This window comes from Euphorbia lathyris, chromosome 1 (genome assembly GCF_963576675.1).
Source record: "Euphorbia lathyris chromosome 1, ddEupLath1.1, whole genome shotgun sequence".
In the NCBI taxonomy this organism is placed as follows: Eukaryota; Viridiplantae; Streptophyta; class Magnoliopsida; order Malpighiales; family Euphorbiaceae; genus Euphorbia; species Euphorbia lathyris.
In genome coordinates, this window is record NC_088910.1 from 109,099,925 (window position 1) to 109,172,013 (window position 72,089).

Sequence of the window (72,089 nt, forward strand, 5' to 3'; positions counted from 1 at the left end):
TTAAAGTGTGCAGATATGTCCCTAGTTTGGGGTATAAATTTGTCCCCTTTTTGTTAAATTATGTGTTGATTCAGAGAAGAATTGATGTTGCTATGTACTTATTTCATCTATTTGGACTTAATTATCTCATAGGTCTGGAATTCAACAAAGAAGAAGTTCATGGCAAGATGGAGTTCTGGGCACTAACTGTCCAATTCCCCCTAAGTGGAACTGGACTTACCAGTTTCAGGTCAAGGATCAGATTGGGAGTTTCTTTTACTTCCCCTCTCTTCATATGCAGAGAGCTTCAGGGGGATATGGGAGCTTTATTATAAACAACAGGGCTGTTATTCCAATTCCTTTTGATACTCCCCATGGAGACATTGTAGTTCTGATTGGAGATTGGTTCAAAAGAAACCACACGGTTAGTACTTATGAAAAATGCTGAATGTTTTGTTTGGATTTCTGGTATAAGTTGGAAATTAAGTTGTTTGGTGTTGGCTTGTTTTTGGAATCTAGGCTTTGAGGAAGGCCCTTGATGCAGGGAAGGAACTTGGGATGCCAGATGGAGTTCTTATTAATGGCAAAGGACCTTACCAGTATAACACTACACTTGTTCCTGATGTCTTTGACTATGAAACTATTGAAGTTCACCCAGGTGAGATTATAATTGCACATAACCCCCCTTATTTATGGAGTTGGAGCATATGTCATGTATCATGTTTTAGTATCTGGAATTCGTTTCTGCCATTTTAACAAGTCAAAGTTTTTTTGCTTTCCAGCCATGTAAATGCTGATAGGTTTTGATCTTCTATCTACACGTATCTCCTGTTAGCCGCTTAGTACCATGTTGGTTGTATAGTGTAATATTGGCTCATTGAAACAAATACCGAAATGGTAGTTAGAAAGATTGATATACTTCCTTTTTCTCTTCGTGTTTCATGATTGTTAATATCTTTTATTGAGTGCCTAGGGACATTAACTTTCCGGTTTTATTCACTAAGTTGCAAGCGCAATCTCGAATAGAAAGAGTATCTTTGCATATGGAGTGGAGCGAGATCACTTATATAGATTGTGCACCCTTTGTGGCTGTATATGAAAACATTGTAAAAGTTGAAAGCTACAATGTGTTGCTGGTTGTCATTAAATTTTGACTTGTTGAAGGAAAAGACTATTTTGGAATGAAGTAGTTATACAGGTTTCCACTTACTAGTGAAGAATGATCATTATAATCTGCTATTAATTCATTAACTTGATCTCATGAGTTGCCAATTTCATGTTTCATAGAAACTTCATTTCTTTTCGTTATACTTGTATCCTTATGAAGAGGGCGAGCCTTGGCGCAACGGTAAAACGTTGTTGCCGTGTGACCAGAGGTCACGGGTTCGAGTCTTAGGAGCGGCCTCTTGCCAATTAAATTGGCAAGGGAAGGCTTGCCCCCAATACACCCTTGTGGTGGGACCCCTCCCCGGACCCTCGCTCAGCGGGGACGCGTAATGCGACCGGGCCGCCCTTTTTTTTTTTTTTATACTTGTATCCTTATGATATACTTCTTAATGCTCAAGTTCAAAGTTCTAAATGCTGATGTTGCTATGATGAACAGGGAAAACCTACCGCCTTCGTGTACACAATGTTGGAACGTCGACTAGTTTGAATTTTAGGATTCAGAATCACAACCTGCTTTTAGCAGAATCAGAGGGATCATACACAGTGCAACAGAATTATACTAGCTTAGATATTCATGTAGGACAATCCTATTCTTTCTTGGTAACCATGGATCAGAATGCAAGTTCTGATTACTACATTATAGCTAGCGCCAGGTTCGTGAATGAATCACGATGGAAAAGGGTTACTGGTGTTGGTATCTTGCGTTATACAAACTCCAAAGGGAAGGCAAAGGGTCCTCTACCCGAGGCACCAAACGATGAGTTCGACAAAACCTTTTCAATGAACCAGGCAAGATCCATCAGGTTGGCTTATATCTTGTTTGAAGTAGCATTGCATTTTTCTCATGAATTTGGGACTTGTTATAATATTAGAGAATTTTCAGTTTGTATTCCTCATTTGGGACTTTTTGTGGTCAAATTCTGCAGATGGAATGTTTCTGCAAGTGGTGCACGTCCTAACCCTCAAGGTTCGTTTAGATATGGCTCGATCAATGTCACTGAAGTTTATGTGTTGAAAAATAAGGCACCAGTGACAATTGATGGGAAGAAACGGACAACTCTAAGTGGAATATCATTTGTGAACCCTTCCACTCCAATCAGGCTTGCAGATCATTTCAAAGTGAAGGGAGTATATAAGCTTGATTTCCCTACTAAGCCACTTACAGGGCCACCGAAAATGGAAACCTCAGTAATTAATGGAACATACAGAGGATTTATGGAAGTCATTCTGCAGAACAATGACACAAAGATGCAGAGTTATCACATGAGTGGATATGCAGTTTTTGTTGTTGGGTAAGGATTCATGTCTGTCTTAAAATTTCAATTTTATTTTGAAATCATGCTTTCAAATATTCATCACTTGTGCTCTAATGAATTCTTTTCAGTATGGATTATGGTGAATGGACAGAGAACAGCAGGGGAACATATAATAAATGGGATGGTATTGCACGCTCCACAATTCAGGTATGCTGAGTGTTATGTGGGAGTTCTGTTCCGAGATTTGGTTCCTTTGAAAGTCTTGTTCAATGCATTGCATTTCTTTTATAGCAACTACTTTTAAGGGACTTGCATGTATATAATAGGTGAGTGTTTTGCGAGGAAAAATATCTGTTTTTACCAATATGCTTAGGCATGAATTAGTGGAGTTAGTGTATGCATTTCAAACTTGTAAATGAGCAAGTTGATCACAAGTGTAAATTTGTCTGGATTATGTGTTTGTTGCTTCTTGGATATAAGAGTTATACATCTTGATTATATTAATCTTTAGTATAATGTCTCTAAATTGGGGATAGGTTTATCCTGGAGCATGGACAGCAATTTTGGTATCTCTTGACAATGTTGGAGTCTGGAATCTGAGAACAGAAAATCTTGATTCATGGTATCTTGGCCAAGAAACATATGTCCGAGTCGTGAATCCAGAAGCCACCAACAAAACCGAGCTGCCTTTGCCAGACAATACTCTCTTTTGTGGTGCTCTCAGCAAAATGCAAAAGTATAGCCATTATCTGTTCTTATATTTCATTTATTTTCTCTTCTCTACGGTGTGAAATTCAAATCTAATTCAACTCATATTCTCTTGTCAGGCCACAAGATATCTCTTTTGCTGCATCAATCATGAGTGACAGATCGAAGCTATTCTTCACGCCGCTGCTGATTGCCTATGCTGTGTTGTTTATTTTCCGCTGATTGCTGCTTCTTTCGGATGACTTGCAACCGTCCTTGCTTGCTTTTTTGAGCCTAGCTTCCTCGTGCGGTTTGTGGTTGTGACTTATGAGTGCCTGTTAATAGGAATTTTCGTTGATTTTGACATGTAATCTAGAATCTTATCCATGAGTTCCTTGTTCAATTATTTATTGTGACAATCATTCTTTTATTACCTGTAATTTATGTGCTGATTACAATTCATCAAAGTTTCAATACAATTAGCTTCCTGCAGATGTAGTTCTATATGTTGTGAGCAACTATATTTACTGGTACAAAAACTGAGAATACATTCAAAATGGCTATTCTTTTAAGGCTTAATTAATATACAAGTTTTGTCAATTTCTGTATGAGAAGAAGCTGCTCCAGCTCCTCTTGTTGTTTAACAAATGTATGGTAGAAAGATGCATGTGGTCCCTTGGTTAATGGTTGTACTGTCTGCTTAAATGCAGCAAGTCCAGCTGGGGTTATCATGTCCATTTTCCAATTTAGACATTGAAGGGAGTGCTGCTGCTGCTGCCCCATTTACTTCATATTTGCATTTAAGGCTGTATTTGCAATCCATGGATGGGTTTCTTTGAATATAGAAACACCCCAAAAAGAATCTGAATTAGATACTGTCTATTAAAATATTCACAAGGGAGGGTGGCCTGGCCTGGCCATGTGATATCTGACCCTATTTTGAGAGTATTCATACTACTAGACATGGTGGTCCAATCCAATCCCATAAAACAAAGTAAGCTGCCCTGTCATCCACTGCTCACCAATTCATCAAACAAGTGGCAACTTATAATTTCCTCTCCCAAAATAAAGATGGGCCTTTTTTGTCTAATTAATTTTTTTTTTTTCCTGATAATCAAACAAGAGTTTATCCGTATATTGAGGAGTATACTACACTCATAGTTCCTCAACCTTATCTTTACTCTTATGTTTTTGAATTTCAAAAACCGAGCATAAAAGTTCATCAATTTTGCCATTTACTTTTTTTTTTATGGCTATTTTGATCGTTGAATGACTTAAAATTGTTTATAACTATATTTTCATAAAACCCTATTTTCAATTTTCCAAATTAATATTTTCAAAATTTCTCTCTCCAAAATTCATTTTTCTCTCTTAACCAAACAATATTTAAATAATTCTAAAATAAAAAATTTTAAAAATTAAATTTATTTAGAATATCGCTCTACAATGGAAGGTTAGCTAGAGTCACCACCTTGATCCGCAGTCAAAAGGTCCTAAAGAAAAGAGTTTTATGTTGAATTTGAAATTAATAGGCCATAATGAAATAAGTCTACATTTGAGAGACTATAGGTGTAATTTACCCATATATAAAGAGATAAAAGCATTCTGTTACTTTTAAATTTTGTCCATTTTATTTAATGAGCTTTTGATTATTTATAAACCTCAAGGTTGTAAGAATTAGACCGAACCAATCCGATTCGACCAGAACCACTAACTATTTCAATCCGGTTGAAACTAAATTTCAAGATCTTTAAAACGTGGCTAGAACCGCTCAAATCGGTCCGATTGATTAAAAAGAAATTTCTTTAGTAGAGTCAAACTCAAGTTTTACCAACTTCAAGTGGGATATTTCACGTTTTACTATGTTATTTAATGTGAATAAAAACATCAATTTTCACCTGATTTTGTGAACTCAGGTTGAGTCCATTCAAGTTTAATTTAACCTCTAACCTTTGACTCTTTATCTTTTCTGATTCTTTGATCGATACAGTTTTGACAACCAAAGTCTTTAAGTCGTTGACCTAACCGTAAATATATAGGTTTATAAACGATCAAGGACTCAATATATATGTTTCTAAATGATTTAATATTCAAAATGTAGGTTCATAAACGATAAAGAAGCAGAATTCACAAGAAATAAAAGATTAGAAGTTGAATTAGTAAAAACAAGAAAGTGTAGGGGCTTTAGAGTAGTTTACAGGAACCATGCAATGCAGTTGAAGTAGAATGGTAAAGCAATATGAATTTTATACTGTAGTTATACAGTGACATAAATACTGTTTGAGCTGCTTTAGTTTGCAGAGGGTGTGGTCTGCTCTGTTTAGTTAGCTTTTAAGAAATCTTGTAGATTTCTTTTAACACAAAATGTTTGAATTCCTTTCTAAAAAGCTGCTTACAAATATACATGTTAAGAGCTCAAGATTTTTGCTACATGCATTTTGTTTTTATTTGTCAAAAAGCATCTCACCTTCTGATTTTGATAGATTCAAAACTCCTCATCTTTCATTTCAATGTATAATTGTCTCACCTTTTATTATATGTCTTCAGACCAAAATAAAAGTCTATTTATGAATTATAAATGTAAGAGTTAGATGTGTTAGAAATATAAAATTAAAAGCTCAATTCACTAAAATCAAAATGATTAGTGCATTGGAATGATTTTTGCTTTTCTAAAGAGCAAAACAATCTTCATGCAAGGTAATGATCTTTTTTAAAGATTAAGTGAGTGGGCTCTCTATTTGGAACCTCTTTTTTTCTCCATGATAACAAACAGTGTTTGATGTTGGACTGTGTTTATCTTTAATCATGTTATTATTTTTTAACATAGTTCATAGCCCAAACTTCAGTATTCAGGAGGCTATTTTTCATGTCTAAGCCATTTTTCCAAGCTTATTTTCCTACAGAAAATGCTACATAGATAGAGGTATAGGCAAAAATTCTACTTTCCAACATTATGTTTACTATTAACTAACTTTTTCATACTTTTGACCGAAGTATCATATACTTGATGTTCATAGCAAAGCAGATTTGATATTTTATGGATTCTAATCAAAATAAGAGATAAGGAAAACACATTTTTAAAGAGAAGATGAAGTGATGAGTGGTGGTGATTTAAGATTTTGACTTATTAGAATTTTGTGGTTCCCATGTTCGTATTGCTGGATTATTGAACTTCTTTTTTTCTTTATTTTTTCCGTGTATATTGGGATATTTTTAACAATTGGACTTCCTTTTAGACTTGGGTCCTAAACAGCCGTACTTTCCGCCTAGACTCAGGGCCACCCCTAGTTCACCGAAATATACTCACCAAATCTCACTACATAAAGAAAAAAATACAAAACAAAAATGAATAAAATTCAATACAAATTCAGGCTAGATATGAAATCCATAAAGGGAAGAAAACAGTTTACAAAGGGCGTAAAAAAGCTCATAAAAGGCAAACTTAAAACAAGAATGTTATTTCAATTCATAAGATGTTGAACTGAGAAAATATCTCAGATTAAATTTCTCATTAATCAATTACGGGAAATACAGAGGAAATAGTCTTTATATGGCAACCGACCAAGAGAATGAAAAAGAAGTCTGTCAACTAATAGATTAGTTAATAGATACTTAACAAATTTTACGGATAAGAGGAAAAATACCCTGCTTTACATACTATACTACATAGTGTGAAGTTTCATTTAATGCTCAATTCCAACACCCCCTTCTCAAATTGTGAATGGAAAATTGACCAATCCCGACTTGCTCAAATTTGGATTCATCTGATTCGAGCTCAATGGCTTGGTTAAACTGATTTATGTTGTTCACATATAGTGTAGATATGAAACCACCTATGATATATTCCCTTACGACATGACAATCTATATCAATGGGCTTTGTTTGTTCATGGAAAACAAGATTAGACGCAATATAGATTGCAGATTGATTATCACATCTCGAGGATACTGGTAGAAGTAATTCAATATTGAACTCTTTAAGTAGATAAGCTAACCATTTGATCTCACAAACAGACGTGGCCATTGCTCTATATTCAGCCCTTGCTGAAGATTTTGTTACAATGCTTTGTTTCTTAGACTTCCATGAAATAAGAGCATTCCCAATAAGAATGAGATAACCAATTACAGATCTTCTAGTAACATTGCATCTCCCTCAATCTGTGTCACAATAAGCATAGAGCTGGAAATCATTGTCACTAGGATCGCTCCTAATCGGGTTGACATATGTCGTTGGAACATTCCATTTGAGGTCGGCTATGAGTGGAAGAAGATTGTGGCGATTTCCCAAGTTAGTGATGTGGAGATCGAGAGGATCCGGGGGTGGTCCGTTCGACAGAATGTGGGGATTTTGAAGAACATCCAAGCAATTATTGGGAAGTGGTTTGACAAACTTCGTCGAGATATACCATTTGATGCCGGTAGAGCATGGGAGACGAGTGTCACGGGAAATGAGAACCGAGGTAAGACACAAGTTGAAATGTGGCGGAAAGTTCGCATGAAGAATACGGATCCCGAGATATGTGGAATGGGCTTCTTGAATTCAAATCGAACAATGCCTTAGTTCGATTTGAGAGATTGGAATCCACTCAAAACTAACACGTTTCGTCTATACGTAATGAGCAAATTGAGATCAAGTTCTTTTCAAGAGAGAGTAAATGATGCAGGGCAGTTCTTCAAGAGTTCAAGTCCGGACGAGGGAGTCGGAGGAGGAGCGAAGCATAGGCAAACATGCAACAATAAAAGGGTAAAATATCCCCACTTGACATGCCACCTATCCCACACGCCATGTGGAGAGGGTATTAGATCAACAGGAGCTGCGGCGGGGCTTGGACGGATGAGATTTGCGTATCTTTGGGCAGGAACTGACCCACACATCGTGTGGACTCACTCCCACACCATGTGCCCCTAAATTGATTCTTGTGATAAAGCTGCCAGATTTTATCCCATTTCGGAAATTACCGTTTGCCACTCATTTAATTACTCTTTTGCCATTTAGGGCTAATAACCTAAATGCCACTTGTGTATTCCCTCCCCATTTTACCATTATATAATGCAAGAAAATTTATTTTTGGCAACGAAGCAAGTTGTTGCGAAAAATATTTTTAGTTAGGCTTTTAGTCTTTTGCATTTTATTTTGATGAGCTATATAAGCTCCTTTTTTTTGTAAGGATATCTAACTTTTATCAATTCAAACTATATCTTCTTCTTTGTGAAGCTTTGGTAATCTAACCTTCAACAATGGACGATCTATGATTTTCTACGGATTTAGGCCGTAAATCCGGGATTAACTTCTTCTAGTTTAGCTAGAGAAGAACCTCTTTGTTTACGATTAAAACTAACTCATCCCGAAACCGATCCGTATCACCATTAGTTTGAGGAGTTCTTATATTAAGCACCCGGTCTTCCATGTCATTCGGAGGACCCCAATTCACATTTGGACACGTGTATTGTGATTCCACGTAACAATTAAAATAGCGGGACCTCTTATAATATGTGTGAATCCATGTTACACGTGTCAAAATATGTATGGGAGGTTTTCCATTTGACATGAATAACCGGGTGCTTCTAATAATTTGCCTAGTTTGAGGGGGAGTGTTACGCATAAGACTCGGTCAAGCCATTAGTTATAAATTTGTTAGGATAATATTTGTTTTATGTATCCTGTATTATTTTGTTGTAACCACTTATGTACAACTTTTAAATAGCTTTCAAACTAAATGAAATTAATTGGGAGTAGTAATTGTCTCTATGATTACAACAATTAGCAGAAAATAGAAATAAGTAGAAGTTGTGAAATAAAAATTATCACCAATCAAGACATTATAGTTAAAGGTGAAGTTTCAAATAACTAGAATCATAGTCGGAATTAGAATTGAATATGTGTTTTACGGTGGAAGCAGTTTTCTACTTTTAATATTTACAAAAACACATTCGGAACTTCTCATACTGATTTTCCGGAGTTTCTGTTTCCGAAACAAATACGAAACACAAACACTATTAAAGATGAGTTTTCGTGGAAATAGTAATATAAAAAAGTAGAGGGTAGATGATCAAATTTCCACATGAAAAGATATTAAATTAGTGCATAGTGATTAGAGTTGTTAAACTTGACATTAAGCACACTAGTCTAACACAGACAGACTACATTTATATATATATATTATGTCTTAATTAACTAAGAGAAGTAAAAGGTCCAACTTCAGTTCTCAGTAGGGAGAAACACCAACATTAACATTAGCTGAAGCAAAGAATCCATCCTTCATCAGAACATCTTCTCCTTCCTACACCAATATCCCAATTTAATTACAATTAGTTAAACATTTTTACATTACACTTCTTTAACTATGGAGATCAAGGGGTGTGCACAGCTTACCTGCTGGCGCACGTTAGCCTTCTTCACAGTCTGATCTGGCATCAGACCAAAGTGAATGTGGGGAAAGTGGGCCCACTGACATAATAACATCAGAATTAGAGGCCGCGGTTAGAGTGTAATCGTTCCGAACAATAAAAAAAAAAATATATATATACATGATTAATATAAAGAAAAAAGTTGTGTAAACATTTATTAGTAAGGTTTAACGACCGAGATCATTATATTTTTTTTGAGATTAGATATTTAGTTAGTAAACTAATGAAAGAAATGCACGAGATTAAATCTTTTAATACACTTCCTACTATGTGTTATATACATATTCTTATTCTATATGTTTGACAAAAATATGTTATTCACAATTAATATTTGATGACACATCATATATTTTAAGATATAGAATTTATATTTTATGATATAGAATTTTATATAAATAATTAACTAAAAAATATGTAACTAATTATAACGTGATATCAAATTATTAGCTCGATGTACAGGTAACGTGGTGGTGCATCAAACGTATGATAAAGTCTCTCAATTTTCATTGGTAAAGTCCACGGGACCCGGACTACTATTTTAACTAAGAATATGGTATATGAATATACTAATCATAACAACTCCTAAAAGAAAATCAAGAAACCCTAATTTGGTAAAGTATAAGCCCTAAAAGTCATTTTTTCTGATCAATTTCAGATGACAGACAGCATATATAGATATATATGTATATTAATCTAAAATAAATTTGAAAAAGAACATAGAGGAACCCTAATTTGGTAAAGTAATTGTAGAAGGCATATAAAATATATATATTCTTGGATCTTACATTCTTAGCAGCAGCACTAAAGGCTTCTCTGTGACTTATATCAGGATTTCCAGCCTTGATGCGTTGGATCTCGTCCCTGCACATATATATATATTTTCAAAAAACTCTTCCTTTTATCATTTTAATGCAAATATATTTGAATTTTGTTTCTGAAAAAATCCAGAATGAGACAAATAATTAATATGAATGTTTTGAAATCATGACTCACTTGATGAAACGATTGTAGACTGAGGGGACTCTCTGCCTCTTCTCCGGGGCTGAAATATGAACATTTGCAGACACAACACAGAGACACATTAAAATCAATTTACTAACTTTTTAATAAATTCTACTTTTTCTTTCTCTATTGTCACTTCTCATTAATGACTATCTTTCCAGTTCAAGAAAATTTCCAGGGGATTCAGTTTAAGAACATGCTTTCTATGTCTTTATACATTAGATATTTGCTCATATTTGAGCTGTAATTTCTTCTGTTTCACAATTTCATTCTCAGCTTCACTCAATCTGTGATTAAATTAAAGTATCACTTAATTAGTTGCTAATTAGGTTATACTGAATCAGTGAAAAAAAGAAAGAAATTGGAGGAGAATGAAAGAATGCATGGAAAAATTGAAGGGTTAAGGAATCAGAAATGATTATAAGCATAACTGAAAGAAAAAGAGAAGAAGAGAATGATTCTTATTATGCCCACTATATATCTTTTTCTGGATTCTGTAAGCAAAAAAATGCATCTTGACCACACCATTTAAAGGAAATGTTTTTTCCTTACCCAAAGTGTTAAAAAGATAGATCCTTGAAGAATATACCATATATATTATCAGATAACATTCTTCATTCCCTTTTTTTCTCCAGGAGAATATATTATATTACCACCCAAAAGCCATACGTGTTATAAAGAATAAAGGAAAGGAAAAATAAAGATTGTGATGAATCTCACGTCTATTGATAACTGGTGGCCTGGGAAGCTCATCAGTCACTCCTCGAGCTTGGTTAATGCTATACTCATTCACATTTGCTTGATTTATATAAAAATTTGGGGACTGGTTTGGGATTTCATCCTGCAAAATTCACATCAAAATCAAGCTCATCTACTGTCAAAAAAACCAAGAAATTCACTATGGTGCTGCAAACATTTTCCATGAAATTTAACGAGTGAGCGCTCAAACCCCTTTAAATCCGTCCCCTAGTAGTGCACAAGGCCATCAGGGTGCATACATATGAACCAAAAGTTCACTGTATGCCTAGCACAGAAACGGATTTAGGATTCACTATGGTGCTGCAAACATTTTCCATTAAATTTAACGATTTTCGATGACTAGTGAGTGCTCAAACCCCTTTAAATCCGTCCCCCTGTAGTGCACAAGGATGAGGGTGTATACATATGAGCCAAAAGTTGAATGAATATTATAAAATTTGTGAAGATGACATATATACCAGAAGGTTGTGAGAAGGAGAGAAGAAAGAGTGGCCCAAGTGAAACTGATTAGGTGAAGGCAAGATCAAGCCACGCATATTGACAGGAAGGAGATTGGTGCAGTGGCCACATCGAACAGTAACAGTCTTGAATAGGCTTGTGCATGGAACACTCACCTGAAACATCAAAATCAGGAAAATATGTTTGAATTAAGTTGAAGAAAAAAAGAGGAGAAATGAAATGAAATGATTACCGCGAGAACAGTGTCACAGATGTTGCACTGGACATAACAAAGTTGCTCGGAAGGAGGAAGGTGGTCCAAGGAGAGAGTAGAATTAGAATTAGAATTAGAGGAGGACATGGTGGTTTTTGAAGGCCTTTTTTAGGGCTCTTTTAATAACAAGATCCAACTGATTGATGATTTGGCTTTCTGATTGATTGATATATGATTGATTGATTGATTGATTGACAGGTTAACCACCACCTTGGATCTGCCTGCCTGCCTGCCTTTTGTTTGGGAAGTGGCTGTGAAACTAAGAAAGAAAGAAAAGAAAGATCATCTATTTAATAAGTGTGTATGGAAATGGAAGACAGGAAAACCCTTCTCTTCTCTTCTCTTCTTTGTATTTATTGGTCTTGTTTATGTTCACACATGCATCTATGTCTCTATCTATGTGACATGGTCATCCGTATAATGTACATGCCATCAATGTATTGAACCAAAAGTGCATCCTAAGGACCTTATCTTTTTTATTTTCACTTACTAAGCTTCCCCAAATTTCATTTAACACGTTGAGTCCTTATTATACACTGAATCAGTGGCGGAATTATTGAATTTAGTAAAAAAAAATGTTAAGAAACCAATTCAACAATAAGCTTAAACTGATAGTTAATGTCCAATAATATGTTTTATTATTATTTTTGACTTGTCAAGGTTGGAACTCTACGATCACTTGATCTAAAAAGGCTCTCAAACCATGTCAACGAACCAATTAAACTAAAAACATAAGCTAATAGTGAAAATTCAAAAATAGCTTTTATTATTATTATTATCTCATACATACATCATAGGTGGAGACTCAACTCTCATGCCACATCAAGTAATCATTTGACCTAAAAGTTTAAGTTGATACATAAGACACAATAATAGTTTTTATTACTATCTTTGGTTAGCTTGATGAAGGTTTACAATGGAATTTACAAATTACCTATCAATAAAGGTTACATTTTAACTGAGCGAGAAAATGTACCTTAAACCTGATGAGAAGAGTTTGGAGTTTGAAGTTTTGTCTTGTTTGTCAAAGATAATAATACAAGTTATTCTTGAGTCTTAACCATCAGTTTAACTTTTTAATCCAATTGGTTCATTGACATGGTATCAGAGCTTCTTGGACCAAGTGACCGATGTTCGAATTTTGACAACCTCATTTCTTAATTAAATTTCAACACATGGTAAGATGAACTTGTGTTGTACACACTTCAAGTTCAGGGGCATTCACGTGAGGAGGCATGTCAAGGATAATAATAAAAGTTATTCTTGGGCCTTCACTATTAGCTTGACCTTTCAGTTCAATTGATTTCTTGACAATTTATCGGTTCGAGGATGAACTAGGTGAAAGTTGTCGGACCTATAATGACCTAGTCTTGCATTGGTTGCATTGTTTTGCAGATGCTTACTGGGTGGAGATCAGGTAGATCGAAAATCTAGAAATAGTTACGTTGTTTTCCTCGGCAAATGCCTATCGTCATAGTCCTCTTGTAAGCGACGTATAGTGTCTCAGTCGTCCATTATAGCAAAATATTGCTCAATCGCTGCCACATCCGAACTTAGTTGGATTTAAATGTTATATCGTGAAATCGGTTTCGCAGTCTCGTCAGCTCCTATATTACGGTGTCATAATTTGGGTGCACTCTATTTGACTGCTAATCTAGTCTTCCATAACAACAGTAGACACTTGGAAATTGATTTTTACTTTGTTCGAGATAAAGTATGATCCAAGGCACTTATTGTAAGATACATTTCTATAATTGACCAAACGACGGATGTGTTTACCAAGACGTTGCACCTGAGGGAATTTTGATTTTCTTCGTGACAAGCTTACAATGCGGTCACGTCCAATATAATTTGAGGTGGAGTCATAAGGATGTAATTACTAATTGGATTAGTTCTGCACTATCATATTCTAGTTAAACTACCCGGCTTGCTCTTCAAGTTTGTATAAGTTTCAGATTCTCGATGTTAGGGTTTGGCCGACTCTCTTTGTGTATATATGTGTGCATTGTTTATCAAATATAAGTTTGAGTTATTTGAGCATATTAATTGTTTTAATAGTATACACACTTCAAATCCAAATGATATTCCAAAACAATGTAATATCACGTGTCTTAAATTCTATATTTTGACGAATCATTATTTCTTTTTAGGGTTAAGGTGTAAAAATACCTCTAACATTTTAGGTTATGAGTAATTTTACCCTTAATGTCTAAAATGTTACAATTTTACCCCTAAAGATTGAAGTCAAGAGCAATTTTACCCCTAACGTTGATAAATTTGGTCGATTTGAGAAATAATTCATTAAACTGTCTTCTCGGTCATGAATCTTGTCATCTACACTTCACACGTGTATTATTTTATTAGTAACAAATCACAAACATATGTTGAGATGTGAAAAAATATATTGTCTTCTGTACAAATTGGATAAAATAATTCAAAAAATTCACCGAATTTATAAATATTAATCTCCAATTCTATTATTAAATTGTAAAAAAATATAAAATCTTTTCTTAGAACTAGCTAATATGTAATTAGTGCAGAAGAATGAATAAAATATTTGTTTTTTATAATAGTGTCTGAAATTGATCCAAATTATTAACGTTAAGGGTAAAATTACAATAGTGTCTAAAATTAATCCAAATTATCAACGTTGGGGTAAAATTGCACTATTTTAGACATTATGGATAAAATTACTCTTAACCTAAAATGTTATGGGTATTTTTCACCTTAGTCCTTTTTTTTTATAAAGAAAAAGTGTCATGTTTATCCATTCTCTATAATCACATTTGACATGAACCTTATTTTAAAAAGTGAAAAATTCGAAAATGAAATGAAAAACTCACTTTCAATCCACTTTGAAGTTCACTCAATATCTATAATAGTAAATCCAATGTAACAAATAGAAAGATAGAATTTCCATTGTCAAAACTCCCACACATTAAAGGACTAATGATGTTTTTCTTTCGGTATATATGTTGAATATCCATTAAAGGACTAATGATGTTTTTCTTTCGGTATATATGTTGAATATACACAAGAGAATTACATTTACATGTGTGGTATAGTATAGGCATTCCCAATGCAAGAGAGAGAGAGAGAGAGAGGCGGCAGATGTGGGGGAGAGGAGCAAGAAAGCGACGTGTGCATGGGGGTGATATAGCTTTCACTTACTCATCTGTTATTATCAATATTTAAGAGCCCCCTGTCTTTTTGTGGTGTGCTCCTCTCTTCTTTCAAACACATCACCCCCCTTTGCTTTTTCTCCTTCTTCACCTCAATTTCCGAACCCCCCAAACCCTAATACCCTCCTTTTATATCTCCCGGACAATAAGCCCCCCATCTTCTTCCCCCCCTCCTCCGCCTCATTAGGGCTACTACATACACCACCCCATATACTCATATCATCGCCTAATCATCAGTATTCTATACTTCAATTTTGGATACATTTTATCAAAATCTAATTCAATAATTACTTTTGATGATTTGACCACTCATTCTCTTTTGTCTTTCACTATTTTAAGTCAGAAAAACCATCACACTTCTCTTAACACCTTTGTCCCTTTCCTATTTCTTCTTCTTTTTTTTTTTAAACATTTCTTAGATTCTTTTGTCGCCCCTCTCTAGGGTTTTCAATTTTTTTTAAAAATCTATGTTGTCACTTTGTTGGGAAAAGATAGTTGCCAATTCTTTATTTTCTTTCAGAAAAGAATTAATTATTTCGTTATTTTAAGGAACTATCAACATCCATAGTCATTTAAGCCTATATATTGCAATTGCTCTTCCCAAAAAACTCAAATAAAGTTTATTATGTTTATCTTCCCTACCCAATAAGAATGGCTCCTGTATAACTCCTATGCAAATTCATTAATTCTTTTTATTTTGTCATCACTAGAAAGTTTTTAAACCTTGTTGGCCTTTTACAGACCACCAATTTTGAACTTATTCAAATTTTGAATCAATCTGAATTCAAGCCCTATTTTTTCCATTGGTCGAGTCTATTATACCCGATTTACTCTAAAACGTCTAGTCGAACAGTTTGAAAAACCATTGAATTTGTCCTTGGATTGGAATTATTTTTAAGTTGAAAAGATGTTTGCTGAATTGTGTATGTGGTTGATTTGTGAAAAATTGAAATTGCAGCATCTGTTTATGTGTAATATTCCACAGTGATTAATGACCTTTAATTTTATTAAGAAAATGTTGGTTTTAGGATAGATTGATTATGTCAGCCCAATTCTTAGCATTAGTCACTTCAAAGCATCCAATCTATAAACATCAACAGTATTCATTCTTTGGTTGCCCACGACATGTTTGTTAAAGCTAAAAAGTGAGACCAGGCCTCCTCTACTGTTTCAACAAAGGGTGAATAAAGGAAATTTGTATTTCAATAATTCCACTGCTAATTATGGATCATAATATGGGAACATATATTTTTGGGTATTCAATGCTATTGGGACTATTTGAATCCGACTATTATATTGCGTGAAATGTTATATTTGGTGGTTATATTTCCGTGTGTAATTACTTTGTTTTTTGCATGCAACTGTTTTTTCAATTTCTATTTCGAAAATACTGTTTTTTATATTTTTCATTTATATTTCGAATTTTTTGTGTGAAGAATTCTTCTCGTAGATAAGGGGGAAAGAAAATTTATGTGATTCGTAAATTGGTTGATTTTTTGTTTTGTTTTATTTTGAATTTAATCAATTTCATATTTATACATATTAATTAGTTTTTTTTTTTATTTTGATTGTGTTTTATGCAATTTTCTGTAAGTTTTGGAAGAGTTGAAATCAAGTTAAATTCGACGATTTTTTTCTAATGAACTTTAATACAATCCAAAAAGATTGAATGAAATTGAAAGAAATTGGAGGAAAGTAAATGAAATTGAATTCAATTTAAAGAAATCAGATGAAATCGTGTGAAGTTCTTATACAAATAATATAGATTAACATTTAATATGTTTGCATTATAGATATTGTTTTTATGTGATACAATTTCAACGAGTTTCATCAATTTTGTGTATATTTAAATTTGTTTGTGTAATTTAATTTTCTTTAACTTGTTTATTTTGTTATATTAGGGACATCTTAGAATTTTAATCAGCCTAGATCTAACAGTGAATGACCAAATTCACGTGATCATCAGGGTCCATGACGTTTTATACTCTCTTCCGGTTTTGATCACATGGACCATAATGACTAATTGAATTTGGTCATTTACTGTTAGATCTAAACTGATTAAATCTAAGTCTTAGGATGTTTTGAATCTCCACCTTAGGATTTTAATCAGCATAGATCTAACGGTTAATAACCAAATTCACATGGTCATCAGCGTCCATGACGTTTTATACTCTCTTCAGTCAATTATTATTTTTTTTTTTTGGTAGAAAAGGAAAAGAAAAACGAATAACAACAAACTACCCAGGAATTAGCCTAGGGAAGCTAACCCCAATCCTATCTTCTAAGAGAAGATGAGAGATGAAACTAGGGGAAACAGGAAGGGTAGTAACGCCTAACGTCCCTTCATGGCCCGCCGCCGCCAAGCGATCAGCAACACGATTCTGCTCTCTAAAAATGTGTCTGAACTCTACGAACTCAAAGGAGGAGCAAAGCCTTATAATAGCTTTGATGAGGTTGCGACTGTTAAGACCCATAGAATGATTCTCAGAAATCATTTTGATTGCTTCCAAATTATCAGACTCCACAGAGAGCCTCTTAACACCCAGCCTTTTAGCAAGATTGATTCCAGTAAGAATAGCCCAGAGCTTCCAAATTATCAGACTCCACAGAGAGCCTCTTAACACCCAGTCAATTATTAATTTGTTGCTTTTTATATTATCAATAATTTTTTATATTTCTTTTGTTAAATTTTCCTAATGAAGAGTTAATATTAATATAAATAATTCTAATTAAGGCATAATAGTAAGAAGAAATAAAATTTTATGTAAAAAATAAAATTTTAGAAAAATAAAAATAAAAGTAATCATTTAAATAATTTAATTAATATTTTCTAGTTTTGATGAATTTTTTTAGGGCTTCCTACATAAATATCATAATTAAATATAAAATTACAACTGATTCAGATTATCATATGTCATAGATAATAAATAAAGTATGCTTTTACTTCTAATTTAAAATTTATAAATTCATATTCATAAATTATAAACCCTAGACAATATATTCTAGTTCCTCAATTCATAAATTCTAATTCTTAAAATAAATTAAAAATAATGATTTTATTAATTTGATATAATTCAAAATTATGATTTGATATAATTATAGATAATTTTTTAAAAATGAATTTGCGTGTAAATTTCCCAATTGTTTAACCGGCAATATATAAAAAAAAACCCGAAGAGATTACTAATTACGTCATATACGATATTATATGTATATATGCATCTATAAATTTGGCTGCCCATTAGAAAATCCTTTAATGGACTCTCAAATTGCTATATATAAATTAATAATATATGTAGAGATGATATTATAATTAATTATACAAAAAAAAAAACCCTAAAATCTGCATGAGTAGCATATCCAAAACCTGACCCTTGCCTGCCTGCCTGCCTCTCTCTTTCTCATCGGTCACCACATATAGCACAGTGCTCGAATTGAGTTTCAATTCATTTCTATGATGAGTTGGCTAACGATTTATAGCCTTGAATTACACAAAATTTTATCTACATTTCAATTTAAATGCAACTACTATAATTTCAATTCGAACCTGATTCTAGATTTGAAGCGCTGCAACATATTCATAATTATCATATATTGAAATTTAATCAATAAATAAAGTTGTTCGGATTCGAACTTTAAACCACTTCATTTAAGATGTTCTTATACCATGTCAAAGAATCGTTTGAACTAATATTAATATCTAACACAGACCCACACGTGAATATTTGATAGGCTTGCATCATGTAACACAGACTCATCTCACCATGTGTTTTTAATTCCGTCAATTAATGAGGTTGTCATGATTCGAGCTCTAGACTGTTTGATCTAAGAGATACCATGTCAAAGAACCACTTAAACTACAAAATTTAAGCTGGAAGTTAAGCTACAAGAATAATTTATATATTAATATTGTTGTGATGTTGTGCGGCATTAACAAAAGATAAATAATAAACAATCGAAACACAGATTTACGTGGTTCACCAACGTTGTGTTAGCTAGTCCACAGACATAAGGAGAATAATATGTATTAGGAGGCAGAAAGACAGATTACATGATTAGGTTTACCTAATGAGGTATTTATAATACCCAATCTAACCTAATCCAACTAGGAACCCATGATCCTAATCCAACTAGGAACCCATGATCCCACAATGTCCCCACGATTCCGAATCCAACTAGGAATCTGAAACACAATACTACTCCGAATAGGAAACAGGATATACTGATTTAAGGCATTACGCCAAATCTCCACCTTAACTTGAATCCTCCTGAAAACATAACAGATGCACCCATGACAGTGTCAGATGAACAAACTTCTCCCTCTGCCCCAGAGTTGCCCATAGGCAACTAGTAATCTCTGATGTTTAGCAAGTCCAAATAGTGTTGAAACTTGCTCTGTGGAACGAGCTTGGTAAACATGTCAGTAGGATTGTCGGCAGTGTCAACCTTCTTCACCTTTACCCTCTTCCCACTTCTCAGAAAATGATACCTCGCATCTATATGCTTTGTCCTCTCATGATGAACCTGATCCTTGGCTAAACAGATTGCACTCAAACTGTCACAATACAATGTAGCCTGATCATGATGTAAACCAAGATAACTAACCAGTCCTTTAAGCCAAATCCCCTCCTTAGTAGCTTCAGTTAGTGACATATACTCTGCTTCTGTAGTAGACAAAGTCACTGTAGGTTGCAAAGTAGATTTCCAACTGACAACTGAACCGCCAAGAGTGAAAACATAACCAGTTATAGATCTTCTATTGTCAACATCTCCAGCATAATCAGAGTCTGAAAAACCTGTCACCAAACACTCTGTATCACCTCCATAAATGAGACCAATGTCAGATGTACCTTTTAGGTACCTAAAAATCCTCTTCACAGCTTGCCAATGCTCCTTGCTAGGTTCACCCATAAACTTGCTAACAATGCTAACATACTGTGCAAGATCAGTTCTAGTGCAGACCATTGCATACATCAAGCTTCCTACTGCACTAGCATAGGGAACTCGAGACATGTACTCCTTCTCTTCAGCAGACTTAGGTGCAAAAGCAATAGACAGACGTGCACTTGCAGCACTAGGAGTATTTATAGGCTTTGCCGTAGACATGCCAAATCTTGACAAAATCTTCTGAATATAGCCCTTCTGTGATAGAAAAAGCTTCCTTTTGCTTTTGTCCCTATAAATCTCTATTCCCAGAATTTTCTGAAATGCACCCAAATCCTTCATCTCAAACTCTACGTTAAGAAGACACTTCAACTTCTGAATGTCGTGTTTCTTCCTTGCAGCTATCAACATGTCATCTACATACAAAACCAGATAGATAAAAGACTCATCTTCCAGTTTATTGTAATAGACACAATAATCATATACCACTGCATGGGAGACTGTTTAAGTCCCGGTGTAGCTCAGCTACATCATGTAGATGTCAAACCTCTTATACCACTGCCTGCGAGACTGTTTAAGTCCATACAAGAACTTCTTCAGCTTGCAAACATAATTCTCCTTTCCAGGAATCTGGAAACCATCTGGTTGGGTAATGTATATCTCTTCCTCCAAATCTCCATACAGAAAGGCTGTCTTTACATCAAGTTGCTCAAGCTCTAAATCCTTATGTGTAACTATAGCTAGCAACACTCTAATAGAGGTGTGTCTGACTACTGGTGAGAATATCTCATTATAATCCACTCCCTCTCTTTGATTGAAGCCTCTAGCAGCAACTCTAGCCTTATACTTAACTCCCTCTGCAGGTGATATCCCTTCATTCATATTGAGAACCCACTTGCAAGTTATAATCTTTCTCCATGGAGGTGGTGTGACTAAATCCCATGTCTGATTTTTATGAAGGGACTCCATCTCATCTCCCATAACAGCAAGCCATTTTTCAGAATCGGTGCCTGAAACTGCTTCTTTGTAAGTTAATGGTTCATAAGTGTCCACCTCTTCAGCAACCTATAGTGCATAGTCAATTATGTCCTCACACCTCTTAGGTGGCCCAAATCCAACCCTCATTGGCCGATCTTGAGCTAAGCTACGATGTGTAGCTTCAGATGGTTGAGAAACTGATGGTGTGGATTCTGGTAGCTCTATTTCTGCTTCTAACTCTTGTTCCTTCAAGCCACTCTCACTCTGTATGACCTGAAACTCCACTTGTTTATCAATGCTATCAGTTTCTATTGCAGTTGTAGGCTTCACAATGGGTCTAAGCACAAATATTTCATCAAAGACTACATTTCTGCTCAAAATGACCCTTTTCTCTGATGGAGACCAGATCCTGAAGCCTTTAACTCCATCTCCATAGCCTACGAACACTCCTTTCTTGGCTCTTGGCTCTAGCTTACCCTTATTAACATGATAGTAAACTTTGCACCCAAAAGCTTTCAAATTTGAGTAATCATCAACCTTTCTTGACCATATTTTTATAGGCGTCTTGAGCTGTATGCATGTGTATGGTCCGTGATTAATCAGATAACATCATGTGTTCACCGCTTCGCCCATAATCTTCTATCTAACCCAGCGTTAGAGAGCATGCACCTCGCCCTCTCTAGTAATGTCTGGTTCATTCGTTCAGCTACACCATTCTGTTGTAGTGTATTCCTGATTGTGTGATGTCGAGCAATCCCTTCATCCTTACACAACTGATCAAACTCAGACGAGCAAAATTCTAGACCATTATCAGTTCGCAGCCTCTTCATCTTCTTTCCTGTTTGGTTTTCCACCAATGCTTTCCACTGCTTGAAATTCTTGAAAGCTTCACTTTTATGCTTCATCATGATGACCCAAGTCATCCTTGAATAATCATCAATCAGAGACAAAAGAATATATGTGACCTCCCAAAGACTCAACTCGAGATGGACCCCAACAATCAGAGTGGATGTAATCAAGTGTGCCTTTTGTTATGTGAATAGCTTTGGGAAACTTGCTGCGATGTAGTTTCCCAAAGACACAGTGTTCACGAAACTCCAGACTCTTGATTTTATGATCACCAAGAAGATCGTCCTTTGATAGAATCTGCATCCCTCTTTAGCCCATATGACCAAGTCTCATATGCCATAGATTTGTCATATCTTCTTGGTCAATCTTTGACGATGAAGCATTAGCTGAACCTGTAACAGTTGAGCCTTGTAGGAAATACAAAGTACCATGCTTCACACCTTTCAGAATCACATCAGAACCTTTGCAAACATGCAAAACTCCATCTTTTCCTGACTAGTTGAGACCCCTACTGTCTAGCAGACTCAAAGATATCAGATTCTTCGTCCTCAACGGAACATGTCTGACTTTGTTCAACGTGCAGAACTTACCATCATGTGTCCTCAACTTGATCGAACCTATTCCAACTGCCTTGCAGATATGACTATTAGCCATTGAAATGCTACGTCCATCTACCTGCTTATAAGTTGAAAACCACTCTCTCCTTGGACAGATATGATAAGATGCTCCTGAATCAAGAACCCACACATCAGAGTGATGAGTGTGTCCATCAGCAACTAGAGCAATATCATTTCCAGAGCTGGTGTCACCATCTGCTACAGCAACAGAACCTGGTTTATTTTTTGATTTCTTCTTCTTTTTTGGACAATCAGTTTTCCAATGTCCTTTCTCCTTATAATAATTATAGGTGCCGTCTGGCTTGGGACCTTTTGAGAACTGCTTTTTAGACTTCTTCTTTCTATTGTTACCCTTTCCTTTCCCTTACTGCCACTGGTACACAGTCCAGAGGCCTGATTATCTGCACCTGTATTGTTCGCCTTATGGCACAACTCCCTACTATGAAGAGATGATGACCTAACTTCTTCTAGAGTCATAAAATCTTTACCAACGATAAATGATTGAACAAAATTCTCATATGAAAGCGGTAAAGACACCAATAGAATCAAAGCAGCATCTTCATCTTCAATTTTCATATCAATATTATGTAATTCTAGTAATAATGTGTTCAATTGATCTAAATGATCCCTAAGTTGCGTACCTTCCTGCATTCGCAGGCCAAACAGACGTTGTTTCAGAAGAAGTTTGTTTGTTAGGGATTTCGTCATGTATAAGCTCTCTAACTTCATCCACAGACCAGCAACAGTCTCTTCATTTGAGACCTCAGTGGTTATGTCATATGCGAGGCACACCATAATTATCGAATGTGCCTTTTCTTCCAGAATCTCCATCTCAGCAGTGACTTCTCCTGTTGCCTTCTTCAGGGGCGTCCATGGACCTTGTTGTTTTAACAAAGCCCGCATCTTGATCTGCCATAGTCTGAAACTATTTCTCCCAGTAAACTTTTTGATTTTTACGTTCATCATAGACATCTTTCTCTCCAGAAAACAAAACCCCGATTGGAAACGGAAAGCTCTGATACCAGTTTGTTGTGTTGTTATGCGTGATTAACGAAAGATAAATAATAAACAATCGAAACACAGATTTACGTGGTTCACCAATGTTGTGTTGGCTAGTCCACGGGCAGAAGGAGAATAGTATTTATTAGGAGGCAGAAAGACAGATTACATGATTAGGTTTACATAATGGGGTATTTATAATACCCAATCTAACCTAATCCTACTTGAAACCCATGACCTAATCCAACTAGGAACCCATGATCCTAATCCAACTAGGAACCCATGATCCCACAATGTCCCCACGATTCCGAATCCAACTAGGAATCCGAAACACAATACTACTCCGAATAGGAAACAGGATATACTGATTTAAGGCATTACGCCAAATCTCCACCTTAACTTGAATCCTCCTAAAAACATAACAGATGCACCCATGACAGTGTCAGATGAACAAACTTCTCCCTCTGCCCCAGAGTTGCCCATAGGCAACTAGTAATCTCTGATGTTTAGCAAGTCCAAATAGTGTTGAAACTTGCTCTGTGGAACGAGCTTGGTAAACATGTCAGCAGGATTATCGGCAGTGTCAACCTTCTTCACCTTTACCCTCTTCCCACTTCTCAGAAAATGATACCTCGCATCTATATGCTTTGTCCTCTCATGATGAACCTGATCCTTGGCTAAACAGATTACACTCAAACTGTCACAATACACTTTAGCCTGATCATGATGTAAACCAAGATCGCTAACCAGTCCTTTAAGCCAAATCCCCTCCTTAGCAGCTTCAGTTAGTGACATATACTCTGCTCCTGTAGTAGACAAAGTCATTGTAGGTTGCAAAGTAGCTTTCCAACTGACAACTGAACCGCCAAGAGTGAAAACATAACCAGTTATAGATCTTCTACTGTCAACATCTCCAGCATAATCAGAGTCTGAAAAACCTGTCACCAAACACTCTGTATCACCTCCATAAATGAGACCAATGTTAGATGTACCTTTTAGGTACCTAAAAATCCTCTTCACAGTTGCCAATGCTCCTTGCTATGTTCACCCATAAACCTGCTAACAATGCTAACATACTGTGCAAGATCAGGTCTAGTGCAGACCATTGCATATATCTATCTTCCTACTGCACTAGCATAGGGAACTCGAGACATGTACTCCTTCTCTTCAGCAGACTTAGGTGCAAAAGCAATAGACAGACATGCACTTGCAGCACTAGGAGTATTTATAGGCTTTGTCGTAGACATGCCAAATCTTGACAAAATCTTCTGAATATAGCCCTTCTGTGACAGAAAAAGCTTCCTTTTGCTTTTGTCCCTGTAAATCTCTATTCCCAGAATTTTCTGAACTGCACCCAAATCCTTCATCTCAAACTCTACGTTGAGAAGACACTTCAACTTCTGAATGTCGTGTTTCTTCCTTGCAGCTATCAACATGTCATCTACATACAAAACCAGATAGATAAAAGACTCATCTTCCAGTTTATTGTAATAGACACAATAATCATATACCACTGCATGGGAGACTGTTTAAGTCCCGGTGTAGCTCAGCTGCATCATGTAGATGTCAAACCTCTTATACCACTGCTTGCGAGACTGTTTAAGTCCATACAAGAACTTCTTCAGCTTGCAAACATAATTCTCCTTTCCAGGAATCTGGAAACCATCTAGTTGGGTAATGTATATCTCTTCCTCCAAATCTCCATACAGAAAGGCTGTCTTTACATCAAGTTGCTCAAGCTCTAAATCCTTATGTTTAACTATAGCAAGCAACACTCTAATAGAGGTGTGTCTGACTACTGGTGAGAATATCTCATTATAATCCACTCCCTCTCTTTGATTGAAGCCTCTAGCAGCAACTCTAGCCTTATACTTAACACCCTCTACAGGTGATATCCCTTCATTCATATTGAGAACCCACTTGCAAGTTATAATCTTTCTCCCTGGAGGTGGTGTGACTAAATCCCATGTCTGATTCTTATGAAGGGACTCCATCTCATCTCCCATAACAGCAAGCCATTTTTCAGAATCGGTGCCTGAAACAGCTTCTTTGTAAGTTAATGGTTCAGAAGTGTCCACCTCTTCAGCAACCTATAGTGCATAGTCGATTATGTCCTCATACCTCTTAGGTGGCCCAACTCCAACCCTCATTGGCCGATCTTGAGCTAAGCTACGATGTGTAGCTTCAGATGGTTGAGAAACTGATGGTGTGGATTCTGGTAGCTCTATTTCTGCTTCTAACTCTTGTTCCTTCAAGCCACTCTCACTCTGTATGACCTGAAACTCCACTTGTTTATCAATGCTATCAGTTTCTATTGCAGTTGTAGGCTTCACAATGGGTCTAAGCACAAATATTTCATCAAAGACTACATTTCTGCTCAAAATGACCCTTTTCTCTGATGGAGACCAGATCCTGAAGCCTTTAACTCCATCTCCATAGCCTACGAACACTCCTTTCTTGGCTCTTGGCTCTAGCTTACCCTTATTAACATGATAGTAAACTTTGCACCCAAAAGCTTTCAAATTTGAGTAATCATCAACCTTTCTTGACCATATTTTTATAGGCGTCTTGAGCTGTATGCATGTGTATGGTCCGTGATTAATCAGATAACATCATGTGTTCACCGCTTCGCCCATAATCTTCTATCTAACCCAGCGTTAGAGAGCATGCACCTCGCCCTCTCTAGTAATGTCTGGTTCATTCGTTCAGCTACACCATTCTGTTGTAGTGTATTCCTGATTGTGTGATGTCGAGCAATCCCTTCATCCTTACACAACTGATCAAACTCAGACGAGCAAAATTCTAGACCATTATCAGTTCGCAGCCTCTTCATCTTCTTTCCTGTTTGGTTTTCCACCAATGCTTTCCACTGCTTGAAATTCTTGAAAGCTTCACTTTTATGCTTCATCATGATGACCCAAGTCATCCTTGAATAATCATCAATCAGAGACAAAAGAATATATGTGACCTCCCAAAGACTCAACTCGAGATGGACCCCAACAATCAGAGTGGATGTAATCAAGTGTGCCTTTTGTTATGTGAATAGCTTTGGGAAACTTGCTGCGATGTAGTTTCCCAAAGACACAGTGTTCACGAAACTCCAGACTCTTGATTTTATGATCACCAAGAAGATCGTCCTTTGATAGAATCTGCATCCCTCTTTAGCCCATATGACCAAGTCTCATATGCCATAGATTTGTCATATCTTCTTGGTCAATCTTTGACGATGAAGCATTAGCTGAACCTGTAACAGTTGAGCCTTGTAGGAAATACAAAGTACCATGCTTCACACCTTTCAGAATCACATCAGAACCTTTGCAAACATGCAAAACTCCATCTTTTCCTGACTAGTTGAGACCCCTACTGTCTAGCAGACTCAAAGATATCAGATTCTTCGTCCTCAACGGAACATGTCTGACTTTGTTCAACGTGCAGAACTTACCATCATGTGTCCTCAACTTGATCGAACCTATTCCAACTGCCTTGCAGATATGACTATTAGCCATTGAAATGCTACGTCCATCTACCTGCTTATAAGTTGAAAACCACTCTCTCCTTGGACAGATATGATAAGATGCTCCTGAATCAAGAACCCACACATCAGAGTGATGAGTGTGTCCATCAGCAACTAGAGCAATATCATTTCCAGAGCTGGTGTCACCATCTGCTACAGCAACAGAACCTGGTTTATTTTTTGATTTCTTCTTCTTTTTTGGACAATCAGTTTTCCAATGTCCTTTCTCCTTATAATAATTATAGGTGCCGTCTGGCTTGGGACCTTTTGAGAACTGCTTTTTAGACTTCTTCTTTCTATTGTTACCCTTTCCTTTCCCTTACTGCCACTGGTACACAGTCCAGAGGCCTGATTATCTGCACCTGTATTGTTCGCCTTATGGCACAACTCCCTACTATGAAGAGATGATGACCTAACTTCTTCTAGAGTCATAAAATCTTTACCAACGATAAATGATTGAACAAAATTCTCATATGAAAGCGGTAAAGACACCAATAGAATCAAAGCAGCATCTTCATCTTCAATTTTCATATCAATATTATGTAATTCTAGTAATAATGTGTTCAATTGATCTAAATGATCCCTAAGTTGCGTACCTTCCTGCATTCGCAGGCCAAACAGACGTTGTTTCAGAAGAAGTTTGTTTGTTAGGGATTTCGTCATGTATAAGCTCTCTAACTTCATCCACAGACCAGCAACAGTCTCTTCATTTGAGACCTCAGTGGTTATGTCATATGCGAGGCACACCATAATTATCGAATGTGCCTTTTCTTCCAGAATCTCCATCTCAGCAGTGACTTCTCCTGTTGCCTTCTTCAGGGGCGTCCATGGACCTTGTTGTTTTAACAAAGCCCGCATCTTGATCTGCCATAGTCTGAAACTATTTCTCCCAGTAAACTTTTTGATTTTTACGTTCATCATAGACATCTTTCTCTCCAGAAAACAAAACCCCGATTGGAAACGGAAAGCTCTGATACCAGTTTGTTGTGTTGTTATGCGTGATTAACGAAAGATAAATAATAAACAATCGAAACACAGATTTACGTGGTTCACCAATGTTGTGTTGGCTAGTCCACGGGCAGAAGGAGAATAGTATTTATTAGGAGGCAGAAAGACAGATTACATGATTAGGTTTACATAATGGGGTATTTATAATACCCAATCTAACCTAATCCTACTTGAAACCCATGACCTAATCCAACTAGGAACCCATGATCCTAATCCAACTAGGAACCCATGATCCCACAATGTCCCCACGATTCCGAATCCAACTAGGAATCCGAAACACAATACTACTCCGAATAGGAAACAGGATATACTGATTTAAGGCATTACGCCAAATCTCCACCTTAACTTGAATCCTCCTAAAAACATAACAGATGCACCCATGACAGTGTCAGATGAACAAACTTCTCCCTCTGCCCCAGAGTTGCCCATAGGCAACTAGTAATCTCTGATGTTTAGCAAGTCCAAATAGTGTTGAAACTTGCTCTGTGGAACGAGCTTGGTAAACATGTCAGCAGGATTATCGGCAGTGTCAACCTTCTTCACCTTTACCCTCTTCCCACTTCTCAGAAAATGATACCTCGCATCTATATGCTTTGTCCTCTCATGATGAACCTGATCCTTGGCTAAACAGATTACACTCAAACTGTCACAATACACTTTAGCCTGATCATGATGTAAACCAAGATCGCTAACCAGTCCTTTAAGCCAAATCCCCTCCTTAGCAGCTTCAGTTAGTGACATATACTCTGCTCCTGTAGTAGACAAAGTCATTGTAGGTTGCAAAGTAGCTTTCCAACTGACAACTGAACCGCCAAGAGTGAAAACATAACCAGTTATAGATCTTCTACTGTCAACATCTCCAGCATAATCAGAGTCTGAAAAACCTGTCACCAAACACTCTGTATCACCTCCATAAATGAGACCAATGTTAGATGTACCTTTTAGGTACCTAAAAATCCTCTTCACAGTTGCCAATGCTCCTTGCTATGTTCACCCATAAACCTGCTAACAATGCTAACATACTGTGCAAGATCAGGTCTAGTGCAGACCATTGCATATATCTATCTTCCTACTGCACTAGCATAGGGAACTCGAGACATGTACTCCTTCTCTTCAGCAGACTTAGGTGCAAAAGCAATAGACAGACATGCACTTGCAGCACTAGGAGTATTTATAGGCTTTGTCGTAGACATGCCAAATCTTGACAAAATCTTCTGAATATAGCCCTTCTGTGACAGAAAAAGCTTCCTTTTGCTTTTGTCCCTGTAAATCTCTATTCCCAGAATTTTCTGAACTGCACCCAAATCCTTCATCTCAAACTCTACGTTGAGAAGACACTTCAACTTCTGAATGTCGTGTTTCTTCCTTGCAGCTATCAACATGTCATCTACATACAAAACCAGATAGATAAAAGACTCATCTTCCAGTTTATTGTAATAGACACAATAATCATATACCACTGCATGGGAGACTGTTTAAGTCCCGGTGTAGCTCAGCTGCATCATGTAGATGTCAAACCTCTTATACCACTGCTTGCGAGACTGTTTAAGTCCATACAAGAACTTCTTCAGCTTGCAAACATAATTCTCCTTTCCAGGAATCTGGAAACCATCTAGTTGGGTAATGTATATCTCTTCCTCCAAATCTCCATACAGAAAGGCTGTCTTTACATCAAGTTGCTCAAGCTCTAAATCCTTATGTTTAACTATAGCAAGCAACACTCTAATAGAGGTGTGTCTGACTACTGGTGAGAATATCTCATTATAATCCACTCCCTCTCTTTGATTGAAGCCTCTAGCAGCAACTCTAGCCTTATACTTAACACCCTCTACAGGTGATATCCCTTCATTCATATTGAGAACCCACTTGCAAGTTATAATCTTTCTCCCTGGAGGTGGTGTGACTAAATCCCATGTCTGATTCTTATGAAGGGACTCCATCTCATCTCCCATAACAGCAAGCCATTTTTCAGAATCGGTGCCTGAAACAGCTTCTTTGTAAGTTAATGGTTCAGAAGTGTCCACCTCTTCAGCAACCTATAGTGCATAGTCGATTATGTCCTCATACCTCTTAGGTGGCCCAACTCCAACCCTCATTGGCCGATCTTGAGCTAAGCTACGATGTGTAGCTTCAGATGGTTGAGAAACTGATGGTGTGGATTCTGGTAGCTCTATTTCTGCTTCTAACTCTTGTTCCTTCAAGCCACTCTCACTCTGTATGACCTGAAACTCCACTTGTTTATCAATGCTATCAGTTTCTATTGCAGTTGTAGGCTTCACAATGGGTCTAAGCACAAATATTTCATCAAAGACTACATTTCTGCTCAAAATGACCCTTTTCTCTGATGGAGACCAGATCCTGAAGCCTTTAACTCCATCTCCATAGCCTACGAACACTCCTTTCTTGGCTCTTGGCTCTAGCTTACCCTTATTAACATGATAGTAAACTTTGCACCCAAAAGCTTTCAAATTTGAGTAATCATCAACCTTTCTTGACCACATTTCTATAGGCGTCTTGAGCTGTATGCATGTGTGTGGTCCGTGATTAATCAGATAACATCCTGTGTTCACCGCTTCAGCCCAGAATCTTCTATCTAACCCAGCGTTAGAGAGCATGAACCTCGCCCTCTCTAGTAATGTCTGGTTCATTCGTTCAGCTACACCATTCTGTTGTAGTGTATTCCTGATTGTGTGATGTCGAGCAATCCCTTCATCCTTACACAACTGATCAAACTCAGACGAGCAAAATTCTAGACCATTATCAGTTCGCAGCCTCTTCATCTTCTTTCCTGTTTGGTTTTCCACCAATGCTTTCCACTGCTTGAAATTCTTGAAAGCTTCACTTTTATGCTTCATCATGATGACCCAAGTCATCCTTGAATAATCATCAATCAGAGACAAAAGAATATATGTGACCTCCCAAAGACTCAACTCGAGATGGACCCCAACAATCAGAGTGGATGTAATCAAGTGTGCCTTTTGTTATGTGAATAGCTTTGGGAAACTTGCTGCGATGTAGTTTCCCAAAGACACAGTGTTCACGAAACTCCAGACTCTTGATTTTATGATCACCAAGAAGATCGTCCTTTGATAGAATCTGCATCCCTCTTTAGCCCATATGACCAAGTCTCATATGCCATAGATTTGTCATATCTTCTTGGTCAATCTTTGACGATGCAACATTAGCTGAACCTGTAACAGTTGAGCCTTGTAGGAAATACAAAGTACCATGCTTCACACCTTTCAGAATCACATCAGAACCTTTACAAACATGCAAAACTCCATCTTTTCCTGACTAGTTGAGACCCCTACTGTCTAGCAGACTCAAAGATATTAGATTCTTCGTCATCAACGGAACATGTCTGACTTTGTTCAACGTGCAGAACTTACCATCATATGTCCTCAACTTAATCGAGCCTATTCCAACTTCCTTGCAGATATGACTATTAGCCATTGAAATGCTACGTCCATCTACCTGCTTATAAGTTGAAAACCACTCTCTCCTTGGACAGATATGATAAGATGCTCCTGAATCAAGAACCCACACATCAGAGTGATGAGTGTGTCCATCAGCAACTAGAGCAATATCATTTCCAGAGCTGGTGTCACCATCTGCTATAGCAACAGAACTTGGTTGATTTTTTGATTTCTTCTTCTTTTTTGGACAATCAGTTTTCCAATGTCCTTTCTCCTTACAATAATTATAGGTGCCGTCTGGCTTGGGACCTTTTGAGAACTGCTTTTTAGACTTCTTCTTTCCATTGTTACCCTTTCCTTTCCCTTACTGCCACTGGTACACAGTCCAAAGGCCTGATTATCTACACCTGTATTGTTCGCCTTATGGCACAACTCCCTACCATGAAGAGATGATGACCTAACTTCTTCTAGAGTCATAAAATATTTACCAACGATAAATGATTGAACAAAATTCTCATATGAAAGCGGTAAAGACACCAATAGAATCAAAGCAGCATCTTCATCTTCAATTTTCATATCAATATTATGTAATTCTAGTAATAATGTGTTCAATTGATCTAAATGATCCCTAAGTTGCGTACCTTCCTACATTCGCAGGCCAAACAGACGTTGTTTCAGAAGAAGTTTGTTTGTTAGGGATTTCGTCATGTATAAGCTCTCTAACTTCATCCACAGACCAGCAACAGTCTCTTCAGTTGAGACCTCAGTGATGATGTCATATGCGAGGCACAACATAATTGTCGAATGTGCCTTTTCTTCCAGAATCTCCATCTCAGCAGTGACTTCTCCTGTTTCCTTCTTCAGGGGCGTCCATGGACCTTGTTGTTTTAACAAAGCCCGCATCTTGATCTGCCATAGACTGAAACTATTTCTCCCAGTAAACTTTTCGATTTTTATGTTCATCGTAGACATCTTTCTCTCTAGAAAACAAAACCCCGATCGGAAACGGAAAGCTCTGATACCAGTTTGTTGTGTTGTTGTGCGGAATTAACGAAAGATAAATAATAAACAATCGAAACACAGATTTACGTGGTTCACCAATGTTGTGTTGGCTAGTCCACGGGCAGAAGGAGAATAGTATTTATTAGGAGGCAGAAAGACAGATTACATGATTAGGTTTACATAATGAGGTATTTATAATACCCAATCTAACATAATCCTACTTGAAACCCATGACCTAATTCAACTAGGAACCCATGATCCCACAATGTCCCCACGATTCCTAATCCAACTAGGAATCCGAAACACAATACTACTCCAAATAGAAAACAGAATATACTGATTCAAGACATTACGACAAATATGTAATAAGCTAGTACATTGGGATCGTTTAGTTTGCATAATAGAGGGGGAATAGAATAGCTATTGCTAAAGAATAGTTATTCCCACCTTTGATTCAACTTTTTTGATGGAATATCTATTCCACGGAATCCCTATTTTTTTTTCATGGAATAACTATTATTCAATTTATCCAATGAATAGTCTATTCCTAATATTGTATTTTTGTAATATACAAAATTATCCTCCATTAAATCCTCAATTTTCTGTCTAGTCAATTTATCAAATCCTAAAATTTTTAGCGAATCCATAATTTATATTATAAAAAAGCGTGAAAAATAGAAAAATGAGAAAAATCTTAAAAAATGTAATATGAAAAATATGAAACACGAAAAACAAAAAAAAAACACAAAAAAAAGCAAATACACGAAAAACACAAAACATGAATAATGAAATCCTTTATATTTTGATTTGATAAAAGTTAACTTTCCTTTTACAACCTAGGGATTTAAATACCCATAAGAAAAGGGACAAGAGTTTTACAAGCCCTTGCTAGGGTTTTCGTTCTCAAACATCAAACAAGGGTACTATTGGGATGAAGGGAAAATAAGTGACAATTTAGTAAATAAGAGCTAATGGCAAAACATTGAATTGTAAAAAGCAGGCTGGTGTCAAGTTTGTCTCCTTAATGAGCATGTAATTCCTGTGTCCTTGGTGAGAAAATGACCAGGAGGTTACGCCGAAAACAATATGAAATCGAAGTCATACCAGATCGAAGCCGAATAGATACCTCTAGAATGTCAAAGCAAAGACACCCAAGAGTAGCCGAAGCTAGGTTTGCTACATTGCAACTTTCCTACACGAATTTGTTCTTGTCAAAGAGATGTCCTCATCAGAATAAAATTCAGTGAATATATGAGTGATGAAAACAGTAATGGGAACTCCAATAATGTAATTTTAGAAAATTAAAAGATGACTCGATATTGTATACAACAACAACAAAAGCCTGAGTCTAGAAATGATTCGGGGTCGGCTAACATGAACCATCATATAAAACCGTGAAATTAAGTCGTGTCAGCAACACAAATTCTCTCACCCCACTCTGTCCTATCCACTACCACATTTTCCTCAATCTCTAATAAAATCATATCACTCTCCTCCAAGTTTGCTTAGGTCTTCCCCTATCCCTCACCACTACATCCCTTTGTCACTCTTTTGTCCTTTTAACCGGCGCATCAAGCGCTCTTCGTCTTACATGGCCAAACCACCTTAGTCGGTTTTCCCTCATTTTATTCTCAATAGATGTAACCCCTACTTTTGTCCTAATTATTTCATTACTCACCCGATCCTTTCTCGTATGACCACACATCCATCTCAACATACGCATCTCCGTCACGGACATCTTATGAATGTGACAGTGTTTCACTGCCCAACACTCCGTACCATATAACAATGCCGGTCTGATTGCCGTGCGGTAAAATTTTCTCTTCAATCTATTAGGCATGTCTGGGTCACAAAGGAAACCCGTAGCACTCTTCCACTTCGCCCAACCAGATTTAATCCTATTAGCAACATCTCCATCTACTTCTCCATCCGTTTGGATAATAGATCCTAAATACCGGAAGCAATCCGAGGCCTGACCAACTCTCCCATCTAGGGTGATTGTCCCTGCCTCCCCACTCCTATCGTCGCTAAACTTACACTCCAAATATTCTGTCTTACTTCGGCTCAACTTAAAGCCTCTAGATTCTAAAGTTTGTCTCTATAGTTCCAACTTCCTCTCCACGCCTTCTTTCGTCTCATCAACCAACACAATATCATCTGCAAACAACATGCACCATGGTATACCATCTTGAAGTGGGACTCGTTAGTTCATCCATAACGATGGAAAAAAGAAATGGGCTTAGTGCGGAACCTTGATACACTACAATCGTAATAGGGAATTCTTCGGTCTTTCCCAACATTGTATAAATTAATAAATTAGATACCTTAAATGATTTGTCACATATATAAGGAGTCTTATACATATATTATTAAACCATATGAAATAGTTTGAACACATAATAACAAAATTAATTCACATCAGTACAAATTAATAATTGGATCGTATAATGCAGTATAATCAATACGTTCATGTGTTATGTTTTGTAATGATAACACTATTAATTTAGCTTTTCTTTTCCTTACTATTGACAATAAAAAGAAACAGATTCCTTGAATGAAAATGTATTTTTTTTGTTTACTTTTCTGAATACATATAAGATGTGATAATCTGAAACCTTTACACCTAGGTGGAGGTGTGAAGTCAATTAGTAGAAAATGGAAGGAGGTCTAAAATAAGTATGATGTGGAAGAGGGACCAGAACAGAACATAAGTAAGTGTTTTCTTATTATGATGTTAAAGTCACCTTAGTAGTCACCCAATTGAAGTATTAGATACATACAAAATAAGACAAGGTTTTTCGGAGAATGTGTTTCTTCATTTTATTTTATTTTATTTGTACGATGACCACTGGGATTTTATTTTATTTATATACGGTGGCATGGCATCCAGCATGCATGCATGCATGCATGTAATGATGCAGATATAATATTGTACGAGTATGGAAAAAGCTAATCACTGTAAAAAGCCTGTCAGGAGCTATTTGTTTTCTGTATCCGGGGATTTGAAGATCAATTTCCTCCCCCTTTAATTTGTCTCAGTTTTTGTGGTAGGGTTCGATAGGATCCGATTAATTAAATAGCATGTATTTATATGGGTTATACCTCAGTACGTTATGCAGAGATCACATGTTTCTATGAGACAGGACCATGATTATTTCAATCAACTTAACCCATAGTTTCCACCAAAATATCTATTATATATAGCGCATGATCGCGCTGGCTCCGGACAATATGAGGCTTCAAACAAGATACAAAATGTAGGCTTACCTTACAACTTTTATAAAGAGAGAATATACTACCAATTAAGGTTGACTTGGGTGGTTAAAAGTCTGAAGTCGCTTAAACTAGATCTCGAGTTCGAGTTCTAACATACGTAGAAAGCTTTAATTAAGAAATGATCGACTTAAAGAGTGTCTAACAAACCTCGAGCTGAGAAGTAAAATTTAATATTTACATATAAATTGCTCTGGACTTTTGAAATGTAAGTTCTAATCATTAAGGTGCTGTTTGATAGAACTGAAAATTAAGTGCTGAAAAAATAAATAATGAATTTTAAATGTTGAAAATATTACATGATACGAGTGTTATAAAAATATTAGTTATTAATTTAATTGACTAATTTAAGTGGTGAAAAATAATCGTTATAAAACACATTTAACAATAAGTGTTTAATATTTTAATTTTAAATGATTATCAAAGTTATCAAACAATGTCTTGAGTTGAAATAATTCCATAAGTCTATTTTCTATATCAAAATAAGAAATAAGAAATAAGAAGGATCGCAAGTTTCAAATCTAAGAAACTTTATTGACCAATTTTTTTTTATTAAAAATTTAAAAAGTTCAAAAGAAAGTATCATACCAGTAACTAAATTTTATATTCAATGTACTTTAATGTACTATTTTAAATAAAAAATAAAGATAATTTATTTAATATTTCTTGAGACATATTCTACATAGATAATAAAGATAATTTATTTAATATTTGTTGAGACATAATAGAAATGTAGATATTTAATCAATCTTAAATTAAAAAAAGTTATTTCTTCAAATGCAACAGTTAAAAATAGTTTTGAAAATGTGAGGTGATTCTATTGATCTATATATGACAAATAAAGTATGTTCCTATATATTAATTTAAAAAATTTAAAATTTAATTCATAAATTATGAAACTTAAAAAAATATATATTAGACCCAAATTTATGAACTCTAATTTTTCAAAATAATAATTTTATTATTTTGATATAATTGTAGATAATTTTGTAAAAGTGAATTTTGATGTAATTTTTTTTTCTTAATGTAGAAAGCCCTTAATTCTAAACATAGGAGTCCAACCTAATCGGATTTGGGCTGGGCCACACATGATCAAATTTAGTCCATATATGAACGGACCAAGCCTAATTTCCTCTATTAAGGAGTTATGTCGTGAAAATTGAAATATTAACAAGTGTTTTAAAAAAAATGAAAAAAGAAATATTAACAAGTGAAATAATATATAAAAAAATAAAAGATTGGTTAACGTGGAAGGGTAAGCGGCGAACATCCCAGCTATGTTGGCACCTCTACTATAGATCCAAAAAAGCCCCGAATCAAATTTATTAAAAGAATAAATAAATATCATAAAACAAAAAGAATAAAGAATAAAATGAAGCCAAAGAATTAGAAAAAGCGATAAACGCAACGTCCTACACGATAATTAAAAAAGACCGATCCACAAAAATCCGGAACAATATCCCACCAAATCGATGCTGTTGTCGTCCGCCCATAATTTGCAAGCAAGTCCGCAATATGATTTCCTTCACGAAAAATATGAGAAACCACAAAAGCCACAGAATCAATCTGATTTAAACAATTGAATCATTTTTGTCTAAGCAACCAACGAACCGAACAAGATTTAGATTTGAACTTCTGCACAACATACATTGAGTCGCTTCCAAGCTAAATTTTCCGCCAACCTTTGCGGATAGCCATGTTAATGGCGTAAACATCAGTAGATAGTTCAGCAAGACAAGCAAAGGAACTTTCAATCGGAAAGGCAAACGCACCAAGGCACAAGCCAGTATGCGAGCGATAAATACCTCTGCAACCCGTAGGAGTAGGAGCACCTGTGACAGACGCATCAGTATTGTTCTTAATCCAATCCCTCAGAGGTGGTTGCCAAAAAATTGGAGTAATGCGCGGAGCCTTAGTAAGATGCTTTTCAATGTCGAGCTCACCTAAGATTTGAAGTTCAACTAGCGAATTCCAAACGGAGCCCCATCCAGTGTGAGCAGATTCACAAACAGCTCCCCAAATCTGTCTCAGCGTGACCGAAGTATCAACCCTCTCATCCTCAAAAATGGACCTATTACGAGCAAGCCATAAAGCCGGAATCGTATTAACAATTGCTGCCGCCCACAAATCACGATTTGAGTACTGAAACGTTGAATAACAGCATGATCAACTAGATTTCTAAGGGTCGAGTTTGTGTTAATTCGTCTTCCAAACAATGAGCTAACACCGTGCCAAATAAATTTGGAAAACCGACAGGAGACAAAAAGGTGCTCCAACGTTTCAGTATCTAACGAGCATAAACTGCAATGAGAAACAACTTGACACCCGTGCAACTGAAGCTGATCATGTCTCGATAAATACCCAAGATAAGCCCGCCATCCAATAAGCGAGTGTTTAGGAGGAACACTCCGACACCTTAAAAAATGACTCCAAGGCTGTTGAGTAGGAGGAGATCTAAGCTAAACGTACAAGAGCTTAACAGTTAGAACCCCACTCGCAGCTGACTTCCAAACACATATATCAACATCGTCCCTACCCCCGCCTAATATTCCGCAATCTATTCTCCACATCCGCAAGAAACACAGGCAGATTATGCCAATTATTACCATCCAAATAATCCTCCACCAAATCAAAACAACGACGTTGTTGACTAGTAGATAGGCCAACCTGTGCAGCCAGCGAAGGACACATCCAAGTCCCATTCCAAAAATTAAGATCAGAGCACTGACCAATCCACCAAAAATAGTGATACTCAACTTCAGAATAAATGGATTTTATCGAGCCCCAAATAGAAAAATTCATGATATAATGTTGTGACTGTCCCGCTTTATTGAGAAAACGATTTCTAAGTAAGTTAAAGTAGAGAGACTTTTCCTGAAGAAGACCCCCAAGCCATCTTTCCATCCAGCGCCTTGTTTAGAATAGACAGATTCTTGATTCCAAGACCTCCATCCTTGAAGTTTTGACAACAAATTTTCCAAGGGACAGTGACAAGCTTCTTGTAATTAATGGACCCAGACCAAATAAAATTCCTCATATACCTAGTCATACGTGTAAGCAGCGCAGAAGACCACTTATAAATGATAAAAGAGTGAATGAAGCTACCAGTAATTACAGAATTTACCAGAGCCACTCTCCCAGCCATAGACAAATAATGCCCTTTCCATTTAGCAAAGTGAGCAAGCACCCTTTCCATCAAACTAGTCAGATGTCGTGTCTTTGGTAAACCAAAAAACAAAGTGACTCCGAGATAGCGAAATGGAACCGACCCTTGACGAATACCAATAATATCAGGAAGACGATTGTCATGTCCAGAAGAAACAAAGGAGCCCAGAAAATAGTTCAGATTTGTTCCAACTAACACACTGACCCGAGATAGATCCATACAGCTCAAATACACCCTTAATAACAGCTAGATTATCCGAAGAGGCATGCAGAAGAGAAGAATGTCACCATCATAAAATAAATGAGTCGGAAACACCTTTGCAGAAGTATATTGCATCGGAGCAAGTCGCCCAGTGTCCACAAGGTGAAGCAACCAACGACTAAGAAAGTCCTCGGCAATACCAAACAATATAAGAGACAACGAATCGCCTTGTCGAGCCCATTTTGAACATCTGAAATATCCACTAATGGCTCCATTGTTCAAAATTGAAATCCGAGATGCAGATAAAATATTCAAAATCAGTCTCTGAATTGAATAGAGAAACAAAGGAGCCCAGAAAATAGTTCAGATTTGTTCCAACTAACACACTGACCTGAGATAGATCCATACAGCTCAAATACGCCCTTAATAACAGTTAGATTATCCGAAGAGGCCTGCAGAAGAGAAGAATGTCACCGACATAAAATAAATGAGTCGGAAACACCTTTGCAGAAGTATATTGCATCGGAGCAAGTCGCCCAGTGTCCCCAAGGTGAAGCAACCAACGACTAAGAAAGTCCTCGGCAATACCAAACAATATAGGAGACAGCGAATCGCCTTGTCGAACCCCTTTTGAACATCTGAAATATCCACTAATGGCTCCATTGTTTAGAAGAAACAATATAGGAGACATCGAATCGCATTGTCCAGAAGAAACAAAGGAGCCCAGAAAATAGTTCAGATTTGTTCCAACCAACACACTGACCTGAGATAGATCCATACAGCTCAAATACGCCCTTAATAACAGCTAGATTATCCGAAGAGGCCTACAGAAGAGAAGAATGTCACCAGCATAAAATAAATGAGTCGGAAACACCTTTGCAGAAGTATATTGCATCGGAGCAAGTCGCCCAGTGTCCACAAGGTGAAGCAACCAACGACTAAGAAAGTCCTCGACAATACCAAACAATATAGGAGACAGCGAATCACCTTGTCGAACCCCTTTTGAACATCTGAAATATCCACTAATGGCTCCATTGTTCAAAATTGAAATCCGAGATGCAGATAAAATATTCAAAATCAGTCTCTGAATTGAATAGAGAAACCAAAAGCGTCCATCGCGGCAAGTAAAAAATTCCAATTTAAAGTGTCAAAAGCTTTCCTGATGTCAACCTTCAAGGATAAGTTCCTTCCAAAACACTTTTTACGAAGCATATTAGTGCCTTCAGAAGCAAGCGAAATGCATTGGTGAATTCTTCGTTCAGGAATAAATCCAAATTGATTCTGAGAAACAATGCGAGATGCAATAGAAGTGAGTCTATTAGCCAAATTTTTTGCAATTATTTTATAACTAAAGTTGCTCATTGCAATAAACCTATACTGATCAAGAGATATTGCACCCTCCACCTTCGGGATAAGGACCACAATACTGGAGCAGAGGCCAGGATGTATCATACCACTCATAAAGAAGCTTTTGGCAACAACAAACACATCAGCACCAACAATATTCCGTAAAGACTGAAAAAAGACCCCATAAAACCCATCAGGTCTAGGAGAACTACTGTTATCCATTGCAAAGACTGACATACGAACTTTATTCATATTCGGGCAACGAGTAAGCAACTCATTATCCAAGTCAGAAACAAGATTTGGAACAACCTCATAAACTAGATCATAATTCTGAGGTAAGACTTCATCATTTTTAAAAAGACTTGAATAAAATTCACCAATATGTGTCCCAATTTGATTCGGATTAAAGACCAGATCATCCTTAATTTGAAGCACCGAAATCCTAGAGGCAGCAGCTCGAATAGATGCTATATGATGGAAGAAGCTGGTATTTCGATCTCTCTCCTTATGCCATCTAGCTCTGCTCTTGTCACGCAAAAAAGTCTCATTTCTATGCAAAATATTATCCAAATATGCATGAGCATTCATCTCCTCATGATGTAGTTCAGGAGTAAACCCATTCTCAGAAATTAATAAAATGAGTATTCCATAAACTTAACAAGCCATTTACACTTTAAAAAATAAATTCAAAATTCAAAGACTTAAAGTAGTAAATAATTCAAATGAACAAAAACGGAAAAGACAATTAAAATAGCTAATATCTTTTTTACTCTCCATTTTCTCTCCAACCGTATTCCTCAAGGCTTAATACATAAATAAACACTTAAACTTGACAAGTTTCTTCTCTTGGCACCCTAAACTTTAACATGGACCTATCACACACCTATACTTGACTAAATTGAACTTCAATCACACTCAATTGATGATTTGGCATACTTAATAGCTAATGTGACAGGAGAGTGTTACACACAAAATATCAAGCGCGTGAGTTCCTCTTTTTTTCTTATTACAGTAACAATCTACTTTCATTATTACCAATTGACCTTCTTCTTCTTCTCCATTAATCCCGTTCTTCTTCTTCATTAATCGCTCAGAAATCCTCTTCCCTGATCCCTGACTTGGTTATTCCAATTTTTTTTTCTTTCTTCTCTAACACAAGCCATTCCGGTTCTACGGATATGAGAACACCAACTCGAGAAAAAAAAGGCTAAAAGGGAGTATAATGAAACGGTGGGGGATTGGCAGATTTTGTGAAGAAGAGGGATAAGGGAGTGATTGATATGATGATTAAGAAGCATGCAGGGATGGAGAAGAAGAAGATGGAAGAGAGGGGGAGAAAGAAGAAGTTGGAGAGAGAGAGAGAGAGAGAGAATGGCGAAAGCCAAAGGTTATGAAGAGCTTGAGTGGACAAGAGTGAATGACCAGTAAGTGGAGGAGATGAGGAAGATTGGTTCTTTGATGCTTTAAACCCAGTTTAATTGTCATTTTTAATAATCCTCGCTTCAAAGCTTCTGTTGATGGAATCTCCTTTGATTCTATTTCTCCTTCAAAATCTTCTATACAATCCCAAAATGGTGTTGCTGAGATTGCGTCTTCTTCACATCAATTGCTGTTTTTATGCTCCTATGTTTTCTTCACAGTTGTAATTGATGAACATGCTTCAGAATTTGCATTGTTGATAATCATAATCCATTAGACAAAGAGGAAGAAGGGTTCTTTAATGCCGAGGGAAGTGACGAGGTCAAAGATTTTGGTGTGAGAGATCCGTGTGTGGAGCTCACGCACAATAATATAAATGTTATATTGCAATTTAGTGTGGATGAGGTTTAGTTTAGTCAAGTATGAGTGTGTAATAGGTATATGTGAAAGTTCAGGGTGCCAAGGGAACAAACTTATCAAGTTTGAGGGTGCATTTATGTATTAAGCCTATTCAGCAATGTTTTTAATTGCATACATGGTGAGTAACATGTAGCTTATATTCTTGGTGGTATTTCCATTCTCGTCTTATATCCGTCCCTTGTATTATTCTAGATTCTATTTTCATCCCAAACATTTTTATACATGATTCAAATAGTTCCATTAGAGTTAGATTATACTGGATAATACGAAGCACATATGGATTACCATATCGAAATGAAATCTTACTCTAAAATAGACATGTTCATGCGTCAATTGAATCGTTTGTCCCACCAAGCTCACCTCCCACGAGTTGAATTTGGACATGTATATTTGAAAATTGGCTCGAATCAATTCAAGTCCCCACATAGAATAGTTTGAGTTTGAGATTTATTTTAAAAGTCGAACTCAACCCGCTATATTAAATTATGGGATAAGGTATCAAAATAGGTCTATGGTTTTTGGGGAAAGTATCAATTTAAGCTCCATGTACAAAATAGTAGCGATATAGGCTTAACGTTTAAAAAAAGATATCAATTTAAGCCTCGATAACGGATTGGATACATCATTCCTATTACTTCGTTAAGTTCCGATTTCTCTCTCAATATACAATTGACAGAACTTAACCACGAGGTTTTGGTGGAGTGGTAAAGGCTCCTCCTCCCTTAACCAAAGGTCCAGGGTTCGATCCTCACCTTTGGGAATGGAAAGAATTTCCGTGGCCAGTAGTCCCACCCATAGAGGTGCAAACCATCTGCGAAAGGGATAGTCACTGTTGTCGACGATGGATACCCTTACGAACCAAAAAAAAATACAATTGAAGAACTTAACGGAGTAATATCAATGACGTGTCTCATTCCGTTATCGAGGTCTAAATTGGCACTCTTTTTTAAACGTTAAGTCTATTTTAGTGCTATTTTGTACGTGAAGCCTAAATTGATATTTTCCTAAAAATCATAGGCCTATTTTAGTAACTTATCCCTTAAATTATTAATTAAAATTTTAATTTTTTATTGTTCATATCTATACTTTAATATTATTTTTAATTATTTTTTAATATAAATATATATTAGTTGGACGGATTGAATTAGAATCAGTTTTTGATCCAGCCCGAAGTCGGATGTAAATATAACTTGCTGAGTTAAAATGTAAAATCTCATTAGGTTGGGCCGGAGCCCGGCCATGAACATGTCTGCTCTGAACCGGTGGCAACCCACCAGCCAAAATGGACGTGTATCCATCCTTAGCCATTGCAGTAGCAAGTGTGGATAGAACCACAAATTACAGTTGCCATTTCTCCCTGCCAACTCTTCCTTCTCTCGTCTTCCAATTTTCTATCCTTACACTCAAACAATCAAAGGTGAAAGATTACCATAACTATGGCTTTCACTTCTATCTCCCCATTATCGATTAAATCTTTCAACCTCTCTTCTTCCTCCAACTCTCACTCTAAGCCTCTTCACATTGTTTGTCAATTACACACCCAACGAGAAACCCAATTTCTTGGTAAGTAAAGAATTCCCCCTGGATTTTCATTTTTTTTTCCATGTAATGTTATCCTCCTTTTCATTTTCAATTTCAATTTCAATGCTGATTAAGTTTACCTTGAAAAGGAAGATTGTGCTACAACTAGGTACAAGGTCGACATTTGTAAATTCAGCCCCTGGAGAAAACTAGTTTCTACCGCATTAGCAGCTGCTGTTGTGAGCTTCAGCTTTGGTGTGCCTGCTCTTGCTGATCTTAACAAGTTTGAGGCTGAACAACGTGGCGAATTTGGTATTGGATCTGCTGCTCAATTTGGTTCTGCAGATCTCAGGTTTGTTTTGTTTCTCATGCTTTTGCAAATAGTGAGTTTTCTTATTTGCTCAATCATTAGTGTTGAGGGTTTTCCCCTGTGCAGGAAAGCAGTGCATGTCAATGAAAATTTCAGGTGATTCCTGATCCCTCATTCATAATCATTATTGTTTTTTCCCCAATCATTAATTATTAGTTCCAAATAGGTATCAATAACTGTTTCTTAATCCTAATCAAACACTGCTATTCTAATGTGTCTGGAGAGAAAAAGCTAAAAAAAAAAAAGCTACTAAAAGGAGAAAACAACTAACAGACAATAGAGATGAACAACTGAACCAAACAGATATTTAAACTCTATTGATATGCAATATGTGGTCTCATTTTGGGTTATTTTAATTTTTCTGAATCAATGTATTAAACTCTGTGGGAACTGTATGTATAGTTTGAAACAGAACAGAGAACAAGTAATTGCATTCTAAGAAAAGTGCTAAAATGAAAATTATGGAGGCTGTAGGATAAATCCAGCTCAAAACTTATTCAATTGAACTGTTAAACTACTACTTTAACAGAAATTCTGCACAATTTAGTACAGCATAGGAAGTAAGCTTTTTCCAGATTACATTAAATATTCATTCATCTACTAGAGTAGAGATTAGTAATTGTAATGATAGCAATGTCTTCCATGGATGACACAGAAGAGCAAATTTCACATCTGCTGATATGAGAGAATCTGATTTTAGTGGTTCAACATTCAATGGTGCATACATGGAGAAAGCAGTTGCATACAAGGCAAATTTTACAGGTAAACTTGTCATAGTCAAAACACAACTTTCAATTGCATAATAGTGCTTTGATATTCTAGCAAATGTTTATTAGTAAATCCATGAACAACCCTTTGTCAAAAAAAAAAAAAAGGCACACCATTAACAACCATTTACTATTCCAAAATGATCTCACCCCGTAGATTAGTGTTTCCATTTTTGCTTAATCCGTCCCCTTTTGCTATTCGTCCATGGGCAGTTTGGTGCAGCCATCAATGCCTGAACTATGATCCGATCTCCAGGTATTTCCGAAGGAGCAAGGGCATGTTCCGATAGGCTTTTGTTATTGTCATTCTCTTGCATTTCCCCCTTCATAAGAGATGATATAGAGCGAGTTCGAAACATATTCTTGCCACCGTTAGTACCAGAAACATTCTTTTGGTGTCCACTTTCCCCAGTTTGCTCTCCTTTAACAATCTTCTGATTTAATCCAGTAGTTTCCATAACTGTGAGTACAGTATTTCTTCCACATCCCAGTGGAAATGTTCGCTCCGCTGGAATCCTTATCCAACGGGGTGGAAGTTTAGTTTTTATCTGCTGAACCTCATTTGGAAATCTTAAAGTTTCACAATCTTTATTTTTTGATGGACTTAACAATCTTGCATTAACATAAGCATCTTGCGAAAACGATGGCAGTAGTTCAACCTCCATTTCGGATTCGGATTCGGATAGGAACTCCTCCGTTTTGTGAGTAGTAGACTTGAGATCAACTAGCGAGCCTTGCAGCTTAGAGTTTTCTGGGTCTTGAAAAGAAGATAGTCTTTTAGCCGGACCACAATTGGGAGGAAAATCTCGAACAGCATATACTTTTGCCTTTCTTGGTTTAATTGCCTTTCTTGGTTTAATTGAAACAGCAAGGGTACCAGATTCATCACTCAACACCTTCTCTTCCAGGCTCATTGCAGAAGAATAGGGTAAACTCTGAAGAAAAACAATAATTGTGGTTGGAAACAATAGAAATAATAAGGTTTCAATATCTCTAATTCTGAGAAAATCGGTTCGTTTCAAAATGTGTTTTCAAACATAATACAGAGATAGAGCACAATAAAATAAAATAAAACTAATTGTTTGGAATGGTCATTAAAAGAAGAGAATGAAAAGGTTTTGAAGTGAAAGTTTTTAACACTCCTTAATACTCCAATTTGGAGTGTTGGAGTGCCAAATTTAGAACAAAATTAACTTTTCATCAAACCTTAGTAACTTTTTACCCACAGTTATTAATGGTGTTAGAATTTATTTATATCATGACTTTTATTTAGAATTCATTGTATCTTTATTTTAGTTTTATGGTCTTATGATTTTTATTTTTATAAGTGGCCCTTGTTTCGCTATGCCACCAGCCAAGGCTAAGAACCCTAGCGCCTGAGTGCGCCATGTGGCTTTAATTATTTTACCAAACATAGGTTTATGAGTTCATCAATCTAATCTAATCTTTATTAACACTCTCAACCCACCTCCCAAACAAGATAATTTCACTTTACAGAACATTTTCTTTTCTACTCCCTCTATCCTTTTTCTTTTAGAATTTTTGGGTAAAACCCTAGGTTTCCAAAGAAAACAATTGAAGAACAATAAATAACGCGAAGCAATCAGCTATATTAAAGAAAAAAGAGAATCAAACATCCTAATTTGTGGGAAAAGAAAAAAATCGAATAGATTTTTAGCGGTTTGAGAAACAAAGATTACTGTTCTAGCCATAAGCTGAGGCAGAGAGAAGCTCCAATATCCAGAAGTAAATAATAATGACAATAAAGAAAAGAAACTGACCTTTTATTGGATTCACTGCTCGGTTGTCAATTTGTCATTTTCCTGTTTGTTACTTCTTTAATAATCATTGGAGAAGCCTTAATCCCTAAGACTTCTCTGAGTATAGTTAGATGGGCTGGGTTATACTCTAGGCCCATTTTGGTAGCTTACGCCACAGCCAATCCAAGGGCTTGGAAGACCCAATTTAACAAAATAATAAAACTAAATTAATAGATAAAGTGGACATAATACTCAAGATCAGAAGTCTTAACTTACATAGTAGTCATGATAGGTTAAGGACTATTGCTAATGACTATTGTTGAAAAAAAATTAACTAATATTTACCCGTTAAAAACGACAAACAAAAATTAATAACAAGTTAACAACTAAACCAAATAAGTTGATGGTAAAATAATACATTTTTTGAATAATGAATCTCATTACCTTTAATTTTAATTCAGATTTTATTGTTTTTACTCTAATTGTGGCCATACAGTTCTATTCTTAAAATTTCCATGAAAAGGCCTGTAATCTTATTGTTATTTAAATTTTTTTAATTAACAGGTGCAGATTTGAGTGACACATTGATGGATCGAATGGTAATAAACTTTCTTGATTATTTTTTCATTCTAGTTGAGTTTTCCTTTGACAAAATAAGTCTTTTTTTTTTTTTTTTTTTTTCTTAATAAGGGAGTTAAATAGTTGCGTATAATGTGTGAGGTCAATTGCGTTCACATGGACCCTGATGACCACGTAAATTTGGTCATTCACCATTAGATCTAGGCGGATTAAATATAAGCCCTAGGATGTTTTGAATCTCCACCTTAGGATTTTAATCCGCCTAGATCTAACGGTGAATGACCAAATTTACGTGGGCATGAGGGTCCATGTGAACGCAACTGTGTGTGAGGTATCCTTGTTGATATTTGCTTCATGCCCCCATATAATTTGGGCGTGAAGGGCATGTTAAATATCCCAAATTATTTAATTGGAAAGTTACATATCTCCTTAAATATGTGAAGCAATTCTCCTCTTTTGAGATACGGTTTGAGATGAGTTGGACTTTAGTTTATATGGTATCAGAGTCATGATTGAATGTTATGTTCCCCTCTAATATTAGTGTCACACTCAATTGGGAGGAGTGTTAACCATTCTATATTGTTTAGTTAGAAAGCTGTATATGACTCTTTAAATAAGTGAGACACTATGAGATAACTTTAGGAGTGAGTTAAACTTTTGTGCTATTAGAGTCATAGTTCAATATGAATCTCCCGTTAATATTAACGTCACGATCCAAATGAATTGAGAGGAGGGGATTAGAAAGTTATATATATATATATATATATATATATATATATATATATATGAGCTAATTCTCCTTCCTTAGACTAGCTTTTGAGGCGAGTTAGGTATATGCAGGGGCGGACCCAGCCCAGAGCTCGGGGGGGGGGGGGGGGGGGGGGGGGGCGGAGCCCCCCGGCCACCGGCTCCGCCCTTTAATACTGGTCGATTTGTTCAAGTCCCTCAACCCTCATTTTTAATACTGGTCGATTTGTTCAAGTCCCTCAACCCTCATTTTTTTAGAATGTTTTTATTTATTTTAATTTTATTTTTCAATAATTAAAAAAATATGTTACCATTGTTTCAAAAAAAAATATATATATATGTTACCATTATTAATTAATTTAAATGGACTCTTTAATTTTGATAATACTTTTGAATTCAATTTTATTATGTCTTTACTATTAAAAAAAGTAAACATATTTAATTTTCTATTAGTTTAATACTAGTTTCTAAAAAAATGATAACATTTTTAACGTGTTGGAGGCTAAAAAATTTTTGCCCAGCCCTAATGGGCTGGACTTTGAAAATTTATCCTCAATCGCACGTTAAAATTAGTCCCCCAAATCTAAAGGGTCAATTACATGAATATCATAATTAACTACAAAATTACAATTAAATCATATCACCAAACTTAATTATTAATATGTCATTATTCTCTATATATTATGATTTTACACCACAATTTAAAATTTCTAGACTCCAATTCATAAATTATAAATCCTAGAAAATATATTCTAGACTTCAAATTTATAAATTCTAATCCTTAAAATATATTAAAAGTACTGATTTTACTAGTTTGACATAATCCAAAATTATGACTTGACATAGTTGTAAATAGTTTCTAAAAGATGAATTTCTGTGTAATTTTCCCAAATCTAAATTCCTGCTCCGTCACTGGGTATATGATTACAAATTCAATATATTGAAATTAGTAAGGAAGTGATGGGTTTGATGTTACAGGTTCTAAATGAAGCTAACCTAACGAATGCCGTTCTTGTTAGAACGGTTCTGACTCGGAGTGATCTTGGGGGTGCCACCATTGAAGGTGCCGACTTTAGTGATGCTGTTCTTGACCTCACCCAGAAGCAGGTAGACATACTTTTATGTAAACTTCAATCCTAAAATAGTAGTTATTAATTTTTTATTATTATTAAATTACTTAGTTCGTAAGGTTTTTTTTTTTGAAAGTTAGTTCGTAAGGTTTTTAAGTTTTGCTCACTTCAACAATTTAATCTTTCTCTAAAACCATCTAAGAATTTGTTAATCAAAATTATTTATTAGTCTAACTTATAAAAATAATCTGTTAGTCATAATTTTGAATCAGAGATTTTTGGATAGGTTTTAACGGCAGAAACTAAACTATTGAGGAGAATAGAAATTAGAGACCTCGTAAATATTTTTACTAATACAGGAATTAACTTAAAATGTCAAGATTAATAAATTGATTACCCTAAGTTGTATATATATATATTTTGGGTAAATAATTGTTTAATTATTAACTTTTTTTTTTATTTTAGAGTAAAAACAATTTATTAGTCTCACATTATTACTTAATACATTGTTTAGTCATCGTATTTTCAGTAATACATTATAAGGTTCGTAATGTTTATTCTATTCAACAGTTTAGTCTCTCTATCCATTTAAATTTTTGATTTTTCCTTTACTTATTAATAGTAAATTATAATTTTAATACTTGGATTTTAGCATGTTTAAACATTGATACCTAAATTTATTTTTTCATTTAAAAACTATTATTTTAAATATTAAAATACACTTTTATATTTTTTTCAAAAATATGTTCTCTCATCTCCTCTATCACCTATCTAATTTTCATAAAAATTTAATTCAAATAAATTAGTATATTAAAAGAAAAATATTTTTTTCAAGAAATTTAAAGATAAAAATATTAAATATATAAAAATATATTTTTAAAATTTAAAATAATAGCATCATTAAGTGTAAAACAAAATTTAGATACAAAGTGATACCGAAAATAATATTTATAAAATAATAGTATTTTAATATTTTTTATTTTCATATACTAAATTACTTAAATTATATTATTATTTTTTATTAAAATTAGATAGAAGAGAGGAGAGGAGTGGGAAGAGAAAGACACACCGAGAACAATTATTTTTAAACTAAAAATATAAAAATGTGGTTTTAATATTTAAAATAATAGTTTTTAAGTATATGAATAAATTTTAATATTAAACATGCTGAATTTTAGGTATAAAAAATGCAATTTACCCTTAATTAGTAAAAGAAAAAGGGTTAAGGTGCAAAAATACCCCTAACGTTTTGGATCAGGAGCAATTTTATCCTTAATGTCTAAAATGGTGCAATTTTACCCCTAACGTTGGAAGCCAAGAGCAATTTTACCCCTAACGTTGATAAATTGGATCAATTTCAGACACTATTATAAAACACCGATATTTTTGTTCATTATTCTGCACCAATTGCATAATAATTCGTTTTAAAAAAAAGGATTTCATGTTTTTTATAATTTAATAATAGAATTTGAGATTAATATTTATAAATTCGGTGGATTTTTTGATTTTTTTTGTCTAATCCGTACAAAAAGACAGTATATTTTTTTTTTTTCACATCCCAACGAATGTTTGTGATTTGTTACTGATAAACGGCACACATATGAAGTGTAGATAACAAGATTCATGACCGAGAAGACAGTTTGATGAATTATTTCTCAAATTGACCCAATTTATTAATGTTAGGGGTAAAATTGCTATTGGCTTCCAACATTAGGGGTAAAATTGCACCATTTTAGACGTTAAGGGTAAAATTGCTCCTGACCCAAAACGTTAGGAGTATTTTCGCACCTTAACCCAAAGAAAAATCAATCATTTAAATGGATTAGAGAACTAAATTGTTAATTGAATAAAAGTTAATGGATTACAGAAAATACGAGAACTAAATAACACATAACAAATGTTGGGATTAATAAATTATTTACTCTTTATTTTAATGCATACATCCTTAATTTTACATTTTATAAATTACAGATAAAGTTCAAAAATTCTTATAATGCTGGCATAAAAAAGAATTTTACCTCTAATATAAAATTGGTGCAATTATATCCTGATATTGGAAAGAGGACCAAATTTATTCCTCACTACAATTATATTCTACTCAATCATGAATTTCATTATTTCCACTTCATTTATGTCATGTATCACTCATCAGTAAAAAAAATCAAAGATACATGTACATGTGAAAAAAAAAAATGTCTCTTGTATACACGTGTCTTTACTCTGGTGCATAATAACTTTTTTTTTTTTTATGTGTGTATATGTGTCTTTTATTTTTTTACTGGTGAGTAATAATCAATGTTTTAAAAACCGGCCCGGACATCAAACCGGTGAGACAAAAGGGTCAGGGGTCAACGGGTCCGGACTGGTTGAACCGGACGACGTCATAAATAATATATATATATATATATTAATAATCTATATAATAAATAATATATAGAATATTTGTATTTTTTAAAAATTAATAAAAATGAATAAGTAGAAGCTTAAAAAAATAACAATTACGAATCAAAATACTAGATTTATATTGAATGAATTTAGCTCTAGAATAGAAAATTAGACTGGAGTCACTGAGCATACTTCATTGATTGAGAAATAGGAAATTGTAAATGTGTCAGTAGACACAAGTTGGGCATTTGTTGTCCATTGAACAATACTAAAAAAATCATATCAATATGTTATATTTACTTAAAATATAAAAAAAAAAGAAATTAAAAAACATATAATAGCTAAATGGTATTATAAGATTCATTCTCAGCCACTCATCAAAATCATAATGAGCAGTTGAGAGATTAAAATGGAATTAGTGGTGGTATATAACCCCTAATCCTAAAGAGTAGGTCATTGTCTTCTTCATCATGCTCATGCCGCGGACAACCCATCTTCAAAATAAAAAGTTGAGCAATGGTCTTCCATCACCATGGTTGCATTTCTTTCCTTCTTTTTTTTGCTCTTTTTCGATAGAAAGATCGTCCTCAACAGTGGCGGAGCCAGGAGTTGACAGTTAGGGGGGTTAATTTTAGTCCGACTATTAGGAGTAATTTTTTGAAATCTAGCCTGTAAGGCTGTACAAATTTTTTTAAGCTTCCAGCACACTAAAACTTTGTCCTTTTGGTATGTTGACTAAAAATTATAATATTTTCACACTTTTTTATTTTTAGCTATAAATTTTTTTATTTTTCATAAAATTTAATTCAGAAATTAATGTCCTGTTTGTTTGGGGGAAAATATTCTGCAGGAAAATATTTTCTCAATTTTCCACTGTTTTGTTTGGGCAGAAAAATAAGTCAACGGAAAATAAGTGACAAGTCAATGGAAAAGGAATGAAGAAATAAAGGAAAATGTTTTACCCTTTTCAAAAGGGTAAAACATTTTTCCCAAAACATATGCGTTTAGAAAAAAATGGGAAAAACGTTAAAAAATGTAAAAATACAAAACATATGAAACACGAAAAAATATGAATAACATGAAAACGTTAAAAACACGAGAATATGAAAAAACCCCAAAAAACATGAAAAGGTGAACAAACGTGAAAACACAAAAACGCAAAAAAAAAAAAAAAAAATTTGAAAAAGTACAAAACATGAACAACGTGAAAAAGTGAGAAAACACGAAAACGTGAAAAAATACGAAAAACACGAAAACACGAAAAATGTTAAAATAAAAAACGCGATAAACATGAAAAGACGAAAAATGCAAACAAAACACGAAAACGTAAAAAGCATAAAAACGTGAAAAATACGAAAAACATAAAAACGTGAATAACACGAAAGTAACAAAATACGAAAAACAAAAAACGCGAAAAAAGAAAACGTAAAAAAGAGAAAAACTGAAAAACTAAACGTGAGAACACAAAAAAAAAATAACGTTAATAAAACAAGAAAACGTACAAAAAATGTGAATAAACGTTTTTCATGTTTTTAACATTAATTTTTTTTCACATTTTCGTGTTTTTCACTTTTTTTCCATGTTTTTAATATTTTTTTTTACTTTTCGTGATTTTCGTATTTTTTCACTTTGTGTGTATTTAACAAATTTTCACGCTTTTTGTGTTTTTTCACGTTTTTAGTGGTTGGAAAATGTTTTCCAGTGTCGTAGCCAAACACCGAAAAATATTTTCCAGTGCTGTTGCCAAACACAGAAAAATATTTTATTTTCCTGCACAATATTTTCCATGCATAAAATTTTCCGGAACACAATATTTTCTTACTATTTTCTCAAAAGTAAGAAGTTGATTTTTTTTTATAGATAATAAATTCTTAAAAAAAATAGATATAATAAAAATAAGTTAAAATAAAACAATAAAGAGTCTAATAAAATAAAGGGTAATTAATTTATTAGTCCCTATATTTTGACAAAACACACTGTTTAGTCCCTGTATTTTTAAAAACACATGGTAAAGTCCCTAACGTTTTTCTCGGTAAACTGTTTAGTCCCTAACGTTTTTTCCGGTGAACTGTTTAGTCCCTGCCGTTAGACTCTCATGAAGATTCTGTTAGTCAATTTGGATTTGCGTTCTTCTTTTCCTTTATTTTCATTTCCTTTAAATTCTAATGCATCTGAAATCAACTTTAAGTGTTCTTCTTCTTGATTTTCTTCTTAATCGTTCAAATTCGTAAGCATTGAGTCTGTTCTTTTTCTTGTTCTCTATACAAATAGCTTCTTCTTCTAAATTGGATTTCCTCTTATGAAGTTTGAAGGTAAATAGTAAAGGGTAATTTAGTCATTTCTGAAGTCATAAACGGTAAAAAATCTAACAAACAGACGGAGGGACTAAACAGTTCGCTGAGAAAAATGTTATGGACTTTACCATGTGTTTTTGAAAATACAGGGACTAAACAGTATGTTTTGTCAAAATATAAGGACTAATAAATTAATTACCCTAAAATAAAATTCAAATAAAAAAAAAAAAAAAATGAGCTTGGTGTGGTTTGAACCCATGACCTCTCACCTTAAAACAAAACTCTTAACCAACTTGACCACTTTAAACTATTGAAATAATACTACATAGGTTAAATATATACCAATATTAGGGGGACTACACGAAATAAAACTAATGATACTTAAGGGCGGAGCTGGTGGCCGGGGGCTTCAGCCCCCCAGGCTCTGGGATGGCTCCGCCCCTGGTCCTCAATATCTTCTATCAAGCTCGAATCAACCATGGTGGATATCAAATACCATCAAACTTTGAATCTCTGAAATTTTACTCTCTTTTTTTTCCAAAAACCGGGGTCATACCGGGTCACCGGTTGGATACCGGTTCGCCTGTTGACACCGGGCTACAACGGGTTAATACCTTTGACCCTATAGATGTATAACTGGACCGGATGCATGGTCGGGTCACGGCCGAACCGGCTGGTCCGATCCGGTTTTCAAAACCATGGTAATAATAGCACGACATACACGTAGACCGGAGATAATGAAATTTTTTACTATACATACATAGTGGAGATAACAGGACATACATGTTGGGGTATTTTTGTACCAATCCCCATAAATTATTACCTATATCTGTATTAGGCAAAAAACATCCAGAGCCCTTGATCATTTTGAGTTTGGATCAGAGCCCCTCATCTTTTATTTTAACATATTAAGCTCATGATTTTTTTTTATTTTTGGTGACATTCAGTTATCAAAAAAAGTCTAACTTTAAACATAAAATTGTGGTCACAGAGAAACTATAAAAATCTTATTTCGAACAGTATAAATAAAATGAGTAGTATTTTGCTAATCGAGCTTTATATTTACAACTAACTAAACTGTAAATAAATTTTCAAATGTTAATATGTTGAAATGAAAGTTTAGTGATTCATTGCACTAAAATCGAACTGATTAGGAAATTGGGGATGCTTTTTGTTTTCGCTAAATATTGTCTATAAATACCATATCTCTCAGCTGTCTATCAAGATAGATTCGACCATCTTAATTTGTTGTATGTGTTTCTTTAATCTAATCTGTCAGAAATCATTATTTTAAACTTTGACAATCATCAGATTGCATGTAAATGTAATTAATTTGTTATTAATTTGTTGAGAACATTGGTAATTAAGAGTGATTTTATGGTGCATATATATGAAGGCGTTGTGCAAGTATGCAAATGGAACAAATCCAATAACAGGGGTTAGTACAAGAAAAAGCTTGGGTTGTGGAATCAGCAGGAGAAATGCATATGGCAGCCCTTCTTCTCCTCTTTTAAGTGCTCCGCCTCAAAAACTGCTTGATCGTGATGGTTTCTGTGATGATGCCTCTGGTCTCTGCGATGCCAAGTAATTAATTCATTTCAAACCCCACTTTATCATTAACCATATATATAATGTACCTATGTATATATGTAAATTTTAAGTGGTGAAGACATGGAACCAAATTAATAGAAAATAGGCTTCTGTTGGATCTGTTATTAACCGAGTTTCAAATTACTCTATTTACAAAACTTTACTGCTAACATTGCACGACTCTAGAGTCTAAATTTATTTTCTTCTATTGAATAATTTTATACTTTATCCTCCAAAAAATTATCTGACAAAACCATGAAGTAGATAGGATATGGTCATGAACAATGTATGCAAATAGCATATGGGTTGTTGGATGTGTGAATAGAGTGTAGGGTACCTAATTATTGTAAGGTAGCATGCTGTCCTCTCTCACTTATAATTGTGATATTAACTTAAAAAGCTCTTCTCTAATCGATCTCTTTTATCCCTCTATATACTGGATCAATTTCAAGCCCATTTTAACTCTACCAAGGACCCTGCCTTGCCCACACTGCTATGTATATTGGAGGAGGAATGGTCAAGGCCATTTTTGAAAGGAATCGAATTACCATTTACTTTTTATTTATTTCATCTTCAGAATAAAAATTTGCAGAATTAAATTTGTATACATTATAAATAACATTAAATTGAAAATCATGTTATAACTGACAAATTTGTTAAGATTATAAGTTCTTTTTAATTTATGTATATATAAATTCATTTCCAAATATATTTTCAATGGATTACTGACTAATTTAATATATGTTCAGTAACAATTAATTTATTTCCAAATAAGCTGGCTATCGGAAAATTTAAATTTGGGTCAAATACATGAATATCATAATTAAGTACAAAATTACAACTAAGTCATATCACCAAACTTAATTCTTAATATGTCATTATTCTCTATATATTATGATTTTATATCATAATTTAAAAAATCTAGACTCCAATTCATAAATCATAAACCGTAAAAAATATATTCTAGACTTATAATTTATAAATTCTAATACTTAAAATATATTAAAAGTACTGATTTTACTAGTTTGGCATAATCCAAAATTATGACTTAACATAGTTGTAAATAGTTTTTGAAAGATGAATTTCTGTGTAATTTTCCTTTTCCTAGGTTGTCTATCCTCCTTAATATTCACGACCGTCTTATATGGCCTTATATACAAATTTACAACAGCTGCATCATTTCCGGCCCAAATTTGGGATGCCTTCATCAATTATCTTTTCCTTCGAGAAAAAATTTCCGCATCATATATCAATTTGATATAAATAAGATTTATTCCATAGAGCTAGTAACCTTATAGTGAAGAAATATCTGTTATTGATTGATTGACAAATTTCACATAAAATTTCACAGGATATTCTTTTTAATTAACCTAGAGAGATTGGTTTTCTCAAGACATTTTGTGTGTGTAATTTAGTTATTATTATTGTTTTTTTTTTTTGAGGTTTTAACCCATAATGAAAAGGGTAACAATATATGATAGATGCGTTTTTTAAAATTAGGAGCTATCTGGTTTAGTTATTCATTTTTATGATTTGTGGTTGAAGTTAATTGTTTATCGGTTTCTATTGCTGGTAGTTGATAGAAGTTGAGCATTTTTCTTTTCGAAATAGCTATAAACAATTGTTTTTCAATATTAATTAAAAACTATTACTCTATTGTTGTTTGGAGCGAAGGGATAAATATAAATGAAAGAGGAAAACATATACATATCAATATTTATTGGGAAAACATGGACATTAATGTATTAATATGATTATGATGAGAAAAGGAGTGGTGGAAAAACAAAACAAAATCTGAACTCCAAAGTGAAGCATTAAAGAAATAATGATTCAAGTAGTGGTTGTGCTTGCTCTTTACTTTTCCTCTTAGATAGAATATGGCAAGAGAGTGAAACATGAATGAATAAGTGAGAATTGGGTGTCTCCTAGATGGTTGCTCAACAAGCATTACCAATTAGGGAATGTGTATCCTCTCATCTTGTGAATTCCCTTTTCCTTTTCCCTCCTCAATTAACACTTGGGCTATATATGCTATGCATGCATTGCCAAATCTCACACAAAATTCTCATACTATCCATTTATTACCTACTACGTTTCCTTTATTACTATTTTCATCTATCTTTTTTTCTGAAAGAAAAGATTTCATTAAGAATCAGCCTCAAGGCATTAGAAGAAAAATTAGGAGGGGTGGGTGTGCACCCAAACTCTCTAGACAGATTCAGACTAAGATTCAACCGCTCTTGCAAAAACATGAGCAGTGTGATTCACGGATCTTTTAACAAATGAAATTGAACAGTACCTATTTCCTGTAATAAAGAATGTCAGTCACATATAAGTCACTCAAGAGATGAAAAATTGTTAGGATTACGGTGTAGAGCATTGGTCAGAAGCTGGGAGTTAGATTCCACAATGATATTTCACCAGCCAGTACTCCGAATTCATAGTAATGTTTCCCTACACGCAAGTGCTTCAGCCAGAAAAAATCTGTCACACGACCGCTCCTAAAGTGTTTCAATTAAAAATAGGGGTTAAGAAGAAAGAAAACTATAAATTACAAAAGTTAAGACTCAAATGGGCTTCCTAAAGTGGATAACAAAGATAAAAATAAGGTAAAGGAGAAGGTTAATTCTAATGAGTTAATTCATCGTCTATTATCTCAATAGTGAGTGCAGACTCAACTCAGTATTAGGTGCAAAATCTGTAATCTTCCACAAATCAAAACATTCACACAAAAATATAAAGAAAGAGAGCTTTTGATTTTCGCTCTTAGGCTCAAATTCAACTCACAATTCTTTGGGTTTCAATTTTGTACTTATTAGTTCTCCTCAAGCTCAAATTCAGTATCACATGCCTTGAATCCTTAAGTTATCTACCTAAGTACTGATTTTAGCATTTCTAAAAGTAGGGTCTAAATTCAACTTAGCTCATGCGTTTACAGATACAAGGTGTCCCACACCTAAACTAGTTGTCATGCAATTTTAGATTCGGTTCTCAGTCCCCAGAAACAAATAATGAAGTTTAGCTTCGAAGAAAGTTTGGTTTTTAGGTCCTAAAACATGCAACAACACAAAATAAAACCCAAAAACACCAAAAACTAAACTAGACACGATACAACAAAAATTTAAAAATTTGTACAATTTTAGTAAGTTTGTCTATCCCTCCTCCTTACACTTAAATCTTGCAATAAGTTCAAATATTACAATTCAAACAATAAAGCTCATGTGTAAAGAGTTAGGGTGGAGAAGACAACTCACTGATTACCTTGCAATTGCCAAATACTTGATGATTGGCGCTGCTAGTTTTTTTTTAAACAGAAATCTATAATTGAAGAAAAACAAACCTGAAAAGTTTAATTAAAACTTGGGTTGCCTCCCAAGAAGCGCTACGTTATAGTCGGTGAGCTCGACGTCGAATTCCCTCCTAAGTGTATGCTTCCATTCGTGTTAGGAATTCAAATTCCTGAATAAATAATCCGTACCTGCAAAACGGATTATCAGTTCCAAAGAAATTTAATAAAAATAAAGGACAAAATTTAAATAAGTTATGGAAAAGTTTAGTTTGCTCCCTTTTTGATTCCTTTGGTAAATCAAAGAGAATGAAAATTTATGGGCTTGGAGCAAAACCGAACTCTTCTATCTTTGGATTCTTCTCTAGAGGCTCAATTTCAACTGATTCCTCAACTAATATTGAAACTTTTGGTTTCTCATAATTAGGGATTAGTTCTTCATTGTTAATGGGAAAAGATATTACTTTATCAACCTGACCTACCAAATTGACTTCTTTAATTGATTCGTCGACAGTTGAATCAACTAGGATCCCTTTTTGTATGCATAAATTTTTAATTGAGTCATACAAATCATCAGTTTGATCTTCGTGAGTAGATAGGAAGTTAAGCAAATGCGTAACAGACTCCTTATTTCCATAGTTTCTAGCCATTTTCTAAAAAAAGAAGAATTATTAGAAATAACAATAAAAATTAAAAACAAATATTCACACCAAAATATTCACAAAAAGACAATATTCACAAAAAGTGCCTAAACTAACAAATTCGACTTTTGGTTCGATATTGCTGGAAAATAAATTCCCGGCAACGGCACCAAAAACTTGATGCGCCTACGGATAGCGTTCCGATAGACTCACTAAGGGATAAGTGTACCCCGTCGTTATCAAGTAATAATCTGGACAAGTCCAGGTATCGAATCCACGAGATTTACTCCTGCAAGTATCGAGCTACTCGGTTTCTAGTGTTATCTAGGCTTTGGGGGGTTTAAGCTTGGTTTTGTTTCTATATTAATCTACTCCTAGCTAAGTTATTCTACTCCTAGGTGATCTTTCAATAATGTAATTACCCGAAGGGATGTGGAACGATACGATAATAATGAATTCAACCTAATTTGCTAATCAATTAATAAACTAATCTAAGTCACTTTTGCCTAAGGCGATTAACCCTACTTATCCTTCTATGGTTCCTAGTGCGTGATTCCCTTGTAAGGCCGAAACTAGCTCTAAGGCTCAGTAATTTGGGCTTAATCTTCCGCAGGGTCGTCAATTCTACAGGCTCTAACTAGGTCAGATTCAGCTCGCAATATGTGCCAACTATGTATTTGGATTTATGAATGAGTTAAACCAATTAAGCAAAACGTGAGACAAAGATTAAATCATACAAACAATTGAACAAACAAGGAACTTGAATTAATATTAAAGATGGAGAAATTGTCACGAAGTTACAATGAGCCTAGGATTCATACACTGTATCAAGAGGTAACAAGATATAAAAGAGTAAGAAAATCCCTTTCAGGAAACCTGTCTACCACTGCAGGCGTCTTCCTAGGACTTAAGGATGGAACCTTGAATAATCCTCGGGGAGTGGAGCTTGAATGTTCTTCAATGGAGGATGAAGTAGATGGAGGAGATGGAGAGGATTCTTCAAGGGGGAAAGCTAGGGTTTTATAAATAATGAAAGATATCTAAAATACAATTACAATGTTCTATTAATAGCTGTAGTTTCATGCCTAAACCTAATCTAACTTGTTTCCCAATGAAGGTGGAAGAGTGGGGGCGAAATCATGAAGTCGTGGGGTTGGGAATCAGTCAAAAGACTGATTCCCGCAAGCCAGCTCATCGAGCTAGGCGAGCCAGCTCGCCGAGCTGGCCTCTGGTGGCCAGCTCATCGAGATGGCCTATAAAGGCCAGTTTGGTGGGCTGGACATGCCCAATTCACTGAGCGATTGCCCGGGGGTCCTCGAGATGCGATTTTTACCCAAATTTGATCCCGTTTTAACCTGCACAAACACATAAACTCCAAACAACATTAGTCCAAAGGCTAAATTGACCCACCAGTCGTTAGATTTGAGTAAAAACTCCATTTGGTGCGACCTTTGGTGGATCAATTAGCCAAAATAAATAAGTGATAGTTCACATGTGTGCTATTTTGGCAATATTTTGCCTGAAAACAATCAGAAAACGGCTAGAAACTACAAAAGTAAATAAAAACATATACTAAAACTAATAATCACGTGCATATGCATAAAAGTGCGAGATTTGCTCGCTTATTGAATGAAAACTAATCAAAACTATCCTAAAAACCGTACCTAAAGATAGGGGTTTTCGACCCCTATCACCCAATAGGTGGTAGTCGCTAATCAAAAGGCCTCCTCCAACATCGAATCAAACAAATGCGACCATAATTCTGCCAGACTGTTAAATGTTGCATTCAAATCTCAAACCGAGGACATAACCCAAAGGCTTCGAGCAGCCACACATTTGACCAAAGCGTGGAACGTGTCCTCAGGTCATGTTTTGTAGATTAGACATAATACATGTACCTAGATGTGACGGAACCGCGGAGCTCATAGTGTTGGTAGGCATGATCTGTCATTAATAGATTTTTACTTTAATGTATATAACTATACATACATTCCAAGCTACCCCAAATGTGAATTCCAACGAGACTTTCTAAGCGTGCGATCCTTTAGGTCTATCCAATCTGATAGTGGGCTCGAAAGATACTTCCATCCAACAAGCCATAAACAGACTCTAGCAAGACGTTATGACAACCCAAGTTAGATATATATCTCAATTCAAAAGATCAAGAAGCTAATAGTAACCTTAAGGTGATCCATGGTATTCGATATCAAGTCCAGCATGAGGCACGACATTGTCACCCTCATCTAATACTCGAACATCACAATAAAATTTATCTTAATAGTCACCAATATCAATAAGCATTTTTCATTTTTGGGTGACTCTAAGATCTCCCACATTATTGATTCATCCCACACTATAAGGACTAGGATGTGTCTCAATGGAAAACCAAAATGCCTCACAACAACTTAGCTAATCATTTACGTATCTTCCATTAAATATGATGTTGTTTCACTTTCCACCTTATACACGAGACATCTTGTTCGAAACAATTAATTGGTGCCTTTGTGCTTCCTACACCTGATTAGACACAAACAATCTCCTCACAACATGTACTACGATCATTCCCAAACTCACCATCTTCACAATCTTCAATTGGTTCACAATACACACCATAATTATCTTCTAACTACTCAACCATGTTTTCTTTCCTCCTCTTTAGGCACTCATTAAAATGACACCCATGTTCATTACAATGGAAACACTTGGATGGAATCAGCTTAGCATAAGGATAATTGTTGATTATATCAGGCTTTGGGGCTCCCCTCACCTGCCTTGCATCAGCCGTAAGTGCTTCACCCACTAGTACTCATTGTTTCCTTTCCATTATCAGTAGGCTTTGGTTTCTCTCTAGTCATAAAAGAGATTTCTCATCTCATTTGCCTATAACTTTCTCTACTCCTCATGCCCAATTCTGATTCCGTCTTCAAGGCCAAGTTCCTTGCATTTTGAACCATAATCACCATTGGAGTCCATATCTTTTCTTGAATGTTATACCTTAACCCATCCAAATATTAAGATTCCCTTTGAGTATCCAATTCCATCACTTCGGCTCTAAACTAAAATCTCAAGAACCCCATGGTATACTCATGCACACTTATACTCCATTCACACATTTTTTTCATAAGAATTGAAATGTATTGCTTATAAGGTTGATGGAGGTTGTTGAAATGAATTTTTAACCTCCAGTTGTGGTTATGGTGATGGGGTGGTGGAGAATTTTCTCTTTCTCCTGTTGTATTCTCTCTTCGATTTTGCTCCAAGGCTTGTTGAAGCATGCCTTCAAACTCCAATCTCATTTCTTCCATGGAAGTCCTTATCTCTTGTCACAAATCTGGTCTCAAATCTTCAATTTGTTTCTCCATATCTTATGTTTGTTCTTATGGGATTCTATGTTAAACCGTTGCTAAAGAAATTTTGGGTTAGAGAATGATTGAATTTGATTCTAACAAATGTAGAGAGGGATTGAGACAAAGAAATACTGAAAGTTTTAACCTAAGCGGCAAAGATTTTCAAGCTTGACTTGAAGGAATTACAAAATCCCCAAATATAGGTATGAATCCTAACTCTTAATGAGAGAAATTCTGAAGTTTTAATTGATTAGATAAAAAAATGATTTTCAAGTACAAAAAGATGAATTTATAACTTCTAAGAGCATCTCCAACAGAGGGTGTTTGGAAGAGTGCTTGGTGACGTGACAATGTTTTTGACAACTTTTGAAGAGTGCCATCTATTGGAATGATGGTGAGTGCTTGAAATTTTCAAGCAACGTTGTCAATTTTTGGCAACCTTCTAGCAATGATGCTTACCTTTTTTATATATAAAAACTATTTACTTGTCTACTATTGGTCCATTTTTATGACAACATTTATGATGAAAATAAATCATATATAAAGTAATGGTTTGTAATGTCATAGTGGCAACTTTTAAAGTTATAACAAAAGCTGCCAAAAGTGAAATGTATAAGTTATGAAATAAAATATTATATTTTAGTATAATGTGTTAATTTTTGGATAATCTTTATAACAATTCTATTGAAAATGTTCTGAGAGCCAACTACTTAGAGACACTAAGAAAGCACACCAAAAAAACGGTAAGAAGTACAAATTTAGAGTACAAAGGGGTGAAAACCCATCCCTTTAAGGTGACTCGGCGAGTAGGAATATTCAGCAAATCAATGGAGTTGGAGTTTCTACCTCCGACTCTTCAGGTGACTCGGTAATTCAATGAAGCGACTCATCGAGTCATTTCAGATGGGTTTTGCCTATGCTTTTCTTTTGACTTATTTATCCACATGACACCTTTTGCTTTTCTCCATCAAGAAAATGATGCATGATAAAAAGATTTGTAGTAGTTTTTGCAAATATTTATTAAAAACATTTATTTCATATAACTTCTACAACATAGTTCTTGTTTTAAATAGTAAGTAGTTCACAAATGGAGAAATTTTATTATGGTCCCGGTCCACTGGACCTTTCCAATAGAAACATGGCAACTATGAACTTTCTTTCCTTACACCAATCATTTCCCAATGAGGTAGCATGTTTCTCTCTTTTCATTGGTTGGGTCCATTGTACCCAGTCCACCATAAAAGTTCTCATTTTTATGTTGTATTTGAAGTGAGACTGAGCATTAAGAAAAAAGATTGTGAATAACAAACCAAATGTTTAGCTGTAAAACTAAAGGGGAAATTACATAGAAATTCATCTTTTAAAAACTATTTACAACTATATCAAGTCATAATTTTGAATTATATCAAATTAATAGAATCAGTACTTTTAATATATTTTAAGGATTAGAATTTATAAATTAGAAGTCTAAAGTATATTTTTTAGGGTTTATGATTTATGAACTGGAGTCTAGAATTTTTAAATTATGGTGTAAAATTATAATATATAAAAAAATAATGTCATATTAAAAATTAAATTTGGCGATATGAGTTAGTTGTAATTTTATACTTAATTATGATATTCATGTATTTGACCCAAAACTAAACATTTGATTACAATTTAGCCAGGCCCAATTTAACTAAACATATAAAAATTATATTTTTAACCAAAATAAAATTTATAAAAAAAAGGGGTAAATTTCAAATAAAACCCCTGTGGTTTCACTAATTTTCAGATAAAGGACTGTGGTTTAATTTTTGTCAAAACGAGGATTGAGGTTTCACACTTGGATTAATGCTATTAAAACCATCTTTAACGACTTGAAAATGAAAATATTCAAGAATTAAAGTTGTTCAATGTCATATTTTTTATGGAACTACATTTTCGATTTTTGAAAATCATCATTTTTAGAACTTTCTCTCTCTAAACATTAATTTTCTCTCTCTTTACCAAACATCATCTAAACAATCTCAAAATAAAAAAGTTGAAGAATTAAAGTTGTCTAGAATATTAGTAGTTCTTAAAATATGTCATTTTTGAAGTCGTCAAATGTGATTTTAATAGTATCAATCGAAAAAGTCCTTATTTTGCTAAAGTTGAAAACCTCAATACTCGTTTTGACAAAAAGTAAACCACAGTCCTATATCTGAAAATTAGTGAAAGCATAGGGGTTTTATTTGAAGTTTACCCTAAAAAAACAGTTATTAATCAGTCATATGGGATAAATATAGTTAAACAAATAAATCATGACAAGAATGGCAATTAAAATTCCATTTTTGGCTGTTAATGATGTTCTTGGGATAATAATCAAATCAATATATATTTTGATTTAACTTATTTAGCACTTTATTGAAAATTACAAAAACATTTACAGCAAAAAAAAAAAGGGCAAGTGACGCAAGAAGAGGTAAGAAGATCAACATGAAATTCATTCATCCACAAAACAAAACCCTAATGAGAGAGTCATGTCAAAACCTGGTCTACTCATTTACTTTTGTGTTGTGTGGCCTGCCCTTGTAAATAAGAGGAAGCACGCCCACACTCATTATGTCTGCTTAGAAAAACATTTGGATTTTGCTTGACTTGAAGTTCAACCTCTCAGGTCAAAAACATATATCCAACCAAACATACTTTTCTTTCTACTTAGTCTTGTTACACCATTATTACACTTTCTTACTTTTATGTTTTCTCTTCTCCTACTATTTATACTTCTCCTCATTTTCTAACTTCATTTTCACCAGGTCAACACCTTCTTCCTTCTTCTTGGTCTTCTTTGTTAATCATTTAAATCTTTGCCTGGTTCTTGCAGCTCAACTTCTGAAGCTAAGGTGGGTAAATGTAGTTTCTCAACTAGTAATCTTTTTTCTTTCTATATGAATTTACTTTTGTTTCCATATATATATCAAGAAGGAGCTTCAAGGTTCAATTTCATTAATCTTCAACAGGTATGTATATATACATAGGATAGGTGAGAAATGTTATGATAATATATTGTTTGTTTTCATTCTATACAGTTTCTTATTGTTTGCCATTGGAATTATGTCTTAAATATATCTAATAATAGAAACTAACTCTTATTGTTGATATATCTAATAATAGAAAGTTGCAGATATTTAGCTATAGTGTTACTTACTACTTATGGCAAAAAGGGTCATCATTAGCTGAAACAAATTGAGAATTGTTTGGTAAGTATAACTTAAAGGTTGAAATTGTTTTTGAGTGGATTTTTAGTGAAATCTTTTCTTAATCATAGTTCTAATGGTGCTACTTGATTGTTTTTGCTGTTTCTTCGTGAGTAAAATTAAGATTGGATACATGAATTTTTGCTTAAGTCATGTATGTTACTTTTTATGAATTATGTAGGAGTATATGAATTGAGCGAGTACATTAGGTATTTTTCTTCGGAATACAATGGTTGTCTTTGTGTTTTTTATATATTTTTAATTAACTTTGACTTATCAATTATAGTTGACTTGAGTAGAAAATGTTTCTAGTCGTTTAGTATATGTTTCAAGTTCGATTGTGACTTGAAAAGTAATCAAATTTGAAATCCAACAGCCTAAAGGTAACTTTCATTTTATGTACGGGTTTCTAATATGTTAATAAACATGACGTGTGATGCATATACTTCCAAGTAGTAGTTTTTTGCACCTTAATAGTTTTTAGTACGTAACATATGAATTCTCTAAATGTCTACAAATACATGTGTATCTTACCTATATTGAAATTTATTTGAACTCTCGACTACTTGTTTAATGAAGCTCTTAACGTGTTAAAAGTTTATTTAAACTAAAAGTTTAAACTCATATTTAAATAATTAAGATTAAAAATAGCTTTTATTATTATAATGTAAACACTCTTTTATGCTTTTCTCATAAAGGACAAAAACAAAAACTGTGGCATGTGCTGTTATGTATATATAGTTGATATCTTTAAGAACAAGACAAAAGGAATGTTTGCTTCATACCAAAAGAGACAAGCCTTCATTCATAAGAATCAAATGAAATTGACAGAATAATACAGAAATATCTATGCAAGCTAAAGAGGAAAAAGAATATAGCTAGCCAGATCTCCTACATTACTAAATGAAAATGTATATAGTCCAAATGAAAAAAATATAAGAAAAATAAGAAGTTACAATATAAAAGCCTTAACATGTAAGGCAAGATACATTAAAGCCAAGTCATTTCCCACAATGCTCAGCTATCCACAGAGTACTAACTTATTTTTTGGCATTTGTACTCTATTTTTGGTACTCATTCATCATCATCAATATATAATAATATATGTTGGACATATATATAATAATAAGTCCAACACAAGGATACCATTTTTAGTTTTATTATGTACAGTCACTTGGATCATAAGATCAACACTTTGTTTTTCCATATATAAACTGTAGTACCTATAATTAATTAGTATGCATCCGTTCATTTCGATCCAGTTCGGTCCAGTTCTCTAGCAACTATATGTATATATAGATATATATGCTTTCACTTCCATAGATCAATTTGGCAACTAGATGTTGACGTTGAAGCATACTCCTGCTGTCCAATTTCAGGCCTTTTGGTATCACTAGCAAGCACATTCATCTGTTGATCAGCTCCATGAGAAAACGCCGCGGCGGCATTAGAGTAGTTTCCTTCCTTATTGGAAGCATCCTCATGGCTCAATTGGGAGGCAACAAACTTGTCAAGAACGCGCCAATCGGTTACTTGATCCACAGCTTGTTCTCCATTGTTGTTGTTTTGGTAGATTGATGAGTTCAGATTTTGATGAAAGTGTGTTTGTTGAAGCTGTTCTTCCTGTGTAAGAGTTGAGGATTGTAAAGTTGGGGTTCCATTGTTGTTGTTGTTGTTTCTGTCATAGCCATATGGAACTTTGGGGCTTTCAAGTTGAGGAAGTTGAAGGAAAGGATCATGAGGGATATTGTTATTGTATTGCAATTCGAATTCTTGTTTGCAAGGATAATGGTGAAGATATGATGCATATGGTTGAGTGATTCCTCTTGGAGATTCAAGTTCAGGCATGAATGAAACTTGATCTTCATACCAACATGGAGAGTCATAATCTCCCATTTTTCTTACTGTTGGAAGTCGTTTTTTGAATACCCTGCATACAACCCATCCCTCTTCCTGGTGCAATTAATTAATCACAAGAACACCATGTTAATCATACTAAATTTGACTCTTCAAACAGGCTCAAATTCCATTAAGTGCATTTTCAGAATTATACACATTGAGCAATTGATTTGTTGAGTATTCTTTCTAAATAAATAAATAGATGTGGATCAATGGAATTTCAATAATCTCTTTATCACAGTTTAAGTTGTTGGATTAAATAGTTTTTTAACATTGTGCCAAAGACTATTAAATCAAAAGGAATGGAATTGTATTGACACTGATTCACCTTGTATTGAAATTTCATTAACAGATGAAATTTTTAGGATTTGAATTCTCAAACACTTTATCTAGGAGACTCTGATACCATTTTAAGAAATCATTCAGCCCAAAAGTTGAAATTGATAAATAAAATTCAACACTAACTTTTATTATAACAATGTACACCTCTTGAATAATATGGAGTGTAAACCTTTTCTTGCCTTGATTTCTGTAGCATATGTAGTTATATATATATATATAATGTTAGCAATTATAATTGTCTCACTTTAATTGAGGCTATCAAATAATTAGAAATGTAAATTTTTTCTTAAGGGTGTCAAATTCTTATTTGCTAAAGTAATTAAGCTTATGCTTCAAGTTTAAGTTCCATAGTCCTTTGTCTTAGCATATATTATATCAATTTTCATAAAACATCAATTATTATATTATGTTTCTTATTAAACTTTTCAAGTTATAAGCAAAGGCAACATTAATGATAAACTTACTTGAGGAGTTCCATTTTCATTTGTTTCCAGTCGATATTCATGCATGATCCAATCAGACTTCTGGCCATTTGGAGCTCTTCCTTTGTAAAACACTAAGGTTTTTCTCATCCCAATCAAGCTATGTCTAGAATAGATAGCTTTGTCTCTTCCAGTTGCTTTCCAGAAGCCAGCTTTTGTTGCTCTATTAGTCCGAGTTCCGGTCGGATACTTCTTATCCTTATGGCTGAAGAAATACCATTCATTCTGATCTTCAGTTCCTATTTTGCACAATTCTATCACAGAAAGTTCATAATTAATCCATTTTCTTAGTAAGAAATGTGAATTATTGAAGAAATATTGATGTCTATACCTTGAAGATCCCATGGCTCAATTTTATAAAGATCAACATCCTTGATAACATCAAGATCAATCCTTTTTGAAGCAATCTTTTTTCGAAGATAATAATCCACAAGTTCCTCATCCGTTGGATGGAATCTGAACCCCGGGGGAACATGTGAAAAGGTATTCATACTGTTCCAAGAAATAAGAACCTGCCACAAATTGTCACATTATTTCTTAAGCTTTTGAATCAAATGATTTCTTGACAATTATTAACTCTACATGCTTCAAGGAAAATTAAAACCTTAGTACTAATAGTTAATGAAATATTAGTGCAAATGATTTTGGACAAATAGTATTGATCCAGAAAACATCTAATTAAGTGTATATTTCCTATTCCAACCACATCCATGATAAATTCTGCAATGTATGTGTTTTCCCACTTTTATGGATGAGTAATGCTGACCAGCAAATTGATGAAGTGCTACTGTGTGCTAGTGATTACACAAACATAATGTTGGTGCAAAAAGAAATAAAAAGGAGATTGAATATCTTGGCATTCAAACCAAGTAATAAATTAATCATCATTATCTTAAAGTACTACTTTTTGACACTTAACTAACAGCTAATTTGTTTCCAAAAAAAACTAACTAACAGTTAATTAACCTAACCAAAAGCCACAAGTCATGTCAATAAAAGAACATCATGTATAATTAGCACTGCAAAATAATCCCCTCTGATGCACAATTTATTGCATCTTAGATGGGATCTACTTAGTATGAATTGCAAATTATTTGAAGCTTATACCATCTCAAAACCATGAATACGATCCTTCAACAAGCTTTTTTTTCACAAGAAATGGGATGTTTTATCAGTCACTTGGCAAATTAGAGCTGCTCTATTTTTTGACATGATAAGTACAAATAGGTGCAGAAATAAAACAAATATTGCATAACAGATCAATATGCTTTTGGAAATTTATGCAAAACGGTTATGACTTATGTGTATGTAGATATATTAGAGAAATTTATCTTAGTTTAAAACTATACTATGTAAATAAGTTTAAGCATTCAAACTCTTTGCAATATTAGGAAAGATATTGATAGAGAACATTATAGTGACTAAAATGTTGAATAATAAGCAAACTTGCATATGATCTAGCTAATATACATCTTGATTTTGAGATGAAAAGAATCTTGGAGGAGCTTGAAAATGTTAAAATTTAGAAACTTTGGTGCAAAAAACGAATTATGGAAAACCAGTTAATACAGTTTATATGATCTACAATATCTTAAATTGGAGAGTACAAGAATCTTGTTATAAGTTTCATAAACTTTAATCAGTTTACAGAAATAAATGTTGAAAGAGTGGAAGGAATCACACATATATGAATTAATTGATCAGAAAATTTTGTCTTAAAATTGACCTAACATAGATATATGAAATCAATTAGCGAGAAATAAAACTTAAATTTTCTTTTCACCTCTTAAATCACATGAACGAAGTTCAATATACAAAAAGTGTTCTCTCAGCTCAGAAGAGAGGAAAAAAAGGTGTAAATCCTAGAAACAATCAAAATTGAATAGCTTTACTTTCGAAAAAACAAAGAGAGGAGAGGAGCTTGAAATATATATGATGATCAAGTGACAAAATTATTGTAAAACATCATATGTTTGTACATGAATTTCCCTATATTATGCACCATAAAATAATGCGATATAATTTTACATACAGTCCATAGCAGAAGGAAAATTTAGTTAATTAAATCATGAGGTTATAACTAGGATCTAAAGAAAAAAAGGTCTGAAGATGAAGAAAGAAAAACCATATCTTATGAAATGAATATTGTTGTATTAATTAGATCGAATATGGTTTGGTGTTTCAGTTGAGCTTTTGAAACAAAAATATCGGAAGAGAAGACTCCGATCATACTCAAATCTTGCAAAATCAGCAAACAGAAATCTGATCCATCTTTTGAATTTCAAAAAGAAAATAATAAAATAGAAGAAGAAGAAGAAGGTGACGATGAATAGTAGCCAACCTTGATAATCTTCAAGTAAGTGAAAGGTCCTTCTTAGATCTGCTTCACCAAAAGTCACTTTAAGCTAACAACTGCTTTTTTTATCACTCTCTTTTGTACATTGAGAACAGACAAAAAAACAACATAGAAAGATTGAAAGAATGAAAAGTTCTCCTCGGGAATTGAAGCAGTCGAAGAAGAAGAAGAGAGAAAGCAGATCCCAAGGAATGAAAAAGGAGAAAAGGAAAAAGGAAGAAGAATGGAGAAAGAGAGAGGGAATAGGGTTAAATAAGAAGCAAAGGAAATGGAAATGATAATAATGAGTACAAAACAAACACACACATGCCCTAATAATATATGCTTTCTCTTTCTTCTTTTTAAGTTTTAAGTGGAAGCTTGATTGCTGCAAAAGCTTTATGCGCGTAAAAAATGGAGGCGGGGAAGGAGTTGCAGGCTGAGACTCCACCAGCAACTGATGGAGACCAGATTCACCTCTTCAATTTCAATTTGATAGAGAGAACTTAGAACAAGTTATCATCAATCAGACGGTGAGGAACTCTTTTATTCCGAATAAATATAAATTCAGAAAGAAAAGATAAGAAAAAGACATTTAATTGGAATGGAGATGGTAATCGATTGAGCTATGATATTTTTTTTTAGTGGTGTGATGCTCAAGTAGCTCTCTCTTTCTCTCTCTAGCTAGGGCATAACCCTACTCTTAATTAATCCCTACTAAATTTCAATCAACCATTCCACTCCAAAACCTTTTAATTTCAAAAAACCATAAAAAAAAAAAAGTTTAAGTTGATAAGTTTGTGTAAAAATACTTTAAGATTACGGAGCAATTTTACTTTTAATATATAGAACCATGCAGTCTTATTCATATCGTTGGTTGATAGTCAGAAGCAATTTTATTCTTAACGTTGACAAATTTGATCAATTTGAAATGCGCCAAATAACATATATATATATATATATATATATATATATATATATATATATATATATATATATATACACGTGAAAATAGTTATGTACGAGTTAGATAAAAAATATTAAAAATCTAAATATTTTATCAAATTTAAAAATATATTAATCTCTAATTCTATTATGAAATTATTAAAAATATAATTTTTTTAAAAAAACTAATTGGTATGCAACTAATGCAGAACTAATGCAGAATATAAGAATAAAATATTTTTGTTTTTTTAATAATATCTGAAA

General features: G+C 34.5%; 5 protein-coding genes across 7 annotated transcripts in view; 2 read left to right on the forward strand and 3 right to left on the reverse strand.

Moving 5' to 3' along the window:
- Positions 1-3,581, forward strand: part of LOC136210572 (monocopper oxidase-like protein SKU5) — a 4,440-nt gene extending 859 nt beyond the window's left edge. The window contains exons 3-9 of the mRNA XM_066001897.1: positions 133-403; positions 499-637; positions 1,583-1,949; positions 2,073-2,438; positions 2,531-2,609; positions 2,939-3,138; positions 3,230-3,581. Coding sequence (XP_065857969.1) covers positions 133-403; positions 499-637; positions 1,583-1,949; positions 2,073-2,438; positions 2,531-2,609; positions 2,939-3,138; positions 3,230-3,332 — 1,525 coding nt within the window. The 3' untranslated portion in view covers positions 3,333-3,581. The remainder of the gene's footprint in view (positions 1-132; positions 404-498; positions 638-1,582; positions 1,950-2,072; positions 2,439-2,530; positions 2,610-2,938; positions 3,139-3,229) is intronic.
- A 5,535-nt stretch (positions 3,582-9,116) lies between these two features.
- On the reverse strand, positions 9,117-12,309 carry LOC136210574 (axial regulator YABBY 1-like). The gene is made up of 7 exons (XM_066001898.1): positions 11,949-12,309; positions 11,716-11,871; positions 11,219-11,339; positions 10,490-10,538; positions 10,282-10,357; positions 9,462-9,536; positions 9,117-9,369 (listed from the first exon to the last, which is right to left on the reverse strand). The coding sequence occupies exons 1-7, from the start codon at positions 12,054-12,056 to the stop codon at positions 9,295-9,297; spliced, it is 660 nt and encodes a 219-aa protein (XP_065857970.1). The 5' UTR covers positions 12,057-12,309; the 3' UTR covers positions 9,117-9,294.
- Positions 12,310-43,557: 31,248 nt separating this feature from the next.
- LOC136210575 (thylakoid lumenal protein TL20.3, chloroplastic) lies at positions 43,558-55,550 on the forward strand. Its single transcript, XM_066001899.1, has 7 exons — positions 43,558-43,807; positions 43,919-44,117; positions 44,202-44,231; positions 44,791-44,897; positions 47,227-47,261; positions 48,967-49,095; positions 55,134-55,550. The coding sequence occupies exons 1-7, from the start codon at positions 43,681-43,683 to the stop codon at positions 55,323-55,325; spliced, it is 819 nt and encodes a 272-aa protein (XP_065857971.1). The 5' UTR covers positions 43,558-43,680; the 3' UTR covers positions 55,326-55,550.
- On the reverse strand, positions 44,070-46,732 carry LOC136210576 (uncharacterized). 3 transcript variants are annotated; one of them, XM_066001902.1, is made up of 3 exons: positions 46,603-46,634; positions 45,053-45,837; positions 44,070-44,193 (listed from the first exon to the last, which is right to left on the reverse strand). In XM_066001902.1, the coding sequence occupies exons 1-2, from the start codon at positions 46,612-46,614 to the stop codon at positions 45,061-45,063; spliced, it is 789 nt and encodes a 262-aa protein (XP_065857974.1). In that variant the 5' UTR covers positions 46,615-46,634; the 3' UTR covers positions 44,070-44,193; positions 45,053-45,060. The 3 variants fall into 3 exon arrangements, with proteins under 3 accessions (XP_065857974.1, XP_065857972.1, XP_065857975.1); XM_066001900.1 differs by lacking the exon at positions 44,070-44,193 and having other exon boundaries at positions 44,906-45,837; XM_066001903.1 differs by lacking the exons at positions 44,070-44,193; positions 46,603-46,634 and adding an exon at positions 46,684-46,732 and having other exon boundaries at positions 44,907-45,837.
- A 10,959-nt stretch (positions 55,551-66,509) lies between the features above and the next one.
- LOC136213256 (NAC domain-containing protein 7) lies at positions 66,510-71,334 on the reverse strand. The gene is made up of 4 exons (XM_066002817.1): positions 70,887-71,334; positions 68,877-69,057; positions 68,528-68,799; positions 66,510-67,775 (listed from the first exon to the last, which is right to left on the reverse strand). Exons 2-4 carry the CDS (start codon positions 69,034-69,036, stop codon positions 67,134-67,136), a joined length of 1,074 nt encoding a protein of 357 aa, XP_065858889.1. The 5' UTR covers positions 69,037-69,057; positions 70,887-71,334; the 3' UTR covers positions 66,510-67,133.
- Positions 71,335-72,089: the final 755 nt, after the last annotated feature.

Excerpts from the sequence above, each read along its gene's own strand:
- LOC136213256 (XM_066002817.1), bottom strand. The coding sequence starts at position 69,036 with ATGAATACCTTTTCACATGTTCCCCCGGGGTTCAGATTCCATCCAACG. Across the intron at positions 68,800-68,876 it reads TGAGCCATGGGATCTTCAAG|AATTGTGCAAAATAGGAACT; the intron begins GTATAGACATCA and ends TTTCTGTGATAG. Across the intron at positions 67,776-68,527 it reads ATGAAAATGGAACTCCTCAA|GAAGAGGGATGGGTTGTATG; the intron begins GTAAGTTTATCA and ends TAATTGCACCAG.
- LOC136210575 (XM_066001899.1), top strand. The coding sequence starts at position 43,681 with ATGGCTTTCACTTCTATCTCCCCATTATCGATTAAATCTTTCAACCTC. Across the intron at positions 44,118-44,201 it reads TTTGGTTCTGCAGATCTCAG|GAAAGCAGTGCATGTCAATG; the intron begins GTTTGTTTTGTT and ends TCCCCTGTGCAG. Across the intron at positions 47,262-48,966 it reads ACACATTGATGGATCGAATG|GTTCTAAATGAAGCTAACCT; the intron begins GTAATAAACTTT and ends TTGATGTTACAG.
- LOC136210574 (XM_066001898.1), bottom strand. The coding sequence starts at position 12,056 with ATGTCCTCCTCTAATTCTAATTCTAATTCTACTCTCTCCTTGGACCAC. Across the intron at positions 11,872-11,948 it reads TCTGTGACACTGTTCTCGCG|GTGAGTGTTCCATGCACAAG; the intron begins GTAATCATTTCA and ends TTGATGTTTCAG. Across the intron at positions 10,539-11,218 it reads GCCACCAGTTATCAATAGAC|CCCCGGAGAAGAGGCAGAGA; the intron begins GTGAGATTCATC and ends TTCATATTTCAG.